At 38.8% G+C, this 72089-nt stretch overlaps 1 protein-coding gene across 1 annotated transcript; it reads left to right on the top strand.

The window, feature by feature from the left end:
• Positions 5624 to 47951, top strand: LOC109704081 (TBC1 domain family member 17). The gene is made up of 15 exons (XM_020224815.1): positions 5624 to 5888; positions 6247 to 6417; positions 11624 to 11702; positions 11788 to 11895; positions 17986 to 18070; positions 19188 to 19242; positions 21749 to 22150; positions 24420 to 24479; positions 29805 to 29903; positions 29977 to 30087; positions 35448 to 35519; positions 35636 to 35752; positions 37037 to 37186; positions 46781 to 46881; positions 47438 to 47951. The coding sequence occupies exons 1-15, from the start codon at positions 5826 to 5828 to the stop codon at positions 47763 to 47765; spliced, it is 2001 nt and encodes a 666-aa protein (XP_020080404.1). The 5' UTR covers positions 5624 to 5825; the 3' UTR covers positions 47766 to 47951.

The raw sequence follows: 72089 nt of genomic DNA on the forward strand, positions 1-72089 counted from the left end.
TTGGGAGAATGCAAAAGATGTAATCAACGATATATAGTAAGTCAAATGACTGTAATAGATAGCTTCTTCTCTCTTTATGTACTTGTATATATTTTTATACTTGTATCTTGCTCTCGTCTTGTGGCACTAGTGGTGCTTCTTGATCGTGTATAATGAATTGATTCCTGGGTAAATTCTTATACATGATCTGTTGGTTAACCTTGGGCGGACAGGGGAGGTCCTGTCCGTTCGGCGTCTGTTCGACGCGCCCGGGCCGGACCAAATTGGTAGCGGGCTCGGGGCGTGACAAGTACTTTACTAACTATTACAATAGTTCACATCTTTTCATTTACATCATTTTCTTTAAATGATTACATCATTCATCCAAAATACATAGCTCTCCAAATCCTCACCTATAATGAATCTCTCAAATATATAGGTGTGCTAATGCAAAAAGGAAAGCTACTATACTACCACGGTCTCACTGATCGGGCACAATGCCCTTGCCGCGGTCCTCTCTCGGCAACCATGTACTTACCACTGAAAATAGAGTGGGGTGAGAACTATCTTTCATAGTTCCCAGTGGGCTCGGCCGCCGACTCTGCCGATCTCCCCACTAGGTCCAAGTGGGCACAAGCAACAACAGGTAGATAGATAGATAGATATCTCAAAGCATTAAAGGCATAAAGGAAATCTATGCTACTATGCCCATAATCATGTATAATGAATGCATGCATCATAAAGTAAAGGTTTACTATCATGCTAACGAATTCGATTCATGTTCGAATAATAATGTTCAATGACATTGTTCACTGTTCCTTCACCCAATCTGTAGCGAAGCCCTTGGGTTCGCCAATAACTCACCTTTCAATCGCAAAGTGGGGAGGGAGCTCCAAGTGCACCTAAGCTCGGGACCGTCTGCGGACCTCTATTTTTCGGGGGCAGGCTAAGAGACCGGTCCCAGGTCGGGGAGACCGGTCCCTCTGGGCGAAAACTGCCCAGACCGGGCTGATGTGGTTTTGGATTTTTGAGGGGGCTTATCTGGATTTTGTTACTTTAGAGCCTATAGAGAGCCTTTCTTCTCTCTCTTTCCCTCATTTCTCTCAACCCTTTGCATTCTAGAGAGAGAAGAAGAAAGGGAGAGGAAGAAGAAGAAGAAGAAGAGGAGGAGGAGCTTCCTTAGAGGCCTTGGAGCATCATCTTCTTCCCTATTTTCTCACTTTGGTGGCTTTGAACTTGCGGTTGGAGCTTTGAGGAGGATCAAACTTCAACCCTACTTGGTTTTGAGCTTGGATTGGAGCTTCTCTTGAGGTTGGTATCTTGTAATCCCCCTTTGATACATGTTTTCCTAGGTTTTACTAGATGAAACCCTAGATTTTGGGATTTAGGGTTTATTTTGGGGGTTTTTGGATTTGAGGGTTTTAAGACCTAATTGATGGGTTTGGAACCTTTATTTAGGTGGGATTTGAGGGACTCTAACTCACATTTGGAACTAGAGAGAGAATTTCTTCACCTAGGTGAGTTTTTCTCCACCTTAGCCTATATTGCCTATCGATTGAGTTTAGGGTTAATCGTAAGGTTCGTTTAACCCTTGTTCCTACATCTTTAGGGTTCTAGGAGGCTAGTGGGCATCTTCGTCGGAGCTTGCGAAGAGTTGCAAGAGTTTTGGTGGGTTTGACTTCATGAAAATAGGGCAAAATGGCCCCTATGCCTTCTAAACTTTTTGTAAAGTATTTTTGAATGCAATTTCATGTTAAACATGATTTATATGAATTTTAGAACACTTAACATGCATGCCCCATACATCGTAAAATTTGTACTCCATATAGTAGAGCTATATGTGTAAATTGCATGCATTGTGGATAGGGCTTGGTTTTGCAAGTTGAGAACATGTCTCCATGCTAGAGTTGAGTAAATTATGCATCATGAACATATTAATGCCATGCTTGGAACTCGTTGAACAAAAGTGTCATCAAGGGGCACTTGAAACTAGTAAACTATTAAACTGCAATATAGAGACATGTTGATAGGCCACTATATATCTGCTACATTCCATGTTAGAGATATGATGACATAAAGATAGGCCATTGAGATACTTGATATATTCCATGTTAGAGACATGATGACATAGAGATAGGCCATTGAGATACTTGATATATTCCATGTTAGAGACATGATGACATAGAGATAGGCCATTGAGATACTTGATATATTCCATGTTATTAGACATGAGGACTTGGTACTTGCGACAGATCGTTTGCCTACTTGCCATTGTGCTCCTTTGCACATGCTTGTGAGGGTCGCTCCCTACAAGCCGGCACTCCGGAGATAGCCATCGCCATATTCGCCGTGCGGGATTGGGCGCCGAAGTGGATTGCCGTGGGACAGGCTCATTCCTAGGGTGGGGATGGTGACTACCACGGGGCCATTAGGCTCGGCACCGGCCAGACAGCCTACGGGTGGGTCTCAGGGCCATAGACAGCCTTCGGGTGGGTCTCTTCAGATTTGACTTTGAGTATTCATTATGACATATGGACAGATGATGACTTAGTGTACTACTTGGACATTGACTAGTATAGTAAACAACGGAACTTTACTATTTCGCATTGTGAACATTATGATAGTTGGAGACTTTTACTTCATGCATAGTTGCTTCATACTTATGCTAATTATGCTAAGTAGAGATATCATGTTGTAGTAAGTTACATTTTTACTTACCTTTCGCTTTTCTACTTTTATAGTCACTGACATCTTTTGTAGCTTTGGGCCTTGTGGTGCATTCACTGAAGTCAGTAATTGCCCACTGGGAACTATTTTTAATAGTTCTCACGCCCCTGTTTTATGGTTTACTTTTCAGAGCCTTCGGCACCGGCGGAGGCACGGGATCGCGGCAAGGGGATCGCTTAGCTAGCTAGCGAGGAGCGGTACTTTGCCTAGGTGGTTTACTCTTTCTTTTTGTAGTTAAGAGAGAGTGAGAGGTTTTTGGCATCCATGTATAGAGACCACCTATGTATCTACCTATAGCATTTGTATCTGAAATTTCCTTGTATCACTTTATATTATATTTAGTGGATTTACAGTTTTATTCTTATCCCTTGTTGTAGCTTTTAGACATTCATTATGCTCTGATACTCCTAAATGTCTTTTATTATTGCTTTTATTATTGTTGTTTTTAGACGCCTTATATGTTTTAGACGTATGGCGGGTCTGGGCACGTGCCGGGCGGGCTTCCGCTGGGTCCCGGGGCGTGACAGTGGTGCTCTCCAAACTTGTTGGAATTCTTTCTATGCCTAATGTGTCATTCAATTGAGCATATGTTTGTATTGTTGCATGCATTATAGGATAGATGTGATTTTAATATGTGAGTGTTGCATGATGTGAGTACACGTGCTTTTTGAAATGTTTGAGAACCTATTCGACCCTATATGTATGCATGAGATATAATGTGAGCACCCAATGAGATGAAAGAACAAGTAATACAATAAAACATAGATCGAGTGGCATTCGATAATGTAAAGTAAAGTGATACTAGAGTTAGTGTGTGTGGCATCAAAGAGAAATGTGATGCAAAGAACAATGATAATGATTAGAGACAAGTGAAGAAAATGAAAGTGGCATAAAGAACGAGTAAAGCTAAAGAACAATGATTGCTAGAGTTAGCATAACAAAGTGATGTAAATAACACTAGAGTTAGTGTAAAGACAATGATTGAACTATATTCTTAGAGTTAAAGATCGATCATACTTGCTATGAGTTCCGTGCTTGAGGGCGGTCGCTCCCCCTCGAGCGATGCGCTCCGGAGTTTTGCATCACGGGTTGGAGTAAAAACGAGGACGGTCTTAGCGGGAGACAGCTGAGGGCCCGCGATGATGGACTTAATGTGGGTAAGTTAATGTGGCGAAACCCCCGGGTTAGCCGTGAGATTAAAGAACAAAGATTAAAGACTAAAGTTTAAAGAACAAAGAACTTGCATACTTGCATGATTTACATTGAGCATATTTCTTGCTTTATTGTTCAGGCATATTAGCATCATGATTATAATTTGGTTACTATTCTACTTATCCTTTCTATTATGCCTGAGTTAGTCCTAGTGGAAAAGTCGGTGAGATTGGGGTCGAACCTATAGGAAACTTTGTTGTAGTTCTCACCCCACTATTCCACAGAGCCGGGACCAAGCGAGTTGGCGAGCGACCGTGGTAAAGGTATCGCACCATAGTCAGAGGCCACCGGAGTTAGGTTATTTCATATTTTGTTAGTAGCCTCCCTATTGTCATCTTTTGTACTTGAAGATGTTTAAAGTAAAGAGAAAGAATGTAATGTTTATTTTGAGCAAATGTGATGTAAAAATAAATGATGAAAAGTATGTAAAGAATTATGAATGTGCAAGTTGGATACATGTATGTGATCAAAAGAAAATCATAGTACTTGTGTAGATATTTAGTTTCCTTTCTTTCACTCATGGCTATTGCTTACCCTCGTATAAGCCGTTTGTGTATGTTTCCGCTAGTGCAATTCTTGTTTGGAAATGTACAGGTGATGAGCCTTGGGCGGACAGGAGAAATTCTGTCCGTACGGCGTCTGTTTGACGTGCTCGGGCCGGCCCAAATTGGTATCGGTCCCGAGGCGTGACAACATTACTATATTAAACCAAACGCATTAATGCAGCATCAGTAGTAATCTCATTTAGAAATCCAAGATACCTGGATATATCGAAATACTCTGTAATATAACATAACTCGAACCAAACGCGCCCTTATGGTAGAATACCCAAAATGCCCAGCTGGCTAAGGAAGCTGCGACTTGGGGTGTGTTTGGTTCAAAGTCGGAATCAGTATCGGAATCAGAATAAGAATAAACTGGAAACAGAATCAGAATGATATATTACCTCATTCTGTTTGGCTCACCACCTGAATCGGAATCGGAATGAACCATTTCCATTGTCGGTATTTAGTTCAGATAGATATTATAATTAAATTAATATGCTAGTTTTATCTTTATGTTAGTTTAAATTCAAACTGAATATAAATATTAAAAATTTACATCAAAAAATTAAAACAATGTCAAAAATTTAAATATATATTTTTTTAAAAAATTAAAAATTAAAATTAAATGGATAATTTAAAATATAAAACTAAATTTCAATTTATTCAAATTCAAACTTAAAATTATAATTTAAATTTTAATTTGAATCAACAAATTTAATTTAAATTTTAAATAAAATTTGAATAAAACTTTAGATTTTAATTAAATTTAAATTTAAATTCAAATTTATAAATTAGATTCGAAATATTTGATTGAATTTTAATTTTTTAATTTAAGTTTAACTTAAAATTAAAATTTATATAAATATAATTTTTAAACTTAAACTTATATTTTAATTAAAAAATAAGCTGAAAAAATTAAATTTAATCTGAACAAATTCATTTCGCTGGGATTCAATTTTCAATCCGGTCTCGTAGACCGGATTAAAAAGAATAATTGAAGAATTCTTATTCATCCGAAAATTAAAATCAAAATAAAAATTTTGCATGCTAAACACAATGAAACAAAAAAAAATTCGTTGATTCCGATTTCAATTCCTAAAATAAAAAGGGTGAAAATTGGGCCAACCAAACACACACCCTCGGTTCCGAGTTGGCGACTCGTCGCCGAGTTTGCCCCTGCGTGTCCTTCCTTCCGCCCTAAGGCACACCGCACACGCTCCTACTAGAAACTACATACGGGGCGAAGAAAGCCACAACCATCCCCACTTTCTCCGACTCCCATACCCATTTCCGCTCACCTTTTCACTCTCGGATTCGTCCTCCTTCCTAAACCCGTTTTCTGTTCCCCCTATCAACGACGCCATGCAAGAGGCGGATCAACACGACCTCTCCGACGATTCCGACTACGCCGCTTCCCAACAACAGGTAACCCTAATCCGAACCCCCTCCCCCCAATCGATTCTTTACGGGTGTCAATTCATTGGCGCGATCCTCCAGTTTGTTCTCAGTTGATTAGTCGACCAAATCAACAAGAATTTTGTTCTTTTTAGTATGTTTCAATTTGGTGCGGTTGTTGATTCATTTCTTGTTACTTGTTACTTGCTGTTGGAATTGGCGTAGTCGTTGATTTGGGTTGGATCTTTCTCTGTTTTTTGCTTTTTGTTTTTTAAATTTATCGGATCGCAATGTGGAGATTGTTTAATTGGTGTTCTTGATCCCTATGAATCGACAAGAAGATCATTGGAGCGGTTAATTTATTTATTGAGTTGTTCTTTATGTGAAGGCAATTGGGAGCGTTGTGCGATGTGATTCAGCTAAAAGTGGAGTCAGTGAGCCCGGTGGATCGGAGGTCGTCTACTCGAAGGACAATGTGACGATCCACCCGTCTCAGTATGCTGCGGAGAGGATCAGAGGCCGATTGCGTCTTATCAAGCAAGACTCTTCCTTGTTTATGGTGAAACACCCCCTCCCTTCTCCACTCGTCTCTCCATTTTCTTATGCGAAATGCTTACATCTATTCTTTCTGTTTGTGATTTGTATTGGAGGTTGTTAATACCTCGATGTATGACGGTTTAGAGAGTTTTGGGTTTTTCGAGAATTGCTTAAAATATGGATCGGGCAATTCTTTGAAATTAAACTAAAAAGAAATAAACGATAAATTCGAAAATTCGAAAACTTAAATAAAATGTGTGATTCCCTCCATCTCGCGTGGACATTATACGGTTATCGAGTATCTATTTGATTGCATCTTTCTTTTTCTGAAAAGAAGGGCTAGAAAGACAAGGTGAAGGTGGAATAAAACTATCAAATGAAGAAAAATTGAGTCATGTATATCTTCATGGTAGGGTGTTAGGCCTTCAATATTGAAAGTGGAACTAATCCTTATGTCGGGTCGCAATTCCAACGAATAGGCATTAGAACTAATTTTCTTTAGAATTTTAGACGAACGCATTCGTTGAACTTCAGACGAACCCATTCGTCGTGCATGCGATTCCTTAACGGCTCCTTTTGGAAGCCTCTCAGGTCTAATTCTCACCATAACCATATTTCTTTTATATTCTTTGTTTCTCCGGTGTTCATCACCAGATTTCTTGTAAGTTTTATTACTAAGAATTATTTATCTCTAAATTTCATTATGCAATTCTCATATATGTTGAGCTAAAGAGTCTACATGTTAACTGCTTTGGTAACCTGTAGGTAAAGTGCTAAATCAATAGGTTTTCGTGGGTTGTATCCAGTAACAATTTCAAAAGGACTCATACCGGTTGTTCGGTTAACGGAACTATTATATGCAAATTCAGCCATAGGAAGAATAGTTTCCTAATTACTAGTATTTTTGCCAGCTAAGCACCTTAATAAACCGACTAAACTTCGATTGACAACTTTCATTTGTCCGTCTGTTTGGAGGTGATGCGCATACGGAAATTGGAGTTTCGTTTTCATTATTTCCAAAGAGTTCTCCAAATATAACTAAAAATTGGATGTCTTTATTTGTAACTATTGTTTTGGGTACTCCATGTAATCTAACAATCTCAGTAAAGAACAAACGGGCAATCTGGCATCGGATATTTTTCTATAGGGTATAAAATGTACCATTTTATAAAATCATTGACTACAACCATAATTGAATCTTGCTTCCTAATGGTCTCCGGTAAACCTAAAACAAAGTCCATACTACGGTCTCTAAGGATTGAGGGTGTCTCACGTGTGTCAAGGTTCTCGGAAATTTCTTTCATGACTAGCGCATACACAACTCCTGTCCCTACCTCTCTAAAAAATTTTTCTTATTCAAAATGTGGAGAGGTTTGGTGGTTTCGACTTTAGGTGCACTAGGTGAACTCGATGCTAGGGTTCTTTTAGTCGTTCGTGATGAGTTCTTTGAGGTTGTAAGGGAGGCCGGCTTGCTAGGATTTAGGAGGACCTTTTTCCCTTTGTGAAAGAAGTAATAAGTGTTGGGCCGACGGCCCATAGTGAGTAACTTTCATATCGTAAATTCAAGGTCTGCCTAATAGGACTTGTGCAACATCTATAGGGAGAACGTCACACCAAATTTGGTCCTCATATGTGGCAAAGTGAAGTGGAACTAAGCATCCTTGGGTAAACGACATCAAGGTTTTGTGTACCCAAGCTACTTTATAAGGAGTATGGCGAGGTTCAAATTTCAAGTTCATTCTTTCGATGGCTGATTTGGAGACTACATTCATGCAATTCTCTTCATCAATAATAACTTTGCAATTTTTATCCTCACATTTTGGATATGGAAAATTGTTGTGCGTCTCCAATCATCATCGGGCTTGGGTGTAGCTAGGACACATCGCATAACCTATAAAAAGGCATTGTCGTTCTTGTTATATGTCTGCTCTAAATCTTCCTCGTCATTAGCATCTCATCTACAGCATGTTCAACCTCCTCTATATCTTCCTCGTTGGGTTGAAAAACTATATTTCTCTTTGGACACTCATAGGAGTTTGACCTATCTTATGATAGTTGAAGCACCTACTGGATGTTTGATTAGACTTTGGACGTTAGCTAGATTCTGACTTACCTTTATCATCATGGCGGTTTGATGCATTAGTAAACTAGGAAATGTTCAGGTTCGTGTTATCGGCCCTAGGATTCTTGTCGGACCATTTTCTAAAATTTGGTCCCCCGGTTTGGGAAGGAAACTTCTTAGGTGGTGCCTTAAGGTATATCTCATATTTTAGTGCAAGTTGGAGGCTTGTTCAACACTAGTGGCCCTATAGGGTGTAATTTCTCATGGTAATTTCTCACGTAACCCTTGCCAAAATCTTGTAAGGTCCATCATCTCATCCTCTTGAACATCACACTAAAGTTTCAATTCATCGAACGAGCAAAGCATTCGGACACAAAAAAGTTACCCTTGGTGTAACGAAAACAATTGCTTATAAAGGCGTTGCTATAGGTTGGCGGTGGGTATTTCTTCATAAGCTTAACTTTCATCTCTGCCCACAATGTAATAAGTTTTTACCTCAGGCACTCAAGTTCTCTCTTAACAACAATCTAATACGTGCCTGGCAGCGCCGGTCAACTTCATCTTAGCAAACCTAACACGATGGTTATCAAACATGTCATACCAATTGAAGTACTGCTCCATTTCAACTAACCAATCAGTGAAGGTTTTTGGATCAAGTTTTCCATTAAAGGAAGGGGCATCTATCTTAACCTTACGGGTGCGTTTGGTTCGCGCTATGTTTTTAAGGTTCCTAGTAATCCAATAGGAATAAAAAAATATGACGGTGTTTGGCTAAACACATTAAGTAATCTAGTTGGTAATATTAGATTTACTTGGGAATGAGATTCATCCCAAAGTACTAATCTCATTCCCTTGAGGGAGGGTGGGTATCCTCATATTAATGGATTGGGGTAATCATAATATGTCTAATATCTTTCTTTCTCCCTACCCGCCGGCTAGTTGGTATTATTTTTCTTTACACTCTAACCTCATATCTCTCTCTAAACTTATTTTTTTCTCTCTAAACTTCAACTCTTTTTCTCTCTCTAAACTAAGCTCTCTCTCCCCCTCTTTTTCTAAAATCTCAACTCTCTCACTCCCTCTAATCTCGACTTTATCTCTTCCTATTTCTTTAATTATGCTCTCTCTCTCTCTAACCTATGTTCTCTCTCTCCCTTTTTCTAAAAAGATGTTGAAATTTTTGGTGGCATTATCTAAAATTAATTAAAAAAATAAATAAATTAATTGTATATTTTTTGTAAACTTAAATAATATGACTAAATAATATAACCGTGCGAACCAAACACAGGAATGCCACATTCTTAGTAATAGGATGAATAGGAATAAGATTCTCGGANCTAAAATTAATTAAAAAAATAAATAAATTAATTGTATATTTTTTGTAAACTTAAATAATATGACTAAATAATATAACCGTGCGAACCAAACACAGGAATGCCACATTCTTAGTAATAGGATGAATAGGAATAAGATTCTCGGACATCTTTTTATTGCTAGTAATCTTTCGTAGTGCGAACAAAATGCACCCTACAGGTTATGTCTACGGTGTTGTCTATATTATGTCGATTTCTACCTATTTGACCTTAGGCATGTAGTGGTGGTCTCCTGTGTGCATGTGGAACAAGTCCTACAATTTGGTTTGGCTCACGGTTGTAGGTTTCTTTATTTAGTGGTGTATGTGCCCTAGTCCTTCACAGATTTGTGGTGTTCTATGTACAATATTATCCCCGTTTTGGACTCGATCTCTAGCTTGTGGATTTTCTAAAGTAGTTGTTCGAGTTTTAAGGCCGTGCACTTTGGTAGCTAGATTTTGAAAGTCAGTATGAAGTGTTTCAAGTTTGCTTATTTTCTCTAAAAGTTGGTTTAGTAATAGGGTATTTGGGTCGTCTATGGATTTATCCCTAAACTTGGTTCTGAATTGGGTCGTCATGATAAAACCTAGGCTCCGATACCAAATCTGATGCAGGACGGTTAGGGAGTTTAGGGGTTTTGAGAATTGCTTAAAATATAGATGGGGCGATTCTTAGAAATCACACTAAAAAGGAAATAAACGACAAATCCGGTTATTCGAAAACTTAAATAGAGATTGGTTAAGGAAAGATCACAACTTCGAGTTTTGAAAAGAGAGTTAGGGTTAGGGCTTAGAAAGGGATGGAAAAAGAATGAGAATAATAGGAAATTAAGGTTTAGAATTATCCGTAGAAAGAAAGAGAAATCGAAGAATTCGATGTCGACTCCTTTCCACGTAGTAGGCTTGGATCGCAATCTCGATCAGTCCGTTGTTGCGGCGACGACAGATCGTAAGGGAATGCGCCTCACGTACAGCTTCTCCTATACGTCCTGATTGTTGAGAGATCCCACTGGTGGGTCCCGCACGGATAAATCGATCTCAACGGCTCTCTTTTACTTGTAATGGATCCAATGGCTAAGATAAAATAAAATAGAAGATAAAAGAAAAAGAAAAAGATAATTCATGGGACTTGCTTTCGAGCTGGACTCAGTTTGATCGATGCTTTTGCGAAGGCAAGGAAAATTTACGAGGAATTCTAATAGCTCAATTCTCATTAACCAAAGCATCCCTTACAATAGAGTTTTGATGTTTATTTTTAGAATATAGGTTAAAAAGAAAATTAAACAAATTCTCATAGTAGAGTTCAAAACAGAGTTCTAAAAAGGAATAGAATTCTAATAAAAACTTCAAAATAACTAAAACTTTCAAATAAAAATCCTAATCTAATAAAATTTCCAAAATCAATCTAGCCAATTTGAATCAGACTCAAATTCAAGTCAGGCTTCTAGCATTGGTCGGAAAAGGAGCCAGTTCCCCATCATATCTACTTATGATGTCGAGTATAAGTCAGAAAAGGAGCTAGTTCCCCATTATATTTACTTATGATGAAATTCTAAAGTTTAGTGATATGGCTTTTAGTGGAAATATGCTTTATGGAGGGATTGCAAAGTGCAATGATTTTGTAGCTGTTTCCTTTATGGCTTCATTTGTTTTCGGTTTTGCTTTGACTTCACTAGTCTTGGATTAGTTATATCCTATATAGAAATTCCTATTTACTCGGTGTATTTGTTATCAAGGTATTCATATTTCTTAAATGGTAAATAATTTATTTAGCAAATATTATAGAACGCGTTTTCACCTGATATGCACTGGCAGAGTTGGATACCCTACAAACCAAGTATAGATGGAGCTGATTCTGTGGGACGACACTCAGATTTAGTGCCAATAGAAAAAGGTATGTCGAGCACTTTCATAAATGTATAAGGTTTCTTGAACAGTGGAGAGAAAAGCTCCTTATTTTTTGCCCTGATTCTATGCAGATAGATATCTATACACCATAAAGGCCCTGCCTCTAGGCGAGGTTCGTTCCATCCGTAGGCACACGCCGACACTTGGCTGGCAATACATAATTGTTGTTCTTTCATCAGGTGAAGTAAAAGTGATAATGTGTTCTCTTTGAAGGGCAATATTTTTGAATTTATTAACTCATGGCATCTACTGCTTCCTTTTGTGATAGCATATAATAGGAAATTCTTTGAACATAGTTTAGCTTACATTTCTTCTCAAAAGTTTTTTTTTCTATGAATGAAGGTGGTTCTACTAATTTTGTTCACTGGATGACATTGTGATGATGCTAGTATTTTGTCTTTAATTTAGCTAAAATTGCATAATGGACTAAAATATTCAACTATACTTTGTACTATCACTACACACCTTGAACCGACCCGGATATGAAGTTTTTCCTTATTTTACTTATTAGGTCAGGAACAATATTTTATTTGAAATATCTCAAATAAAATATCTACTAGTTTAGGAATGTGGTTAATTTATTCTTTTCTTATTTGGTTTTCTTATCATATTAGGATTATTATATGGATTCTAAGCCTATATATAAGAGGCCTCTTCTTTTTTTCCTTCAATAGTTAATCTAATTTATAAAGAAGAGGTTTTTTAAATAGGTTTTTAGCTTAGGTTAAGTTAGAAGAGGTCTCTCTGTCCCTTGGAGGGAGAATTCCTTGAGCCATAATTCTAACATTAGCTATTGGAGCGGTCGTTAGGAGCGGCCGATACTAACATACTCTTGCTAGGCAATTGTTCTATACGTGAAGTTGTGGGGTTTAATATTTTGTCTGGTTTCATTTCCTTCATTTTGTAGTCATTATTGTAAATTACGAGGTATGTGTTTCACTCCAATGGTATCATGGGTTATGTTCTCTCAAAAGCAAAAACTGTTAGTGCTCATATGTCAGCAGGTGTGATGACATAGCCAATATTTTTCTGCGGCAACATTTTGCAAATTGAGGTGTTGAGGTGATGAGGTAATTAAAAGCACACAAGTAGGCACAATAACACGAGGTACTTTGTATTTATTTGTCAAGATATATCACGTATAATATAGGTGAACCTAACAATGCCTAAGTTAGTCCAACGAGGCAAAACAAATGCTATTTAATGTTACGCTGCGGGGCTCTTTTGTAAAAACTTTTTGTGATGAAAACAATAGAAAACATACTTTTTTGTTGAAACCAAAAGCCTGACCTGAATGTGCATCAAATCTGCCACATGGACAGAGTCTTCCCTGTCCAAAACGGACAATTTTGTCCTGAATGTATGGCGTAGGGGCATAGATTTACAACAATCAACCATCCCATCAACCACAACAACAACAACAATCAAAACAAAGACTAACAAAATGACAACGACATAACTGAAAAATAATCAATTTCTAGATCCTCCAATTTCCGCGTACAACTGATCACCTCCAATCTTCGAAAAATAATATTAAAACACAATAACGAGACTAAAGCATACTGACAAGTAACGAGATACTAATACTGACAATCGAAACTATGTAGTGAAACTATATGAAAAACCAAGTAATACAATCCACAACTATCTAAAAAATGCAGTAATACTAAGTACCGAAAGTAGAAGTCTAGAATCACAAGGTATGACCCAAAGACTTAGCGTGCTAGCGCATGGGGTCACACCTAACTAGTGTCCTCATGCATCATCTTGAACCTCACCACTAGTATCACATGTGGATAACAGAGGGTGAGAAATATGTACACATGTTTTTCAGTTAGTACTGCAAGTCGCTGAAGACAAGCTGTACTCACTGGTCAACAAAGAGAACGATAAGGTAAATATGATAGGTAGAAATATGCATTGGTTATACAGTAGCGAAAAGTAAACCAGGAAAAGGAGCATGCAACTTAATAATTGAAATAGTACTGCTACGTAACAAAGATAATCAACTATTTGTATGGATCAACAACACGAATAGTCCAATATCCAAACCGAATTCGAGTACTGTCGTGTTGGTTTAAAGATCTCAAGCAAAGCCCCAACTGCAAAGATACCGTATAGGACTCACAGATCGGAACATGACCACTTTTTTGAAAAAGAACACCGTTGCGGGGGCCAAACCGCTAGTGTACGTGAAATACTCCATAAGTTGTGGCGATAGGTGATGTACGCTCAATAGCCAAACCAATTGTAAATTGCCGAGAGATAAGGTCACAACAATGTCACGCGGGTAATAAAGGTCAAATAATTGTCATATAATTATGCAATCAAATAACGAACTGCTCTACAACTCGAGAATAAACCAAACATGCAATAACCGAAAGTAGAGCAACTAATGACCATATATAGAAGTGGTGCGAATGATAACTCAACAATAAAAAGGTATAGAATCATAAAGAAAGATAACCGAGTAAGCATCAATTTACCGATTTCGGATCGAAGCACCCACCTGTATACCTGATATACCTGAGTACCCGACTCCTCCAGTGCCTCTAGGTGTCACGTGAATCTTGACATAATTATCGAATGTCGATATAAGCCACTATGTGTCAACAATACCAAGTGACACACATATACTGCACAGATGTGCACTACAACATACTGAGAACATTGGTTTTGCAATACGAGTTTTGGAACTAGACAAACCCATGAGCTGACTCTACAAGAGTCCAAACGGCTCGCAAACATTAAGCGGACAACAACTCGTGACACTAAGTCGCCAATAATATGAATCAAGATTTAACCGATTTTCGAACCTTGCCCAAATCGGTACCTAACCCACTGTGACCACTCACTATCCCAAAACACACTAATTTAGGTGTTGAGACAGCGGGATACGAGGTGCACACTAATAGAGGCCGTAGCCCCAAACTAGGCCGTAGCGGGTTCTGGCATATGTCAATTTTGGCGTATGAACCGGCAGAAGATAAGAACATTCACGCTACTAGTTTCAACCAGCAAGGACCCTTCGAAACACATCCCAGGGGTTTTAGAGTCTAAGTGTACAACCAGTGTGTCAAAACGACGGAGTTTTCGCCCCGATAAGTTCAGTAGTTGCCGTTTTCGGCAACGGAATAACACACGACTTGATCAGTCTCAAGGGTCATTTCCACTTGGAATGCAGCTGCAATGAAGCATGGATTTAAGTGCCATGGCACGGGGTCGTGCCGGAAACTTGCTGACACAGTACAGCACGGTGCGTGCTGGGCTGTGCCGATGCCTGTAGGTCACAAAAAATACATGTATGCCCACACATAATGGCATGAAATATTTATTTTCTTTAGCAATAAAATATTCTAACAGTTTATTATTCATCTTTATCAAATCTTTTGAACTTCCTTGAGAAAATTACGTACTAATTTAAAGAATAGAGGAAGTGCCATCGGCACGGTGACTGTATCGTGCCTATATCTTATTGGCACCATACAACGTCAAGGATTAAAGTGCCTATCGGCACGGGCCGTATCCATTCCACCGTGCCGATCGTGCTAGCAAGATATCGGCACGATACAGCCCCCGTGCCGATGGCACAACTCAAAACCCTCTATTATTAAAATTAGTAAGTAATTTTCTTAATGCAGTTCAAAAGAATTGATAAAAATACATAATAAATAATTGGCATATTTTGTTGCTAAAAAAATAAATATTTCATTCCATTACGTGTCGGCACACATATTTTTTGTGACTGGCACGCATCGGCACGGCCCGGCACGCATCGTGCCGTACAGTGTTGGCAAGTTTCTGACACGACCTCGTGCCACGACACTTAAATCCTTGGTCACAGTAGATACAGCCCGTGCTGATGGACACTTAAATCTTTGCACAGAACCACTGATTGCCTGTGCCGCCTATGTCGTACTGTGCGAAGGCAGTGTCTGTATGTGGTATGTGGTTATGTGAGACCATATTGACGTAATAATTTTTTTCTTGTTTTTTTTTTTTTTGCATTTTTTCGAGTCCTTTTGAGTTTCTTTGATGTATAATATTTACAAAAGTTTTTTAATACTTTAAAATATAAAGATCTTGTAAATCTACTGTCATTTGGAGCAATTAGTTTGTTTCATTGCATAATGAGACCATCTTTTAGTGAAAAATCAAGTAAGAAGATTTCCTATTATTACTTTTATTATTTTATCTAGTGAAAGCTTTCCTATAAATTTTTATCCAATTTTCACTTTGGTTTTGGTTTCATGCATATACTTTCGAAATGTATATAAATGTCTTTTCTTAGTTTTTAAGATGTTTCTGACTTTATTCTTACTAAATTGTGTAAGATACAATACGCAAAATATTTTTATATCCATTAGAGATATTAAAACACTCAAAAAAACTAATTTTTCCTAGAAATTTAATTAGAAGCCCGAAATCATTTTAGTATAGCAGAATATTGTTGAGAAATTAAATTGTAAGATTATTTAATTCACCATACCTATTAAAATTTTGAAATGATTGGGACTTGCCAAAATTGTCGAAGCTAAAACTCTAGATATCTCTATTGAAATTAAATTGAAAATGAGATCTCTAACCTTCTTGCACTCTCAAATCTTTGAACAATCCCCCCTTCTTTATTTTGTGTGAAACAGTCTGTTGGCTTCCTTACATTTCAAAGACCCCAACCTAAGGATTTAAGTGCCTATCGGTCTGGGCCATAACTACCGTACCGTATCGTATCGTGCCAACAAGATACCGACACGATATAGCCCCCCTGCCGATGACATTACTTAAAACCCACTTTTTTTAAATTAGTAAGTAATTTCCTCAATAAAGTTCAAAAGATTTGCTAAAAGACATAATAAGCAACTAGAAAAGAAATCAGCAAGAAGTTAGTAAGTAATTTCCTCAATAAAGTTCAAAAGATTTGATAAAATAGATAATAAGCAACTAGAAAATTTTGTTGCTAAAGAAAATAAATATTTCATATCATTATGTGTCGGCACACATGTATTTTTTTTACCGGCACGTATCGGCACGGTCCGGCACGCAACGTGCTGTACTGTACCTGCAAGTTTTCGGTACCGCCCCGTGCCACGGCACTTAAATCCTTGCCTTAATCCCAGTCTTGGAGTAGTTCTGGGGATGGGAGGCAACTCATTGAATTACCTCAGCACTTGAGCTATTTTGAGATGAATGTTTTAATTTTGTTTTGAATAACATAGAATTCGTAATCATAGAAAAATTAGATATGAAATCAATCCCGTGATGATTGCAGTTTTGGCATTCAATTTGCTTCTCATCAACTTGATTTCTCTTCTTAAACTTTTATGTGTGCTTACAGTTATTTTTGGATTTCGGATTCTTCTTTTCCTTTTTATCAGAAATTGCTGAAACTATCGAAACAGATGCACTAAGCACTGAAATTAGTGAAACGAACCTATCTTTTAATCTCCATCTAAAACTAAAAATAAAAATTTGTTCAGCAATGACGAAAACTCTGAGAGAAGGTTCTCATGACTTCTCTGCAGCTTAAGAAGTGAAAAGATTACTAGGATTTGGGTGCTTTAAGGTATAACCTAGTCTCTGCTGGTCTTTTGTCTGGATCTCCAGCTTCAGAAGGCTTGCTTTAGTTTCAAATGATGGAATAGAGCATTGTCTAGAGTTGTAGGCTACCTTTCTAAATGCTACCTTTGGCTTTGCATCGTTGTAGACATGCTGCAATGGTTGTCCTTTTGATGTGCAAGAGATTCTTCTTTAATAAGATTCACATATGGCCACCAATTGTTAGTAAATGTATTGTCATGCAGTATGCTTGAAGGAAGAACCTTTTATTTGGAGTCATCTCAGATATATTCTATAATAATGAGCCACTATTTTAGAGATAGAGCATCTGTATGGATTTATTAAGTGCAACTTCTTGTTAGAAAGGCTATCTCTGTGGCCGCCTAGGTGCAATCTTGACATCTGAAAGACATGGCAAACAACATACCCGATTATTATTGTTTAACCTTACATTTTTATGTTGCTTTATAAGAAACATCAGACTTCCGTGCATCTATTGTTGATGTTAGGATGCTGAGGATTCTCCTTTTGCATTCTTTTGTATGCATAAGATGTACAAAATCCTTTTGAGAATTTAGTTCTAAAACATGCAGACTATTTGATGGAAGTATGATATTTGTATTTTACCCTACACAATTTACATTTTGATCTCTTGCAAGTTTTATACAATTGTGGAGAACTTGTATATCTGATTTATTAGGTAATATACGCAGGGCTTGCATATCCTCCTTTTTATTTCTATAGTGGAGGGGTCCGTGAATTTCTTGGTACATTGAAGCAGCATGTTTTTATTGTGAGGTTGGTTTTATCTTGCTTCAGATTTTGTCTTTTGTGTATTGTTTCTTCATCTTTTCATTATTCATTTGAGTCCCTGTTCCATAAAGAAATTATGACAACAGGGAATAGTCAGGGATAAGGACAACAGCAATACCATTAAATGAACACTATCTGTGTAAAATACTAAAATGACATCACATATAGAGTGGAAAAGTTGACTTGATGAAATTTCATGGTGGGTCTCAATCACTCTGCTTTCTACCTTGATAGCCGCTGTTACATTTTAATGTAGGATGGGGTTATGATTTGTTATGACCACCTTATTACCACGATCATCTTAGCACATACATAGCCTGCTCTATGGTTGACTAGTTCTGCAAAGTCGACTGGTTAGCTAAACACCCGACAGGTCGACCTTACCAGATTACTCAAAACTCAATATTGTCCAACATTACAATGATTACATTTTTGATTCTTTCGATAGGTGTGAAATAGGTTCTTTTGGTGCGAGAACCACATAAGCAAGAATATATACACTAAAGAAGTCTTTTAAACTCTAAAATGATGCGACGAAATGCTGATATACAGTGGAAAATGAGGTGATTCAAATAATTGATGTGAAACAAGCAATGCGTGACCACTCGTTATATGGTCTGAGCTTTGATTTAGTTGCTATAGAGTTCAGAAAAGTGATAACTAAAAGTAGGATCCAGTGGAGAGAGGTTTCTCTTCACTTGTGAGGATTCATATAACTGGTGCTTCTTTGCATGGGATTTACCAATTTAGGTGAGCCGACTTGAGTTGAATTGAGATGTTTTCTTGACATCAACATTGGCATTGTCATTCTTCCTTCTGTTATTCCTTTCCTTTTCCACTTAATTTCCTTGTGGTTGATACAATGTGCAACCTTGCTGTCCTGTACTCATGGGTAATAACTTTACTTTTAGTCCGCTTCATTCTTTTGTCCTGTGCATCAGTGTGAGCAAGCGGGCTGTTGTAAAACCTTTACACAGGTTTATATGAGGCATACTTATCTTTCTTGTTTAGTTTATGTGGTAAATGCATTAATTTTTCACTTTTGCAGCATATGAGGTAACAAGAAATATTTGATGTCCTTATTGTAAAAATGTTGATTTAGGTCTGCGGAAGATCCAAATGTTTTTCTTGTGAATAATTTTCAGGATCCTCTGCAGGTGCGTGTTTCAGTGCTTACTAGCATTCTATTTCAGGCAACTGTCTGCTTTAATGTGATAGTGCCGTTTTTATACTGTGAAAGTGTATTTTGCACACTATGTTATTACTACAGCCATAAGGTTTGCATATTGATGAACTTACTCTGTAGAGGTTGCCATACTCATTATATTACATAGTTCAACTTGTGATTTTTTTTTTTTTTTTTTTACCCTGATGGCTGCTTTTATTTTCATAGTTGACTTTGTGCTCGCTTATCCACTATCTAGACTTGTATCTTTTGTTGGTTGTATGTCTGATACTTTCCTAGGTTTCTATTGTTATTAAAATAGTCAGTCGTAAACAAGGATTTAAATGCCATGGCACGGGGTCGTGCCGGAAACTTGTTGGCACTGTGTGTGCCAGGTCGTGCCGATGCATGCCGGTCACAAAAAGTCATGTGTGCCAACACATAATAGCATGAATTTATTTATTTTCTTTAGCAACAAAATATTCTATCTGTTTATTACGTATTTTTATCAAATCTTTTGAACTTTTTTTGAGAAAATTACTTACTATTTAAAGAATAGAGGGTTTTGAGCTGTACCATCGGCATTGGGTTTGTATTGTGTCGACATCTTGTTGGTACGATACGGCACGGTAGATACGACCTGTGCCGATGGGCACTTAAATCCTTGGTCATAAATATTAGTTTATTACCTGGAGAGTCAGCTTAACTTGATAATATGAAGATTTTATTTTTCAATTGAGTTGCAGTAAAGAGTCAGTCATAAATATTAGTTTATTACCTGGAGAGTCATCTTAACTTGATAATATGAAGATTTTATTTTTCAATCGTGTTGCAGAACTTCATGCTATTGTTTGTTGATTGTGCTCACTCGTACACATATACATATTGCATGGACACCAAAAATATGCATCTCTGTTTCCAATGGGGATTGATTTGAAAATGAAGTGTAAATATGATTTGAGCTCATATTCCCCTTATGTTACTAATGTTTGCAGCTTTTATTTTACTATTGCAGTCATTATTAAATGGAATGAAAGACTTAAGGTTAACTTATTAAATGTTGGACAAATATCCTTGCACTTAAGAAGTTTCAGCAAAAGGATAATTGTATTGTGTTTCCCCTTAAGCTCATATTCCCCTTAAGTTACTAATGTTTGCAGATTTTATTTTACCATTGTAGTCATTATTAACTGAATGAAAAATTAAGGTCAACTTACTAGATGTTATGGTTATTGTTTTACCAAAACTTAATTAAGAAGACTAGAAGAGGATTTGAGCAGTAATTTAACTATTGTCTGCTGGCCACGGTAATATGGTGATAGTTTTATTAAAACTTAATTAAGAAGGTTATTGTAAGAGGATATGAGCAGTAATTTAACTATTGTTTGCTGACCAAGGTTTTAACTTTTAAGTGCCAGTGGTATGTAGTACATACTAGTGCTGACTAGTGCTCGCCAGGGTAAACAGTGGCGAACTGCCATTCTGACTTGTGGCATGCACTACTTGTGCTGCTGGCGCACTTCCCATTCCGGCACACTTTGTTATGGGATGTTTTAAATTTTTTTGCCAACAAACTGTTCATGTTATTCTTAAATGATAATGTGTACTTTATTTATTGAATTGCTTCTAAATTTAAGAAATTCTGTCAAACACAAGATTTCATTTGATTAATGATTAAAATTTGATTAAAATAGAATTCCCTCAAAATTAGTTAGTGGTTTTATATATTTTTTAAGGCAGAAGGATGAATGGATTTGCATTAAATGTTTTAGATTTGATGAAAGCAATTTCAAATTCAAGGAGTCAAAATTCCCCAGATCATTCCTCAGTTTCATCAAATTCAGATCATCCAAAATTCCAAATGCATGAATGTATAATAAAAGGTTTTGAGTATTCATTCTAAGCTTCTTTAGATGAATTTGAGAAAAGATAGGGCTTCATGAATTTAAAAAAGAGTCTCTAGGTGTTTTGACTATCTGTGGATTCTACTATGCTGAGACAATGTCAACATGGTATGACATGGGATATACAATTAAATACTTACTACTGAGTACCGACCAACTGAAAACCACTTGATCTTTTGTTCACAGTTTTCTAGGGAAAATCCTGCAAAATATGTTTGCCATGCAACTAGTAAAGCCAATTTGCGTGATAAAGTTGTATGCACAGGTTGAAGTTATGCATGATAAACCATAAGAGATTGTATGGGATGGTGTCATAATAGTCATAAAGTGATAAAACAATCGCCAATTTGCCATCTAGTTTGTATCAAGTTGTTATTTTTGCCTCAGGTAAAGAAAACTATTCATCTTTTCTGAAGTCACCAAATTATTGTTTTTTCTCTTGTTAATATCGATTTATCGGATGTAGCATTTCTCTACTTTTCAACTCTTTGCCAGACTCTATACAATAGGAACATAGTTAATGTTTTATAAGGTGGAACCTTTTATGCAATACAACTCTCTCACTGCACTTATTGTTATGTTCATCTTTTGTAGAAAAGCCTGTCGTCACTGGAGCTACCACGGGTTGTTTCCATTGCAAATGGAACATCACTACACAATTCAATTAGTTTTGCTTCAGCTGATAATTCTGAACAGCTGAGTGGAGTTAGAAATGATGGATCTTCTTCAATTTCTGAATATGGTTCAAGGCAGAAGCATAGGTCTCATGACCCTACTCGTGATATTTCACTGCATGTCTTGGAGAAATTTTCAATGGTTACCAAGTTTGCCCGTGAAACAACCTCAAGTCTCTTCCGTGAGAATCATATTAATAGCATCAATGCCTATGAAAAAAAGCAACAAGTCAGGTATGCTGAGGATAATAGTATAGATAGTAGGCATAAGGATGAGCAAGCAGCTTCAGACAAGGTTTCAGTGGCCTCCGATCCATTAGAGGTAACACTATGTTCTTAACCCTTTTAGAAGATTCAAGGTTTTAAGCACTTAGAATCATTACGTACGATAGCAGATTCTGGATCTCCTTTCTTAATTAGCCTATGTAGGACAGTGGTTCATGTTCAATTATATTATTTAATCATTATAATATCATTCTGCTTTGTAGTAATCTAACTTTCAGCAAGAGTTGATAGAATATTATTCAACGTTGTTCTGTTTTACGAATTTTTAAGTAATTGAAATCTTCAAAATACTGTTATATGTACTCATTTTTTCTTTTCTTTCTTCCATTTAGTTGCATTTTTATCTTTTGTGTAATACATTGTTCTCGGAAATTATCATTTCATTTAGCCTCTAATCAGTGACCTTATGTGTGTTTATCCTTGCCTCTAATTGATCATTATGATCCTTTACATAACCTACGACTTGTTTTTGTTTAATCCTTTATTTTATGCTTTTCTGCATTTGGATGTATTCTACTGTGATCTTCTCAAAGATAGAGACACAGAGATACCGATCGAGATATTGTATTTTGTAATTCACTTCAGCTTCATAGAGACATAATCTCATCCTTAAGTTGTCACTTATCTGAATGATGATGTATTTTACATCTTTCTATATCCTTTTTCATAACTACCCTGATGTTTCTGTGGTCAAGCTTCTGTCCAACAAGTTGTAGGTATAGCATTTCCTGCTTGAAATAGAATTTCCGTAGTTATTGATTATTTTGTTAGATCAGTGACTACAGTTTGGTAGTTAGCCTAACCAAAATGCAATTTTAGCTCCACTATTTCGGAATAATAATGTTGATTCTTGCTATAATGAATGACTTAGCATTTTGTCGACCAAAGCTTTGATAAAAGTTGGAGGCTGTTTATGCTTCTGCTCACGAGGCAGTCTATGAATTTGTGTTTCTGTGACTACTTTTCGTAGTTTGTAAGTTCTTGGATATATAAAAAAATAGGAAATATCTAATATACCCTTTAAAACTTAAAATATTAATAGAAGAGTAAATTTAAAAATTTTGAATAGTAGTCGCGGGTATATAAGCAAAAGGCCCTAAAAACAAATGAATATTGCCCAGCAACTGCACATGAGGGAGCATATGCATTTGTGTTTTCGTAACTAGTTTCTAAGTGCTTGGATGTATAAGATTTCCTCCTAGTCATGTTCACTAGTCAACTTGGCATGGAACATAGATTACTAGCTAATTAAAATAAGACACCTCTATTCTTCACATTTTATTAATTATACATTGTTAAAGAATATAAAACAACTATTATTCTCCAAAAGCTTAAACTACCAGAGAACGGTATTTTTAATATTTATATTCAATACTGCCCCCTCACGTCTGAACTCAAGACTATTTGATAGGCCCAAGACACGGATTTGAATTAAATGGGAGAAAATTAAATTATGATACGAGTCTAGCGGGTCTCGAACTCAGGACCTCCTACTCTGATACTATGTTAAGGAACAAAAACAACCATTATTCTCCAAAAGCTTTAGCTACTAGAGACCGGTGCTTTTAATATGTATATTCAATATACTTGACTAAATTTTAAAATTTTAGCATGATATGTTAAGCTGTCTTATCGTCTATAAACTTAAAACTATGCTAAAACAAATTTTGAATTTCCTCTTTTTTCCTTTTTTTCGTTTCTGCATATCTTTTACTCATCTTATTTACGCACATAATATATGAGTGTATGTTTTCTCACATAGTTTGGACAACATTTATGCACCTATGTAGCTTACTATTACTCATGCTCTATGTGATATCTTGGCCACGCGCATATGGCGACCTTTTTCCAAAACATTGATTAGCAACATCAATTTCCATTATATATTCAAAGTCTGCTTTTCTGCTTTTAGATTTAGTTGCTGTTATATAGATGTTGCTTTATCAATAATTCAATAATTTAATTTCTTTGTGGTCTAGCTGCTGTTTTTATATTTGGTTGGCTTTGTAATTGTTAGTTTTTATTATTTTGATAAATACAAGCGTTGTTGAGCTTTTAAATTGTCTTAGTGTGATATATTTTGTTAGGAGTGGCGCATGAGTGGCAAATTGATTATAGAAAAATTTTGAATATGGAATAAAATTTTTTAATCTTTTTAACAGTTCGAGAAAGTTTATCAGTCTCTCTAATAATGATAATGTTTGTACTTGTCTCACTATAATATCTTGTTATTTGTGATAGTAGTAAACAATCGTAAGAAAGTATTAGAGTTTATTCTTATAGTTTACTATCTATGTTTTTTGCAGTTTGATAAATTACCTCTAGTATGGGGAAAACAAAGAGAACGCCCTCTATACCTTGAAGAGGTATGTGCTTTCAGAGATCTATATAATTTACATTCCTTCTATCCTAGAAATTTTGTCTACACTATATTTAATCTAGTCTATATCTATAGAGCTAGGCTACTATACTATGGGTAGCACGGAGGCCTCCGTGCTACCAAGTTGTTTTCAATGATACGGCTTCCGTGCTACCAAGTTGTTTTCAATGATACGGCTTCCAAATCGACGATCGGCTCCGTTAGACATGATCTACACTATTAAAAGTATTTGGAATCTAAATTTCATAATTTTTCGACATCATTTGACTAGTGATCAAAAGGTTTCAAAATTGACAATTTTAATGGTAGATATGATGCGTTTGTGAATTTAACGGTATAAACAATCCAAATTTGATGAAATTTTTATAGAAAATTCTTTTTACTATTTAGAGTAAGATTAGTACCTCTGATCTTAAATTCAAGTCTTTTATTATCATTTTTTATGAGATTTTTATTTTCAGCCGTTCATTTTTAGACTACTCGTTTGATAGGTAAATGATGCCGAAAAATTATGAAATTTAGTTTCCAAATACTTTAAATAGTGTAGATCAAGTGTAACGGAGCCGATCGTCGATTTGGAAGCCGCATCATTGAAAACAACTTGGTAGCACGGAGGCCTCCGTACTACCGATAGTATACCAGCCTAGCTCATATCTATATCACTTTGATCATTTTATGTTAGAAGATTAAGAATAAAAGTCCAAAATGAGTATTTTTTGCCCAAAATCTGAGGTCCAGTTGGAAAAAAGAAAAGCTGTGGTGAGCAAGCATGTAGTTAAAACCAGTGTTTGAAAAAGCGCGCCTGGGGCGCAGTGCTCTCTTTGAGGCGAGTGCTAGGCTTTAAGCATGAGGCCCGGTGTTAAAATTTAATGGGTTTTGGGCTTGGGTTCTCAAGTTTTGAGTTTGTTAATATACGCTAACCTGTATGATAAGAAGCAGCAACAAAAGCTGATGCAGGACGGTTTAGGGAGTTTAGGTGTTTTCGAGAATTGCTTAAAATGCGGATCGAGCAATTCTTAGAAATCAAACTAAAAAAAATAAACGACAAATCCGGAAATTCGAAAACTCAAATAAGAGATTGGTTAAGGAAAGTTCACACTTTCGCGTTTCCGCAAGGTCGGATCCATTGTACGCACGTGGGCGAGTCAATTTAACTTCCGTCAATCGTCGGATTTAGCGCCTTCGTTAGAATTTCTAAAATAGTGGAAAAGAGAGTTAGGGTTAGGGTGAGGGATGGAATTAGAAATAGGATAATAGAAAATTATGGTTTAGAATTATCAAAAGAAGGAATAGAGAAATTGAAGGATTCGACGACGACTCCCGCAGAGTAGCTTGAATCGCAATCTCGAATAGAAAATTGTCGCCGCGACGGCAGGTTTTAGGGGAATGCGCCTCACCTAGGGCTTCTCCTATACGGTCTGGTTGTGGGGAGATCTTGCAGGTGGGTTCTGTGCGGATAGGTTGATCTCAACGGCTATCTTTTATTTGTAATGGATCCAACGGCTAAAATAAAATAGAAGATAAAAGAAAAAGGAAAAGATAATCCATGGGACTTGCTCCCGAGCCGAACTCACTTTGGTCGATGCTTTCGCGAAGGCAAGAGAAGTTCACGAGGAATTCAAATAACTAAAATTTCATTAATTAAAAGCGTACCTTACAAAAGAGACTTGACCTTTATTTATATAGAGAGTATAGATTAAAATGACTAAGAATATGACTAGGAGTCCTAAAAAGGAAATTAAATAAATCCCCATAGCAGAATTCAAAATAGAGTTCTTAAAAGGAATAGAATTCTAATCTAAAACTTTCAAATAAACTGAAAAAATCCTAATATAATAAACTTCCAAAATTAACCTACAGATTTGAATCAGACTGAGATTCAAGTCAGACTTCTAGTACCGGTCCCTCGTCCAACAAATTTTCTGAATATGGTTCCGACAACGAGTATAAGTCCGAAAAGGACCTAGTTCCCCGTCAACTCTCCCCGGCTTGGAAATATTCGGCTTCAACGAATTGCGACTAATGTATTCTTCATAATGTTTCGGCTCTATCTTCTGAAGCTCCTTTTTGTGAGCCACATTGCGTCCTCATGAGACCTATACAACCATTTGACTAAGAATGTGTGATTTTCTCCATCTCGTGTGAAAACAATCGAGGATTGCTTCGATTGCATCCTTCTTCTTTTGCAAAGAAGGGCTAGAAAGACAAGGTGAAGGTGGAATAGAACTATGAAATGATGAAAAATTTGAGTTGCGTATATCTTCATGGTAGGATGTTAGGTTTTCAATATTGAAAATGGAACTAATCCCTATGTCGGGTGGCAATTCCAACGAATAAGTATTAGAACCGATTTTTTTTAGAATTTTAAACGGACCCATTCGTCGTGCATGCAATTTCTTAACAGCTCCTTGTGGAAGCCTCTCTGGTCTAGTTCTCACCATAACCATGCCTCCTTTAAATTCTTGATTCTCCGGTCTTTATACCCAAACTTCTTTTAAGTTTCATTATTAAGAATTATTCGTTTCCGAATTTCACTATGCAATTCTCGTACATGTTGAGCGAAAGAGTCTGCATGTTCACTGCTTCGGTAACCCATAAGTAAAGGTACTAGATCAATAAGTTATCATGGGTTGTATCTAGTAACAATTTCAAAAGGACTCATGCTCTCTTGAATAAATCCCTTCCTAACTAGTTCGTCGACTAGTCGTTTCAACTCGGCACGTTCTTTTGGGTTTATCCTATAATGGGGTAGATTTGGCAATGATGCTTTGGGGACTAAGTCTATGGCATGTTGAATGTCTCTCAAGAGGGGAAGCTCGTTAGGTAAGTCCTTAGGTGTTAAATCGCTAAATTTAAGTCTCTAAGAATTGAGGGCATTTAAGACAATTTAAGTGTCGTGGCACTTAAAACCTTGGATTTAAGTGTCGTGGCATGGAGTCGTGTCGGAAACTTGCCGACATAGTGCCTGCTGGGCCGTGCCGACGCGTGTCGGTCACAAAAAACACGTGTGCCGACACATAATGGTATGGAATATTTATTTTCTTTAGCAACAAAATATTCTAACTGTTTATTATGTATCTTTATCAAATCTTTTGAACTTTATTGAGAAAATTACTTACTAATTTAAAAAGGCTTTTGAGCTGTGTCATTGGCATGAGAGTTGTATAGTGCTGATATCTTGTGGCACGATACAGCACGGTGAATATGGCCCGTGCCGATGGGCACTTAAATCCTTCCTTATTAGGCAAGCCATGGATGTACAACATGAATGTCACTCACTACGGTTGGCCAAACACTCATTGCTTCGTTCACAAAGAGAAAAAGGTCGTCCTAAATCCCAGCAAGCAAGTCTCCCTTAGAACTTCAAAGAACTCGTCATGAATGACTAAAGGAACCGTAGAATCGAGTTCATCTAGTGCACCCAAAGTCGAAACCACCAAACCTCTCCACATCTTGAATAAGAAAATTTTTTTGTAGAGTAGGGACGGGAGTTGTGTATGCACTAGTCACTAGAGAAATTTTCAAGAACCCTGACACAACTGAGATCAAGGATTTAAGTGCCGTGCCACGGGGTCGTGCCGGAAACTTACCGGCATAGTATGGCACGGTGCGTGCCGAGCCGTGTCGATGCGTGCCAGTCAAAAAAATTCTTGTGTGCCGACACATAATAGCATGAAATATTTATTTTCTTTAGCAACAAAATATTCTAACTATTTATTATGTCTTTTTATCACGTCTGTTGAACTTTATTGAGAAAATTACTTACTAATTTAAAGAATAGAGGGTTTTAAGCTGTGCCATCGGCACGGGGTCTGTTTCGTGCCGGTATATTGTTAGCACGGTACGGCACGATAGATACGGCCCGTGCCGATGGGCACTTAAAACTTTGCTAATATGACGTGCAACATCCCTACGGGGAACGTCACTCCAAATTTGGTCCTTGTATTTGGCATAGTGAAGTAGAACTAAGCATCTTTGGGTAACTGGCATCAAGGTTTTGTCTACTCAAGCTACTTTATAAGTAGGATGAGGTTCAAGTTTCAAGTTCATTCTTTCAATGGCTGATTTGGAGACCACGTTCAATCAACTTCATCAATAATAACTTTGCAATTGTTACCCCCGCATTCTGTGTACGCATGGAAAATTGTGGTGCATCTCCAATTGTTATCTGACTTGGGTGTAGCTAGGACACATTGTATAACCTATAAAAAGGCATTTTCATTCTCATCATACGTCTGCTCTAAATCTTCCTCGTCACTAGCAATCTCACCTACAATATGTTCAACCTCTAGGTTTTCTTATTTGAGTTGAATAACCATATTTCTCTTAGGACTCTCATAGGAGTAGTGGCCTATCTTACGACAGTTTAAGCACCTATCGTATGTTTGATCAGACTTTGGACATTCGCTAGCTAAAAATTCTCATAGCAGAATTCAAACAGAGTACTAAAAAGGAATAGAGTTCTAATCTGAAACTTCCAAATAAACTAAAATCCTAATATAATAAAATGTCCAAAATTAACCCATAGAATACTGCATCAGACTGAGATTCAAGTCAGACTTCTAGTACCGGTCCCTTGTCCAACTTAATATTCTGAATACGGTTCCGATGACAAGTCCGAAAATGACCCGGTTCCCCATCAGAAGCTGACAGCAAGCGGCAGCAAGCAGCAGCAGCAGGTAGCAGTGGCTGCAAGCAGCGGCGGCAACAACCAGTAGCAGTAACAAGCAATAGCAGCAGCATGCAGCAAGGACTTCGGCATGGCATTTATACTCCAGTTCTGTAAAAAAAAAAAAAATCTATTTTGAACCTTTTCTCAGATGTTTTGGTGAGATTTATTTCCCTCTTTTTCCTTCATATTTGTTCGAATGCTTCATTTTTATTAAATGTGCGCCTTGTCTTGTTGAGGCACGCGCTTCTCGCGGTGAGACTCGCGCCTTGACTCCAAAAGGCCTTTGTCCTTTTTCCGCCTTACATTGCGCCTCATGCCTTTACGAACACTGGTTAAAGCCTGCATGCAACCACTGCTTTTCTGGGTCAGACCTGTTGCCGATAGTGATTGTTGCATCCCTTTCATGTCTAAATAAATAAATAAATATTCTCTTGCTAGTTTTTCTATCATCTTTTTGAAAATTTTCTCTGCCAAGTTTGGTTAATGGCTTTGTAATCGAGTTTTAATTCTCTCATGTTTCTTCTTTTAAATCATATTAATGACTTTTCAGTGATTCTACTGCTATTTTTTTTTTTTTTTTCCTTTTGTCATTATTCCTCAATGAGATCTCTTATGCATATTTTCTTACTTTGGTTTCAGTGGGCTGCTTTCTTAGATTCTGAAGGGCGAGTAATGGATTCAAAGGCGCTAAGAAAAAGAGTATTCTACGGTGGAGTTGACCATGATCTGAGAAAAGAGGTTTGTGGCTAGTGGTTTTTAACTTCCTGAGTCTCAATATTAACCTTTGGATTTTGTGTTTTTTTCTTTTAAGGTCTGGAAGTTTTTGTTGGGATACCATGAGTATGATTCAACATATGCTGAGAGAGAATACCTTGCTGCAGTAAAGAAATCAGAATACGAAGTCATTAAATCCCAGTGGCAGGTTAGCAATGTTCTGGCAAACCTCTTTTTCGACATGTAAAAGGAAATTGCGCATCTTTCTGATTTGCCTGTACATATATCTCTGCATTGGTGGAAGCAAGGATTTAAGTGCCCATCGGCTGTGTCTACCGTGCCGTATCGTGCCAATAAGATACTAGCACGATACAGCTCCGTGCCGATGGCATAGCTTAAAACCCTCTTTTTTTTTTTTAATTTAGTAACTAATTTTCTCAATAAAGTTCAAAATATTTGATAAAATACATAATAAACAATTAGAAAATTTTGTTGCTAAAGAAAATAAATATTTCATATCATTATGTGTCGGCACACATGTATTTTTTTTATAGGCACGGTCCGGCATGCACCATGCTGTACCGTACCTACAAGTTTTCGGTACGGTCCTGTGCCGCGGCACTTAAATCCTTGAATGTAAGTTTCATTCGATGATTATATCTGATCTTTGTGCGCTGCTTGCTTGTATCCTACGTTGGATTGTAGACACTTCTAACAGGCAACAGCACCATATTTTGCCTTCCAATGCACTTCCGACTAACTTAACAGAGAGTTTTTTTTCAGGGATTTTTCCATATCAATAATAGTGTAATGGATAAGTTCTTGCTGTATTTCTACTTTCCAATACACCACATACCTTTGAAGTATGTTATGTTATATTTTGGTGTCAAATTGTAAAGTTGGCACCAAAAATCTTGAAGAAATAAAAAGACAAATCTTTCGTTACTCATTTAATACACTTTAATTAGATTAACTTGCTTATGTAATTGGATTTAACTTTTTTTATTCTGGCCAGCTTGTTTATGTACAGAAGATTAATTTCCCTATTGCCATCTTGAAGATAATTTGATTTTAATGTTATATTTAAATGTTCCAAGAAGCTTCTGTGAAACTAAGAACCTGTTTGGAAACATAAATCTCTCGCTCGGAATGTCTTTATAATTTACTCAAGAAGCTTGTCGTATCTAGTGGATAGGAATGTGATCAGATGTCTAGAATGGACTAGCATGTTTAGCCTTCAAGTCTTTGCTTTTTGAATAAGATAAATCACCTCATAGGTGAAATATATTATTCTACCAAATTATGGATAACAAGACATTTCAAGGAAAAAAAAGAAAAAGAAAATCAAACTATTTACTTGTAATCACACAAAATAATTGTCGTACTGAATAATTTATCCTTGGGATGTCGGAAGGGGATCATGGGCTAGTATATTTAATATTTTACGACCACCTCCTTGAAATTTTATTGGTTTTTCTAGAGGCATTCGTTTTCCTTTAGGTCTAATATCTTCTCCTTCAGGAAAGATTTCGTCTTGAGGTACATTTGAGATAGGTATTTGGGGTAAATTTCCTATAGAGTATACAGTTGTAGGTAATGGTACAATTCTATTAAAGGAGAACTAGAAGTTGCGGTCGACTGTTCGTCATTTACACATTCTAAATCAAATTTATTGACTTCTAATTTTCTTGTCTGAAATACTAAATTACATTCATCTTCTATATCTTTGACTTCTTCTAAAAATTCATCTGCTGCTTCTTTTAGTAATTTTATTTCTTCTTTCAAGGTAAGATTCATAATCTTTTCTTCTTCATAGAGTCTAAATATCTCTATAATTATTTCATCTTGTATTTTTAACTCTTGTTCTTGTTCTTGTTCTTAATATCTTTCATCATACCTTCTCTGATTATTCCTTATTCTTTCTACAATTCTCTGCTCTTCTTCTATGGTTAATTCCTTGTCTTCACTTTCATAACTCATAGCAATTGCCCATTCTATATTTAGTTCATAAAGAAGGATTTGTTCAATGTTAACATTTTCTCTTTCCATATTATGTTGTTCTATTCTCTCTTATTATGACTATTTCATTACTATCTTCATTAGTAAATCTTCTTTCTCTTATTTCATAGTTAACGATTCTCTCTATTTGAACTAATTCTAGATTATATTCTGAGCTTTCACCATCTGTAGAAGATTCATTTTCTTTATATTCCTTATAATCAGTAAACCTTACAGAGGTTCTTCCTTTTGTATTGGTATACATTACAGTATCTATAGGGGCTAATATAGTTTTGGGAATAAAGTTGTCTAAATCCCATTCTAATCCTGCATACTGTTCAGAAGTAATAGGTTGAGGTTTTATGTCTAATACCTTCATTACCCATTAATCGTACAATATTGTTGGGTTTTACTTTAAAAGAGTTTGGCTAGTTTCAGGAAGTTTTCCTAAGAATCCTACACACACAAGTAAATTGGTTCCTCTCATTTGTTTGGTACAAGAATTTTCTGGTATGATTGTAAGTAGGAAGTTTGATTTTTCAGTTCTTTGAAAGGTCTTGCTATCCATGATTTTGGTAGGATAGCATATTTCACCAACAACGTGATTTATCTTATTTTGAAAAAATGACTTGATGGCCGAATAAGATATTCCATTCAAAATATTTGAGCATGCTTGTCATCATCCAAATATACAAATTTCTTGAGTAAATCAAGAGGATATATTGAATACGATATTCGTGTATCCAAACAAGGCCTAAATATTTTTAGTGTATTATTCCTTGACCAAGATTCCAACTAGTTGAATTTCATCCATATGACAGCTAGATGTATTGATCAGTTTAGTATGTTATCAAATCTTCAAATTGTAGACAAAGTAATGGCAAAAGTATCTAACAGCAAAATCAAGGGTTGCTATTTATTTTTGAAAGTTGTTTGGTGGACTGAGTCTCTGCTTGGCTAAACTTCTAGAATAGCTCTAGGAAACAGAACTTTTTGAACAGGTCCAGCAACGCTAGCAGGCCTAAACGCTTACGTGATTAGTTATGTAGTTATAGCTTACCAGCTAGGACACAATCCTAAATCTAAATGTTTCCGCATGATATGATAAAGTTTTGGAATCAATATATATACTGATTTTATGAGTTTGCATAAGATATATTGCTTAAACTAAATTTTCAAATGGCTCCATGCTTGCACGACCATCTGCCAACTGACCTGTCTTTGAACTTTGTGTACTAATGTAAAATGATATTAAAGGTTATGTATGCTATTGACTCAATATAATAACAAAACAAAATTTATTAACTAATAACAAGGATTTAAGGTTTAAAGTGCCGTGGCACGGGGCCGTGCTGCTGTCTGCTTGGCACGGTACGACACCGGCATGCTTCGGTGCCGACACATGGTACGCTTGCTGCTGATACTGGTACACTTTAGTGCGAACTTATTTCAGTTTTTTTGATTCCAATAAGCTCTTATAGTGTTATTTTGAAAGATTTAATCAAATAATTATGAATATTTGCTATGTACAACTTACTATACTCATCAATTAATATACTTGTAAGTTTTTTTGTATGTAAAGTACAACAACACCTGATGCAGAATAAACATTTTTATAGGTTAGAATTTAAAAAATGCAAAGACATCCTTTTTTCTTTTTTTGACCATATTACAGTTTTTCTTTTATAAAATACAAAAAATAATTTTTACAATTATTTTAAAATTATTTAAAAAAATATTTAAAAAAGTATTTGAAAAAATTATTTTTTAATTAATTTTTTGCAAAAAATTATTAGATCTATCAAAAAAAAAGCAATAAATTATATAAGAAATAAATTAAATAAATTTAAGTATCAATTGATTTAATTTAGCTTTTAGTTTTATTAGCATTTTTAATCTTCTAACACAAAAATAAATTTTTATGTTTGATGTGCCTCAAAATTTGTTTATTGAGTTCGATTTTGTTCCCTTGATTCGCCAAAAATTTCGCGTGCAGCCCACCACTGACATCCTAGGGGGTGCGGGGGGCTTCGTCCCCTACGGTATGGATCAAATATGTAAATTAAAAATTTGCCCATGTATTGATAAACAAGAAAATTAAATTATAATTTTTTGACTTACCTAACAAGTAGATTTTCAGTTTGCAATGTCTTTGGGGCGTGTGGGATACTTCTTGATATCCCAAAGAACAGAACAAAAAGAAAAAAAAGCAAAAAAAAAAAAAAGAAAAGCAAAGAAAAGGTGTGTCGGCACGGCATAGAGCCGTGGCGGTTCTGTCTCGCGCGATACGTAGGTTCGTGTCGCGGCAGGACTTGCGTATCGCTCTGTCTTGCGCGATACGCAGGTTTGTGTCGCGGCAGGACTTGCGTATCGCTCTATCTTGCGCGATACGCTGGTTCGTGTCGCGGCAGGACTTGTGTATCACTCTGTCTTGCGCGATACGCAGGTCCGTGCCGCGGCATGGAGGGGAGTCCGAACCCTCCCTGTACTATGCCACCTTCTTGGTGGCATGGTACGTGCCGCCCCATGCCGTACGGCACGGGACTACACTTTAAACCTTGGATTTAGATGCTCATCGGTATGGGCCGTATCTACCGTGCTGTATCGTGCCAACAAGATATCGGCACAATACAGTCTCCGTGCTGATGGCACAGCTCAAGACCCTCTATTCTTTAAATTAGTAAGTAATTTTCTCAATAAAGTTTAAAAGATTTGATAAAAATACATAATAAACAGTTAGAATATTTTGTTGCTAAAGAAAATAAATATTTCATGATATTATGCGTTGGCACACATGAAATTTTTATGACTGGAACGCATCTGCACGGTCCGGCATGCATCGTGCCATACCGTGCCGGCAAGTTTTCGGCACGACTCCGTGCAACAACACTTAAATCCTTAATAATCTTGATTTTAGAAGCCAATTTAGTCAGCCTTTAGCTACATTTTAAATTTAGTTCATTCATTAAGGATCGGTCCCTTCCATCATTAAGGATCATAGACTCTTCCAAAGGCCACTTCAGATCTTTAGTGACATCTCTTGGAGATGTAAGTCGAGAATTGTTTATGGTCTTGATTTGTATGCGTTCTGCTTGTTTTGATGATGCAGTATGTATGAACTCATGCAGACTAAAATATTTCCCTGACTTGCATTAGCTCAACTTAAAAGAAATATGGCAAATCCCAATGTGATGGTGAAATCTAATATATGTTTATAATCTAATATGGAAACATTGTCTCATCGATCCATTAGTAAACTAGATATGTAAGAACAGAAGCATCAATTATGGTAATATGCCAGAAATATTTGGCCCATTTGTGGTTTCTTGATTGTGGTGGTTGTGGGACTATTTTTGGAGTGTAATGAAGGTGGTAAATTAAAAATATTCTGCCGTTGAGAATGACATCATGAGCATAATGCAGTTCATAACCAAATAAACTTGCTTTCTCTCATTTGAAATATCAGTCTAGTTTACTCTTATTTTAGCACATTACTTCAGTTTCTTCTGCGAACGTGTTATCATCCAGTTAATACTTGTTAATATGTATTTTATTTTGTCACATTTGCAGAGCATCTCACCCATGCAAGCCAAAAGATTTACAAAGTTTAGGGAACGTAAAGGCCTCATTGAGAAGGACGTGGTAAATTATCCAGCTTTTCTCAATTTTTCATATGCATTTGTTTCATTATAGCAAGATAAACAGTATTGTGCTTTATTAGCTTATATGATAACCTACTATTTGTTTACAATGTGAAGGTGAGAACAGACCGATCAGTTCCATATTATGAGGGAGATGAGAATCCCCATGTTGCAGTTTTACGTGACATACTGTTAACATACTCGTTCTACAATTTTGACCTTGGATATTGCCAAGTAAGTTTAGATATAGACCTTTATCCCCATTCTTCTAATCTTAAGCTCTCGCTGTTTTGTTGTTTGCAACTTTTTGGTGTCAACTGCTCTCTGCTGTTTACAAATAGATACACTTCTGAATTGGGAACAACTATGGAGAACTAGAAGTAGAAATAATTTGATGTGCATTAGCTCCCTTAAATCATAGAAATAAAGAAAACATAGAAAAAAATAGAGAAATCGAAGAAACAATTCTAAATTTAGACTCAAAACATTATGTTATACTAGTGAAGGACCCGCGCGTTGTGCCAGGACGATTTCGTATAAATAAATAAATAAATAAATAAAGTAAAAGAAATAAAAAAATATTTGCTGCAATAAAAATATAAGAATAAATTATAGAAAGTAAAAAAAGATCTTGTCATAGTTTACTAAATTCTACTTGTTGAAAGGTAATATTGATACTATTAAGTACAACTTTTAGATATTTTCGTGTAAAATCATGGAGCTTACATGGATAGCTTATAGATTGTTGTTAATATAGCAATTATTTTTTATACTTGACTGGTACTTGTTGTTAAAATGTACTTCGTGTTGATGGCCGGGAGTGATAGGGGCCGGGGAGTACTATCACTCAGATGGAGCACCCAAAGGAGGATAAATTTGTGATTACATGAGAACTACCACCTATGAGGTCAACCTCTGGTGTAGTAAGAGATTTTTCTATGATAAGAGTGATGCTAGTAATAGATTGTTATCCTTTTGTGTTTCTGGAGTTGTTTCCTTAAAGATAAGATAAGTTGGGATGTTAAATTAGTGATCATTTTGTAGTTTTAGAAGTTATAACGGGAGATGATGCATGACATTTCTTACTTTTAGTTTGTTCCATCTGGAACATAGTATATGGTTTTTGTCTTAGATTTGAAATCATGGATTCCTATTGTGAATCATCAATTTCAGTATGTAGTTTACCAACTGCTATTAATGTTAATTTTTCTGTTATTTTCATGATCATCTTTGTTAAATCTGAGCATAAGTTTTATTGATTGTTATTAGAAATTCATCATTTTGTCTGTCCTAAAAGTGTATCTGTAGTCTTTGTGCATTTTGTAAGTACCTATTTTTGTAAGATCTGATACGCTACCAGTCAAATTCTCAAAACCAGTTAAAGTTCTACTGGGCATTCAATGAAACTACTTTTAGATATTTTTCTTGGATAAAATTTATCTATTGGTCCTTTAATTTTAAATTTCTCTGTCGTTGTTGTTAGTAAGCCTGCTTACCTGATATCACAATGATCTACAGGGAATGAGTGATCTTCTATCACCAGTATTGTATGTTATGGAGGATGAGTCTGAGTCATTTTGGTGTTTTGTTGCATTGATGGAACGGTTAGGACCCAATTTTAATCGTGATCAGAGTGGCATGCATTCTCAACTTCTGGCATTGTCCAAGGTACCTCTCAACTCACATTTCGAAGCTCTGTATGCACAATCAGATGGTTGTCTTTTGAATGGTACATTTTTCTTTTCTTACTTTGTTTTTATTGTTGCGTATTATCAGATATTTTGTGGAAATCTCAGTAAATCCATAAACTGATGAATAGTTAAATAATAAATCTTAGGAATCAATTATTCTTTTGTGTCTCACTAGTCTATGTGTGACACTTTGGGTGAAAGTACCTGTGCAGGAGTGTTGTGGACAGAAATTGAACCCGGTAGTATTGTTGTAAACTGAAATTGAGGGCTCAAAATAGCTGTCCTGGTTTTGGTCTGGGCCCCTAGTATTTTGAACTAGAGGTTTTGTTAATTTCAAGCAATCTGTATGAATTGAAACGTCTCAAAAATATTCACAGGATCACAATAAGTAAGGAATTGAATCTAGTCATATCAAGCATAGTTTCACAATATTTTGGTGCATGAATATGACATCATAATTTCCTTCTATAGCTGTCTATCACTAATAATGGAAAATATGCAAAGATTATTAGAATTTGATCTTCAGTGTCTGATCTTCCGTAACTGAACTTTTTTTGTGACACAATCTATCTTAAAGATAAATGTTAAATTTTGATCAGATGCCCTAGTCTCTAATCAGCACTGAGCCACTGACTGAAATCGAAACTGGTGGAGACCAAACATTTTTTGTTTCTGCCCACAGCTTTGGCCTGAACTTTAAATGATGCTGAATCTACGTTACTGTAGAATTTCAGGATAATCTGCATCTTTTAGGCCGGGTTGACGTAGCCCATTCTGACTCGACTTGTCACTGCATCTGTTCTTTCTTATCCTGACAACAAACTATTTTGCTTTGTTGGCTCATTTAAATTTTCAATTCAAAGTTCAAATTTAAATGTTAATTTTAAATTCAAATTTCATATTAAAATTCTGATTTTAAATTTGAAATCAAATTCAAATTCAGTTTTTGAATTCAAATTTTAACTTCAAATTCAGTTTTTGAATTCAAATTTTAATTTCAAATGCAAACTTCGAATAATTGAAATTTCAAATTCAAATTTATTCAATTTTGAAATACAAATTTAGATTTCTGAATTCACATTTTAGTTTAAGTTTTAATCCAAACTATAATTTCAAATTTATATTTTGATTTCAAATTTTAAATTCAAATTCAAATTTTCAATTCAAATTCAGAATTTGAATTCAAATCTCAAAATTTAATTCAAATTTTAAACTTAAATTTGAAAATCAAATCTTCAAAATTCAAATTGAAATTCAAGTAAAAATTCAAATTTTGAATTCAAGATTATATATTTCAATTAAAAGAGAAATCAAAATTTGAATTTATTTTGAATGAAATTTGAGGTGATTGGGGTGAGAGGGGTAACTTCAGAAATTTTCATAAACTATAGGATTACTTGCAATTAGTAATGTAAGATAGGTACATCCGTCCTTGGTAATATTTTTGGGGTAATCTTGCACTGTTAGTGATCCTACATTACTGAAAAATTACACGGGGAATGAATCAAATGCAGTAATCTAAAATGATTTCTGTAGGATTATCAGTAATCCTGGCAGGATAGCTTGAACTAAACGCGCTCATAAGGTCTGGCAGGAATCTCAATGATTGATTCTTAGGGCAAATGGCTTGGTTAGATTGCACGGACTTGCCGACGATAAGTTCTTCCGAGCTTGTCAGTCTTCCTTTTTGGTATTTGTCTTTTTCTTTGGGGGGTTGTGTGAAAGTGGAATTCTGAATGCTTATTTGGGTTTATGATCAGTGAATGATTCACCTAGTACTGCGTTTATTATCTAATTGGTCTAAAATCATCAAACTTCTTATTTCTGTTGTCAATTTGTTCGAGTCAAAAGTGATGAGGCAATTTTAAGTTATAGGATTTTCAAAGTAAAGATAAATTATTCACTGAAGTTATGGGATGATCTTAAATCCCCCAAAACTTCAAGCCATTTCTTGTAGGGGCATTCTCATTAGTTGGAATGTAGCATTTCTTTGTTTTGTTCATACAGTAATATAATGTCAAAATGCTAGGAATATTGAATTATTGTGTTAGATTTGCCACATCCCCAGTAATCCTTTATAGTAACACATATCAACCACCACTCAAACAAAATTAAATAACGTACATTATAAAAAAAATAAAATCTAAAGTTGATTTTTAACTCAACTTTAGATTTTTTTTTTAGTTTAAACTTCAAATTTTGAATTAAAATTTCAATTCTGAACTAATAACTTTTGGACTAAATATTTGCTTGAATTTCAAATTGAATTTGAATTTGAATTGTGATTTGAAATTTAAATTCAAGTTTTATTTTCAATTTACAAATTTAAATCTGTATTGAGTTTTTACTCAATGTAATTTGAAAGTTGAATTCAAATTTTATTTTATGTTCCAAATGAATTTTAATTGTGAATACAGTTTTATATTGTAAAATTATGAATTTAATTTAATATTTAAAATTTTAATTTATAATTTAAAAATTACATTTTGAATTGTGAATTTTTATTTTAAAATTTGAATTGGATATAATTTTTAATTTGAAATTTAATTTTAATTTATAAAAATACCAAATTTTATATAGAAAGGGTAACATACGAAGTTTGAGAAAAAATAAGATTACTCACGATCAGTAATGTAAGACACGCACCCTCTAGGTAATCAGATTACTCCTTTTTGGGTGCTTCTGATTATTTCCATAATGCAAGATTATCTTGCAGATTTCTGAACCATATCAACCAAATGCCATAATCTTAAATTCTCTTTCATAGTCCTTGCAAGAAAACACAAACCAAACTTCTCCTTATTGTCAAGTTTAATTGATATAGCAACTATAGTTATTAGCTTACCTTAATGCTCAATAATAATAATGATAATTAGCAAGGGATAATTTATCATGGGTAACTATTTAAAGCCTTGCAATTCAACCTCCCTCTTTATCCTGCCGACCCTGAGAATTCATCAATGCACTTTCCAATTCTGCCATGTACATGATATCTTCTCTGAGTGCGGTGAGATATTTGTTGCATGGTTCCATACTAGACCTCTGCGACTTTGGTTGCTGAAGAAGTGCCACATAAAACTTCTGCTAGGCACGTGTGACGCCCCGCTTCCAAGAGGGGTCACCCATCCTAGAACTACTCTAGCCCTACACTTGTTCAACCCTTTTAATCTCTTAGATCTAGCTACCGCCCAAAAATACTATAGCTGGGATAAGAGATTTAGCCCTACTATACTTTATATATAGGACTATTTCAAATCCTCAGGGTGTCACTGTCACGCTCCGGGACCCAGCGGAAGCCCGCCCGGTGCGTGTCCAGACCCGCCATATGCCTACAACATATAAGGCGTTTACAACAAAGCGATAAATAAAACAAGAATAAACAAGTATCTAGAGATATCAGAGCATACAACACTAGATTCTAATGACAAGAGGAAAAGTAAAAGAACTAATCCACTAATATAAGCCATAAAGTAGTACAACATAAAATTCCAAATACAAGTGCTAAAAGTACGACAATGATGGTCTCTACATAAAGGTACGAAAACTCACACTCTCTACACTAAGTACAAAATAGAGAGATGAATCACCTAGTAGAACATACTCCTCGCTATCTAGCTAGTAGCGATCCCTTTTCCGCGATCCCGAACCTCTCCCGGGGTGGATGGCTCTGTAAAAACATCAACAAAACAGAGGGCGTGAGAACTATTAATGTCATGCCCCGGGACCGATCCCTTTGGTCTGTCCGGGCAAGTCGAACAGACGCCGAACGGACAGAGCCTCTCCTGTCCGCCCAAGGCTCAATACATGCACAATTCAAGCAAAGAGAATGCACAAGCGGAAACATACAAAATGGCTTACACGGGGGTAAGCAATAGCCAAAGTGAAAGAATACTAATCTATGCAACATACGAGTAGAATGATTCACTTTAAACCATTTACAAGCATTCACCTTTACATTCACGATTCTTTTACCATATACATGCTTTTCATCATTTCTTTTTACATCACATTTCCTTAAAATAGAAAGCTTACATTCATTCTTTAACATCTCTAATCATCAAATACAAAAGATGTTATAAGGGTATGCTGCTAGCAAAATATGGAACCCGACTCGGGTGGCCTCTGTTTATGGCGCGATACCATTACCGCGATCGTCCGTTGGCTCACTCAGTCCGGGCTCTGTGGAAATAGTGGGGTGAGAACTACAACGAAGTTCCCAATGGGTTCGGCCCCCAAACTTGCCGACTTTCCCACTATGTCTAAATCAGGCATAATAAAAAGAATAAGCAGATAGATAGTAGCCGAGCTATAACAAATGCAGCTAATATGCCTGAACAATAATACTCAATAATCATGCTCAATGAAATATTCATGATGAATGCAAGTTCTTGGTTCACATTGTTCAATCTCATGGCTAACCCGTAGGTGTCGCCCAAGTAACTCACCAACTCGTAATCCCAATTGTCGAGCGAGACTACTACAACTCGATAGGGACCGTCCTCTGGGGAGACTACTACACCCAGTGATGACTACTCCGGAGCTCATCGCTCGAGGGGGTGCGACCCCCCTCAAGCCAAGACGTAAGGCGAGTATGATCCAATCCTTAACTCTAAGGATGTCAAGTTCAATCCATTCCTTAACTATAAGGAGACAATGCACTTATGACTCTTTAACTCTAAGGTTGTCATGTCATAATGCCAACTCTCACATGCACTTGCATTTTCTACATTCCTTTAGTGTCATTTACACTACATGTTCTTGGTTCTCAACTCTAGCATTCATTGCCCATTAATGTCACTCTTGTTCGCTAAAGGTCAATCACACTAACTCTAGTGTCAAGATCTCATTAATGCCACACACTAACTCTAGTGTTATCTTTTCATTTACTAATGCCGCTCGATCTATATATCATAGTGTCACATTGTTCTTTGTCTTAACTAGGTTTTCATATCTCATCTCATGCATACTTAGGGTTCTTAGGTTCTCAACCGTCTCATAATGCATTTGTACTCACAATATGCAACAACTCACATAATAATCTTCTCAATTACCCTAATATGCATGATTCAACAATACACTTATGCTTAATAAGTGACACATTAGACATAAAGAGAAGTTCAATGATTTTGAGAAGCACCACCCACCTCGTAGGCTTGCTAAGGTGCTCGGGTTCAAATTTCACGATTTTTAGCCACCAATTTCCTTGCCTGCGGCAAAACGAAGCCAAATTAGGCTTTTTCGCTCATAACTTCGCATAGACTTTTCGTATCGACGAACCGAGCGCACCAACGTGTCGGAAATACCCCCAATTAGGTTTCTATAAGGTCAATTTGTCTTTAAAACCAACCAATGCAAAAGCCCCAATTTGGGTGCCCTAGCTATAGCTTACATATAAAACCCTTGTTTTGATCTTTAAGAGAAGCAAAGAAAAGCTCATTAACTCCTAGAGAACCCATCAAAACCATTTCTAGGTCCATTCAAACCCATCTTAGGGTTCTACCATGAGAAGGGGCAAAGCTTACCTCAAAGCTTTCCCTTTTCTTGTGCTAGGGAAGAAGAAGGAGAAACTCCACCCTTTTGTCTTCTTCTCCACCAAGCCCTCCTCGCTCCACCTTCTTGAGAGAGAGAGAGAGAATCCTAGAGAGAGAGAGGGAGAGAGTTTTGAGAGAGTGTAAATGAGAGGAGAGAGCTCTCACCCCTCCCATAAGACCCCACTCATGTAACATTTGCCAAAACACCCCTCAACTCTCACCTTAATACACTGCCCAGATTGGGCCCTTTTCGCATACGGGGACCGGTCTCTCCCCTCAGGGACCGGTCCCCGAGAGCTATTCTCTTGGGACTTAGCCAATTTTCCCACTTCTGGGATTCCACGCGCACGGGGACCGGTCTCTCCCACCAGGGACCGGTCCCGGAGAGCTAGTCTTGCAATACTTAACCGTTTTCACAATTTTCACACCTACGGGGACCGGTCTGTCCCACCAGGGACCGGTCCCCGAGAGCTAGGTTGCGCGCAGAGTTTTCTGCCCAGCCCAACACGCGTACGGGGACCGGTCTCTCCCACCAGGGACCTGTCCCCGAGAGCTCAAAAGCTGCAGTTTGCAGATTTTTGATTCTCTAGCTCTCGAAGATCCCCTACAATGCACTTTTTGCATTTTAGACGCCTTCGGCCTTTCCGAAGCGTCCCAACCTCGCACTTTGGTCATTTTGACTAACGAACGATATTTGTTTAACGAGGTTTCGGTATATTACAATTAAATAATATTTCCCAGTGGGCAAATCGCCGACCTTCGCAAAAAACACCACTAGGCTGAAGAGGCAAAAGTAATATGTTCGAACATTTAAATGAAATGTACAACATGTATGTTAAGCATGGAGTAAACTTACTAAACTACTGTCTCTACTTAGCATGAATTTTCACATGTATAAATGCTATTCTACATGATTATGCATAAGTATAATCAACATGATGTCCACAAGTACAGCTAGTAAAATGTCATTGTTTACTAATTTGTCTAATGTTCACTTTGCTTTTTGGTTTATTATTGTTTCAATCATAAGGGACCTATACAAGGGTAGTCCGGCTTGCGCCGTGCCTAATGGCCCCGTGGTAGTTAACATTCCCACCTTAGGAATTAGCCTCTTCCACGGCATCCCATTTCGGCGCCCAATCCCGCACAGGCGAGCTTATGTCGCGATGGCTATCTCCGGAGTGCTAGCTTGTGGGGAGCCACCCTCACAAGCATGTGCGAATGAGCACAATGGCAAGCAAGCGAAATTATCTGTTTCAAGTCCAATGTCATCATGCCTAAAACATGGTATAAAAGCTAGTGATTCAAAGGCCTATCACTATGTCATCGTGTAGAAGTTTAACCATTCACTAGGTTGAATGCCTCTTTATGGCATTTTTGTCCACTATGTCAAGCATGAGTTTTATATCCAAGAGCATAATATTCTAGTCAATTTCATCACATGAGATATGATTCCCAATCACATAAAAGAATGCTATTCATACGCATGGTTACAATGCACATATCTCTACTACATAGAGGTGATTTTTCATAAAACATAACGTATGCATTTTAAGCATTCTAAAATTCATATATGCTCTATCTAGCATGACTATGCATGAATTTCTATTTTTACAACAAATAAAATAACATAGGGGCAGTTTACCCATTTCGGTGAGGTTAAACCCACCAAGAACTCCTTGCAACTTTTTCGTTTGCGCAAAAGAAGGTGTCCACTAGCCTCGTAGCTCCCTAAAGGAAATTCTAAGAGGGATAAGTGAAACGAACGAACACTACAAGTGTCAAACTTTAACCAACCCAAGAAAAGGGCAAAATGGTGAAAGTCTCTCTCAATCTTCAAATGAGAGCTAGAACTCTTCAAAACCAACCTAAAGGAAGGTTCCAAATCAATCAATTAAGTTTCAAAAGCTACAAATCAAAAATCCCCAAATAAACCCTAGATTTTACATTTCTAGGTTTTCATCTCAAAAATCCTTCAAAAACTTGATCGAAAGAGAGGATCAAGGTTACTAACCTTTCTTGATTCTCCAAACCTAGCTAGGATGGTGCTAGAGTTGTAGTTCCCTCTTCAAACAAGCTCTAAACAATGCTCCAAAGCTTCACCTATGGAGAAAAAGTCACCATCATGCCAAAAGGGGAGCAAAAGAGGTGATTAATTCTCCAAAAAACCAAGAAAAAGGGAAGAAAATCAAAGAGGGGAAGTGGAGAGGCCCCCTACCTGGTTCTCCACTGTTCCAAGCTCAGGGAGCCCTAGAAGGGATGTGGGGTGCTTTATAGAGTTGCTACAAATGCAAAAACACCCCTAAAAAACAAGGAGTCTGCATACTGCACTGCGTACCGGTGACACGGGATTTGGTATCGGTACCAAGCAGCAGCATGCGCAAACTCGAGCCTCGGGTTTGCGAGAAAACGTACTGGGTATCGGTACCAGCCCGATGCAGTACCGGTACCAGGTCCAGTACCGGTACCAGGTTGATGCGGTATCGGTACTTTGCCCTGCAGAGTCAACCCGAGAGCAGTCCAATTTCTTCATTTTTGGGACTTTGGCGCTAAGTGTTAAACCTCACTTCTCGGGATGCGAGTCATAGGCCGGTACATAGTCAACGACGCTCCAGAATACTTAGAAAGACTCGGAACACAGATCAAACACTCGAATCTTGCAATTTGCTAAAGTTCAGTGTGTTACAGTCACATTCCTCATACCCTCCTTCCCTCCCCCCTCTTTAAGCACTGATATCCCTGCCAGGCTCAAGCATACTCACGCACCAGGCGATATGAGAATCGTCGTCTCGCTAGCCTTAGCCGATCTTGTGGGAAGCCGCATCCGCTAGGAACGGTTGTCAACCAGGGAGCCGCACTTTTGCCAACTGTGTGACTTTGGTTCAGCTGAGACTCATCTCACACTTTCGATTGGTGATTGCCGCTGATATCAACTATGACGGCCCGCTTCTCAGGGGGTTCATCCATCATAAAACTACTCTAGTATAAAGACTCGTTCAACCCTCTTAACCTAGCAGTAGCATTTTGGGTCATGACTAGTGCCACAGTTGGTATCAGAGCCAATCATCAGCCGGAAGTGTGAGATGAGTCTCTACTGAGGCAGAGTCATATAATGGGCACGAATGCAGCTCCCTAGCTGACAACTATTGTGGATAGATCACGACTCACACAGAGGTCTGCTAATGCTAGCAAAATGAGTATCACATCGTTTAGTACTTACGAGTGTATTTGAGCCCGACAAGAATGTTGGGGCTTAAAAGGGGAGGGGGAATGTGACACCTCTAGAACTTGAAAGTTATATATATAAGGTATAATAGGGCTTAACCTCTTACTTGGCTATAACATTTTGGGCTATGGTTAGGCCCAAGAAGTTAAAGAGAGTTGAGCGAGCCTAAAGCTAGAGTAATTTTAAGATGGGTGAACCCTGATAGAAAGTGGGGTGTCACAACTTTCTTGTTGTCCTCTTTTTAATATTTGAAGCTATTTATAATTGTTATATTACTAAGTTAACTTTCTTTATTCAACGGGTTTACTTGTTTTCTAATTTTTCAAAAATGCTGGATTTGTTCGCAGGAACTTTTTTTATAACATTTCCCAATAATTATACTTTTTTATAACCTTGTTTGACATCGTTGTTGTTTTTTGTTTCTTTAAACACTAATTTTATGTGAGTTGATTTACTGGCAGAAAAACTTTGTTGTTGTTGTCAAGATTGGTTAGACACCTGGCCAAGTGATGGATGAGAAATATATTTCTAAATCTTAAAAGAAAAAAAATAGTGTTCAATATTTTTTTTTTAATTTTTTTTATGGGTTGCCAAACAGCTACCTTGAATGTAAGGATTGCAGCAAACCATCATCCCCTCCACTATTTCTTGTAGAAATTCTGTTCAAAAAACAAAAAAAAAATGGCAACAAGGTCAAACAAGGCCTAAATTTGTTGTCTTGTACCCGGGTTGCTAATGTAATTTGGCTTCTGGAATGGCATTGTTGACACTCTTTTCTATCTAAGAGCAACATTTTTTTTTAATTGTTTTTCAGTTGGTGGAGATTCTTGACAGCCCTTTGCACAACTACTTTAAGCAGGCCGATTGCTTGAACTATTTCTTTTGTTTCCGCTGGATTCTTATACAGTTTAAAAGGTAAGCCTCTTTCAAAGTATAATTCCATACAAGTCATGATGCTCCAAGTTCTGCTTTCTTTTTATTTCAACGTGTAATAGTTTCCTATTGTAGCTTGTGAAACCAAAAGATACTGGACAATGTGTATCTGAGCGATACACTTAATTAAATATATTTTCATGGATGAAATTTGCTATATGGAAGGTTTCCTTCTGGATAATTGATCATTTCTCTTTTGAAAATTTCCTCGTGGAATCAGGTTGGTTGGTTCTAGTATTTGTCAACCAAGTGAAACTTTATGCTTGCTATTATCTTTTGGTAGACATGAATGGAGCTTCTTCTGCATTTCAAAACAAACTTTGTTAGCTTTTCTTATACCAACCCTAGCAAAGAGTGGCGTAAGGCAGCAAAAACAGTGGGCTGCGAAGTTGTTTTTGAAAATTTTCTTGCAAGGCTGATAATTCTTCCAGAGTCCTCTTCTGTATAAAACTCTAGCACATCTTTATAGGTGTTTTCCTGCCGTATCACAATATCTGATGCTGCGACCCCCTTTTCACTCTCTCTTGTGTTATTACAGGGAATTCGAGTATGATCAGATAATGCGATTGTGGGAGGTACTGTGGACGCATTACCTGTCGGAGCACTTCCACTTGTACCTATGCGTTGCAATCCTGAAGAGGTACCGCAAGAGAATCATGGGGGAGCAGATGGACTTTGATACCCTCCTTAAGTTCATCAATGAGCTCAGTGGCCACATCGATCTTGATTACTCCTTGAGGGATGCTGAGGCTCTGTGTGCGTGTGCTGGAGAGAGCGGAGCTGCCTGTATTCCACCCGGGACCCCACCGTCCCTTCCAATTGAAACCGACGGTGGGCTTTATCCACAAGAAGACGACGTACTGTGAAAATGTTTCAACCTGAAACTAGATTGTTTAGATTTACTTTCTGATTTTTAAGTACTTTGGCGTATTATATGAATCGAAATGATATTCTGTAAATAGATAATGGTGGGGTGACTGCAGTGCTTTGCACCATACGCATGTATTTGTTTTCATGAAGAATCAATAAGTAGATTATTTGAAATTATACTAGGGGGTTGTAGCGTCAAGATGAAAGGAGAAAAAAAAGAAACAAGAAAAGAGTAATATCTATTTTTGTTCAAAACGAAGCTGATATTCCATACCAGAGCAAATCAGAATTCTTCTCTCTAGGTTACGGACAACAGTTTAGGGAGAAAGACTTGGTTTATTCCATACGCAGCGATCCCGTGTTTAACCTAATCAAAACGAAATCATCTCTGAAAGAGGCGTACAACGCTACACAGCCCACGTTTCTTTAATTGTACAGTGCGTGACTTTGGATGAACAAAGACTCGAATCTATACACCGAGAATGTAGCATCAATTGCAGCCACCTCTGCAGCAGACAGCGGCCATCACCAACTATCCGCATCTCTGTGAGTTATGAAACCTAGGATCTAGTAGGTTATATTAACGCTGGAGGGGGATAAATAAGTTGTATAGCTCAAGAATAAAATAAACTTGATGCAATCAAAAGTAAATGCGGAAAATAAAAATTAGCACATTAAAATTTATATAAGAAAATTATGTAAAACCTTCAAATAGGAGTAAAAGGAGTAAAACGCCATAGGATTGAAAACACCAAAATAATCTTGTCAGGCCCCGATTCTATCGCGGAAGCCTATGGGGATGTCAACAGATCCGTCGAAAAGACGGAATTTTTTCTGTCCGAGCGAAGCGTCAATAAGGCAAAACAGTAGCAAAGCAATTCTAATCCCAGAATCAACAACGAACAATTTGTAGACTCTACAACTAAGATTCAACATGTATCAGAGCATTATAAATAACATAAAACTACTATACATCCATTATACATGAAATCACAATTGGAAAATATAAATATAAAAATAAAATGCCATGACCTCGTCAGTCCTAATGTACAGTACATAATCCAAAAACTAACTAGCTGAGTGCTTCTGTATAGCTCATAGACACAGGTAGGAGTCGCTCGCTATCTACGGTGCGATCCTCTTACCTGGAACAACTACCGGCTCACAAAACCCTGAAAAGTAAACTACAAGAGAGCGTGAGAACTACTAAACAGTAGTTTCCAGTGGGTACGGTCAACGACAACCATAGCTCACCCACTAGGTCTACTCGGAGTAAAGATAGGTAAAGAACTGAATAACAAATATAATAACCTGAATAGAACTCCAATCACGTCTATCATGCTTCTACACAATACTACCTTGCCATGCAATCAGCTAAAGCACCCAATATAAATGTATAGTGTAACGTAATCATATATGTAACTAACCCTGTCATGCATCAACTAGAGTACTAATAATAAATGCAAAGTATCACCCACTCATACACATCTAACCCAATCAACACACTGTAACCCAATTATAAACTGACTAACTCAATAGTTCGATCGAACCTGCGCCCGCCAATTACCCAGACTACGCTTCCGTAGGTGCGTCCGTCAACACGTAGGCTATGCCTCCAGCCCGGATACCACTCCCATAGGTGGTCTGTCTTTCCAAAAGGAAATATCTCTGCTAAATCACAACTAGCACTCCGGAGTGAAGAGCCGGGACTGATTTTAAAAGCCCTTTATTAATGAATACCAATTTTGAAATCAGAGTTACGAAAAACGTACCTTTTTTTTTTTCAACCTGGCCCACGTGACGTACAGACCCGCCACAAATATAAAGTTACTCTGTCCACTCTGACAGAGTCTCCTTTGTATTTGCACGGCGTACCAACAACAATATCAGGATCACAACAAAAACTTATATTCACCAATCCAAAAACAATTCATGCGATACATTTCCATACAGCTAGCGATCCTTAGAGATGATGCATGCCTCTAAACACTCCTTAGGCGCTAGATGATGCGATACACAGTACAACAGTCATCCTATTTGAAAGTGCTCCCCATCCGAAAGCTTTATTTTTAAACTCTATTCATTCATTCATAAAATTCATTCGACAATCTTTTAAAATTGTTTCCCACTCGGAAACTCCATTTTGAAAACCGACTACCTCGAGGGGTAGAAAAATCACGATGCATAAATCCAATGCCAAAGATCCATAAATCTCCAATTATTCCACAAATTCCGTTTGCATGCATAAAAGGAAATCACCAACTCAAACATTTCACAAATACTCAAACAGTAGTATTCAGCATCTAACTCAACCATTTAATTATTTAAATTACTAATGCGGAAATGAAATATAATCAGGGTGACGATTGCTACTGTAGCCTAGCTAGGACGTCCTCCTATCGAGCCCAAAAGCCAATTCCTTGTCCGAACCATCTGGGGAAATGGGGGGTGAGAAAACACAATCAAGGTTTCACAATGGGTACGGCAGAGCTACGAAGGCAAATCGTATTCATTGGAAAACAAAGGAGATAGAACAACATATATGATATGATGTAAGAGCAACTACAATAGTAATAGAAATAGGATAGTAAATGAGTAAGAACCGAACTACTACTATAACAAAAACTCAACTGAGCAAATGCATCAAGGTATATAATCCAAAACCAAACCCAATTTGGTGCCTGCCATATTGGTCCGTAGACCTCAAGCATTGCCTGTTACATTGCTTGCACCGACCTGATTCATCCGTCCACTGAACGATCTATCCGGATAAGTACACCTCCGGTCGGTGGCCAACCCGACCTGGTATCAATGAATACACCAAAGTGCTGTGATTAAGTCATGCTGATATGCTCAATGCGAAAGCCGGCTGAAGTTGGTGCCTTCGCCAAAGCCAGATATAAGGGCGTACAATGGCGAACCACGATCAACTAGATCGAAACACACGACAAAGGAGTCGATGTGTTGCCTGGACCCAAGGTCCACAGATATACAACATATGCAAGCCTGCTCTACATGTCTATCCACAACTATCATCATGCAATCAACAAGGTATATATAAACAAACGATAAACAAACGTAATCGACATGTAGAGACTACGATACTGATATGAAAGAATAGAGGAAAGTGAAACGATCTCACTGACTACCAGCTCGAAGCACCCACCTTCACTATCGCGTCGAAAACCTAGGTGCGCAACAAGTCAACCGGATCTACGAAGATCCACCGGATCAGTAACCAACCCACCAATCCAACATACTCAACTCACAAACCCCACACAAATCCCCAAAATCGGTTTCCTTAAACCGATTACCGTAACTTGCCAGAAGTCCCGAAAATCACACTGGGACGCCGTCGGGACCCACTAAGTGTCCCGAAACTCACCGACTCGTGTCATGAGTCACCCGCTGCCACAAAACACATCGATTTGGATGTCTTGGCAGCAAGCACAAGGTAACACAAACAAATAATTATCGTCGGATAATTGTTCGGATCCGGGTTTCCAGAAGTGCCAATTTCGACACCAGAACCCACCGTTGTTAAGTATTTTGTATTGGCAAGTTTCGTGATTTGAGTCGGAGTCTTGAAGGGTTCGGTGCGTGATTGAAGAAGATTGAAGAATCCAAGACTTCGAGAACACAGAAGCATCTCACGACATGAATCACGATGCTAAGGTAAGGTTTTAATTCATGTTATGGTGATTCAAGCTTAGTTATGACATTAGAATCATGCAAATCAATGATTTATGGATTAGGAATTGGTTTTGATACTTTTGAAACCTGAGAGTGCTACAATTCTGGAAATTGCGCAGGGTACCGGTACTGCACTGGTTCCGGTATAGCATTGGTCTGGTATGCAGCTTGAGGAATTTTTGTTCCGTCACTTGGTACCGGTACCAACTTGATGTAGTACCGGTACGCCGTGTAAAAGTCCAAAATCTTTCTAATCCGACTCTAATTGATTCTAAAGTCTATAAATAAGCTATTAGGGTTCTTTAATTGATAGAACATTACGAGAATTCATATTTGAGAAACCCTAGAGGCTAGGATTTCGTTCTAAACCTATTTTCTACAAATTAGCCTCTTTTAGATCAATTCGAGATATTGAAAATTGCTATCTATATGTCAAATGATCTATGCTTTGCTTAGAGATTCTTCTCTGGTTTTTATCGATACTTTAAGCGAAGGATCACCATAATCATGATGTTCTTCATAGACGGCGTCGTGGATTCGCCATGATCAAGGTGGTTCGAGGATTCGGATCGTGAGTTCGAGGATTCGAGTAGCGTTCGTGGATTCGGACGTGTGCGAGGTGTTCGTGGATTCGAACGTGAGGGCGTGGACAACCCGGAGGATTGCGCGAGATTCATAAGAGGTTAAGAGAGGTCGAGTCCGTGGGTCGGTAATCACCTTGTAATCTTTTCTCTTAGTGAATTATTTTTTTGCGTGTTGGTCCCGTAGGTTTTTACTCTAAGTTGGAGTTTTTCCACGTAAATCTTGGTGTGATTTTTATTTTCCGTATTTAATTTTTATGGCATTGAGATTTGTGGTTTTTGGCCGATTCACCTATTCACCCCCCCTCTAGGTGTTTGATAGTATCTAGATAAAAGATCCTAGGGCTCCTCGTAACTTACAATTTGTAACGCACTGGACCTGTGCAAATTGCGAGGTTCGAGTGTTTGACTTGAGTTTTGAGCTTTTACACACCTTGTGGAGGGTCGTAGACGGTGTTCCAACCTGTAGTTCGAAATTCTGGATTTTTTTGGCTAAGTCCTGAAAGTTTCACTCTCGGGGACCGGTCCCTGGTGGGAGAGACCGGTCCCCCTGAGGCAACCGGTCCCCCGGGTCAGAGAGACCGGTTCCCGAACGCGTGGCTGCGGGAGAGTCCTGAGGGACCGATCACATGTGGGGAGAGACCGGTCCCTCCACCCGAAATTTGCCCAGATCTGGCTGTGTGCAGGTTGCAAAGTTGAGGGACTTTTTTGAATTTTGTTGCTTTAGAGGGCCTATATGGCTTTTCCTCTCCCTTTCTCCCTCATTTCTCTCCCTCACACTCTTTCTTACACTCTAGAAAGAGAAGAAGAAGGAGAAGGAAGAAGGAGGAGAAGGAGGAGAGGAGGGTGGGCAAGCTTGGAGGAACTTTGGACATCTTCCCCTCCCTCTTTTCTCACCATTAGAGAGGACCGGAGCTTCGTTGGAGGCTTGTTGGAGGAGAGATCTTCCACCCCACTTGATTTTGAGCCCAAGTTGAGACTTCTTTTGAGGTTAGTAGCACGATTCCATCATTTGATTCATGTTTTAGAAGTTTTCTTGAGATGAAACCCTAGAGATGGAAACTTAGGGTTTTTTTTTTTGGGGTTTTTTGATTAGAAGCTTTTAGAGCTCATCTAATTGGATTAGAATCTTGATTTAGGTTACTTTGGAAGGGATTTAGCTTCCATTTGGATTTTTAAAGAGAATTTCTAAACTATAGGTGAGTTTTTGACCCTTTGTTAGAATTGGTTAATGTTTGAGTCTAGGACTTTTCGTAACGTATGTGTATCTCTTCTTTTGTGACCTTTAGGGTACTAAGAGAATTATGGACAACTCTGTTCGGCGAAACGAAGGAGTTTTAGTGGTGCTCGGTGGGTTTGATCTCACCTAAGAATGAGAAAATATCATTTTGTGGATTTAAGTATCGTAAAATAAAAAATCATGCATTTTCATGTTAAATGTATTATTTATAAATTTTAGAATGCTTAAAATGCTTATGTTGTATACAATGCATTTTTCGACCTCTATGTAGTAGAGAGCTTGCATGTGAGACTTATGCATGAGTTTAGCATTTGTATTTGGGACTTAGAATTGTGTTTCATTTGGTGAAATGACAATGATTATATATACCCTTGGTCATATAAGAAAACATTAGGTCATGAAGTGGCTTGGGACTTGAATGTCATGTGAACGTAGTAAGCTAATGTCATAAAGAGACATTAAGCTTGGGCTATATGTGAACTTAGTAAGCTAATGTCATAAAAAGATATTGAGCTTGGGCTATATGTGAACGTAGTAAGCTAATGTCATAAAGAGACATTGAGTTTGGGCTATATGTAAACTTAGTAAGCTAATGTCATAAAGAGACATTGAGCTTGGGCTATATGTGAACCTAGTAGATAATGTCATAAAGGGGCATTAGACTAGAGTGGTTTGTGAATCTAATGTCATAAAGGGGCATTAGGCTTGGAATATGTGTGTGTTAAGGATTTTGTATTGGCAAGTTTCGTAAAGTGAGTCAGAGTTTTGAAGGATCGAAGTGGATTGACAAAGATCGAAGAATCCAAGACTTCGAAGAAATCAGAAAATACCTCACGACGTGAATCACGATGCTCAGCTAAAGTTTTAATTCATGTTATGGTGATTCATATTTAGTTATAGACATTAGAATCATAAACTCAAAGTTTAATGGATTAGAAAGTGCCTCGGAACGTTGTTAAACCCGAAACGGTGCAATGTGTGAAAAAATGCACTGTGTACCGGTACAGCAATTGACCAGTACCGGTACAGCCATCAACTTTGGCAACGCAGATTTTTGTTCCGTCATCGTGTAACCGGTGACAGCCTTTCGTGTACCGGTCACTGTGTAAAATCGTGAAAACTTTCTAATCCGACTCCGTTTGATTCTAAAGTCTATAAATAAGCTATTGGGATTCTCTAACATATCATGCATCACGAAAATACATGTTTGAGAAACCCTAGAGGCTCGGATTTCATCTAAAACCTATTTTCTACATAAAGCCTCTTTTAGGTCAAATCGAGATTTTGGATTTTGATATCAATATGTCGATTTGATCTCCGCTTCGCTTGGAGTTTGCTTCCCTGGTTTTTATCGATACTCTAAGCGAAGGATCACCATACACATGATGTTCTTCATGGAGGCGTCGTGGATTCGGCGTGATTGACGGCGGTTCGTGGATTCAGATCGTGGGCTTGCGGATTCGAGTGGCGTTCGTGGATTCGGACGTGTGCGAGGCGTTCGTGGATTCGAATGTGATGGCGTGGACAACCCGGAGGATTGCGCGAGATTCATAGGAGGTTAAGAGAGGTTGAGTCCGTGGAGTCGGTAATCACCTTGTAATCTTTTCTCTTAGTGAATTATTTTTTCGCGTGTTGGTCCCGTGGGTTTTTTTCCAAGTTGGAGTTTTCCACGTAAATCTCGGTGTGATTTTTATTTTCCGCATTTATTTTTATCGCATTGAGATTTGTGGTTTTTGGCTACTACACCTATTCACCCCCCTCTAGGTGTTAGATACAATCTAGATAGATTCTTGGGCCCCTCAAAATTTTCAATTGGTATCAGAGCAAGATCTAGATAAATTGTTTATCTAATGGCAAAAGGCGGAAACATTAATCGACCACCGCTCTTTGATGGCACAAACTATGCCTATTGGAAAGTTCGCATGAGAGCTTTTCTAATTGCAATCGATGAGCGCGTTTGGCAATCAATCGAATTTGGATGGAAACATCCTATTGAAAAGGTCGAGAATGTTGAAACGCCAAAACAACGGAACAAGTGGACGAAAGATGAAAACGAGGCATCTTCGTTTAACGGTAAGGGTATAAACGCTTTATTTAATGCATTGTCTCAAACGGAGTTTACTCGTGTTTCGGCGTGTGAAACCGCCAAGGAGATTTGGGATACTCTACAAGTTACGCATGAAGGAACGAGCTTAGTAAAGGTCCAAAAATTGCAAATGCTAACAAGCAAGTTTGATTCTATTTGTATGGATGAAAATGAGACCTTTACCGAGTATTATACGCGTTCACAAGACGTTGTCAATACATGCGCTAACTTGGGAGAGAAAATCCCGGATTCAAAAGTTGTTAGAAAGATTATTCGAACTCTTACGGAACGCTTTCGGGCAAAAGTTGCCGCGATCGAAACCGTTAAGCATCTGGACGAGATGAAAGTCGAAGAGTTAGTAGGCGCTTTACAAATGTATGAGATGACTTTTCCTACTAATCAATCTTCTTCCAAGTCTTTCTCTAAAAGCACAGGGGTTGCATTAAAGTCGACGAAGGAGGAAGATGAGGATTCAAATTTCGATGAAGATGTATCTCTTGCTGATTTCGAACATCAACTTGCAGTATTAACGAAGAAGCTCAATGAAGCGGAATCGACGGTCAAATCATCTAAAGACAAGATTGGATTTTTGGAGCATCAATTTGCGGAAACCTACAAATCCAATCAATCCTTGACCAACCAAGTTTGACAACTCCAATCCGACATACAAAAGTTCTCATCGGGATCAAAGAAATTTGACCATATGTTCGGGTTGGGTCAAACGGATAAGTTAGGTCTCGGATATGAAAGAGTTTTTGTTGAGAAGGATTCTAAATCAACTTCGAAAGCCTCAACAACTTTGAAAGACAAGGCATGTCATCGATGTGGCGTCAAAGGACACATAAAAAAGAATTGCCCTAACAAAGAAAAGATGAATCGATCGGCAAGGTCTTCACATCGATCGACAACATCTAAACCTCAAGCAAACCGGTTTTCTTATGTGCAACATCAAATCCGACCGAACCCAAAAGCTAATCGGATTTCTAAACCTCAACGACAAATTCAACCAAAGCCTCAAGCAAAGAAACCACCAACGGTTGATAAAAAATCTAAGCAAACGGCACCAAACGTAAACTAGCTGAGAGGACCAAAGATCCGACAAGTTTGGATCCGAAAAGGTGATATCTTTCCTTACTTCTCGTCTTAGTTGTTTTTGATTTCTTGAGTAGTGCTTTGATAGGTGCTTATTGCATATTTTTATTTATTGCATTACATGTTTAAATGATCTTTGGTGCTTTGAATTTTGTTTGTTTAAAAATCATTTTGAGGAAAGGTGTTTAAGAATTCAAAATTTTTTTTTTTCTGAGAAAGGAGATGCTTGAGAATTATTATTTTGAGGAGAGCAATTTTTTCGAAGTCGCTTAAACGGTATTTAACTTCACAATCATATTAAGCTAAATTCATATTAATTATCGTTTTTACTCCACCTTTTTATAATTTAATATATGATTTCTTAATTCATATATTCATCAAAATTTTGAAATCAAATTTGATCTCTTGGTGATTAATCTATGTCGGTTGTGTGTGTTGAATATGATAGATGGATATTCGCTAATAGACTAAAATTTGTCAAAATATTTTCAATTGTGAGATTGTCTAATTTAGGGAGAGTTTGAAATTAAAAAAAAAGAAAAACTCCTATGTTTAAAAAGATGTGGAAAGAGTTACATCCAAAAGGGGTGTGAAAACTACGACCACATGTAGGAAAGAGCTACCACCCCGGTCGTCCGGCAAGTGTGTGAAGCTACCACATGAAGATTGAGTTGAATAACCGAAAAGGTTGAGAAAAATTTGGATATTTTAAAATTTTCGGAGTTGTAAGGTGATAGTTTGAAAAAGATGCTCAAAGAGCCAACCCCGGTATAATATTAGTTAAATCTCTATTTTGAATGTATTGTGACAAATTGGTGTCAATTTTGCCGAATTTCTAAAAATCATTTTTCGTGAACCGTTACATCTTAATGATTTTGAAACTTGAGATCGTTTTTGATAATAAAATTTTGATGTTTCGATGTATTTTGAAATCTTATAATATTTTATTCTCATTATAGTGATTTTTGGAGTAAAATCCTTAATTTATATAAAATTAATTTAATTTGATGGTTTTTTAAAGTAAATTTTTCGAAATCTGGGGATGTGTGCCGGTACACAATCCCGTGTACCGGTACGGTTACTGTAGCCGCGGAAATATAACCGGATACAGGGCTTTTATTCTCTCTCAAATTCGAACCAAACTTCGTTCTCTCTTTCTCTAAAAATCCCTGGTGCCTTCCTCTTCCAGATCTACATGATTTCCCTCAGAAATTTGTGAGTATTTAGCTTGGATTTAATCGTTTTATCGCATTCATGCCTATTTTTCGAAAATATTCCGAGTTGAAGCTAGATCTCTATTTTGATTCGTTTTTGATACAATTTTTTGTTGTAGATCAGTGCTTAATGACATTATCTTGCTTCTAGAACACTTGAATCACATCAAAACACATTATTTTTTGCTGATCTATTTTCTAAGCTTCATTTTGCATGTAATTTCGGGATTTTTCATAAAATGTGATTTTTGATGAAATGTTTTTGCATGATCTGGTTAGAAATAGCATTTGAATGCATTCTAATGTTATTAGAAAATTTTTCGCTATTTTTACAGATTTTTTCAAGATTTTGTTCATGCAAGGTTAATTTTTGTATAGGAAAAATGGTGTTTTCACTTGTGTTGCTGATTTTGATGCTGATGGCTGCGAGACGTGGCCGAGGTGGTGGTAGAGGTCGTCGTGGGGCCTCTAAGAGGACACGTACAACTGAAGAAGCATCCGGATCTGATCCGGATTATTAGGCGAGCTCCCCGGAAGAGACTGAAGAACCTATTGCTCGTCCTGGCAAGGGCAAAGGAATAGCTGGAGAATCCTCACGTGGCGGTGGTTCTCGTGCAAGAGAAACTCGGTCGAAGCATGCTGCGGATGTTCCCCCAGAGCGACGGAAGATGTTCATGAGCAAGTCTTGTATTGGAGAGCGTTATGTCAACTTCAATGATCTTATACATGACGTTCCTGATTTTGGGCGACTACTTCAGCAGGTTCCTATTGAGCCAGTTGGTAGGGTTCCTGCTCGGGCTCCTTTTTGTGTGGAACTCATTCGTGAGTTCTATATGAACGGGAAGGTACTTGCAGAAGATGAGGAGACCGGGGCTTTTCTTTTTGAGACAGTCGTGCGTCAGCAGAGGGTCGTCGTTACCCCATATACAATTGGAGAGCTTTTGGGGATGAATGTGGACACTACAGGTCTTCTTTATACTTCAGGTGGATTTCAATTTTCATCTCACTGGGATACAGTTGTAGCAGCTATCTGCAAAGCTGGAGTGCAAACGAATCGTGCTTATGTAGAGTCCAAGGATTTGCGACCAAAGTATCATCTACTGTCCTTGGTCTTGAGCTACAATGTGCAACCAACGATTGGAACAAAAAGGATTCGTTGGGATCGTTTGCTTCTACTGTTTCTACTTGGTCACCCGGAGCAAGCATTTGGTTTGAACGTCAACATTCCCTTTCTGATGTGGCAGCGGATGATTCATGTTATTCAGGCTTCTGCTCGACGGGATTTACTTCCATTTCCTCTGTTGATCACGAGGATTCTGCAGGACAATGGAGTGGATGTTTCTTATGAAAAGTATGATTTTGGTCTTGGTCCAATCGATGCTGTTACCTGGGCCAAGTCAGTCAGCACTCTAAAGACTTTTCAGCAAACAAAAGGGCTATCTCGAGCAGCTCCTAGCCAGGCACCTCTACCACGCGCAGAGCGTGAAGGATCTTCCAGTTCAGGGGGAGAATCACTTCGCCATGAAGTGCGATCTTTAAAGAAGAAAGTGGCTGATCTTGCTAGAAAGGTGGAAGTGGGTATGAAGAGGATGATGGACAAGTTGGGCTGTAGACATGACGATATCTTTCCTCCTCAGCCTGTCTATACTAGGTCTACTTCACGACATCCTCTTATTCCTCCATCTACTGGAGCTTCAGATGCGGGAGGTTCTGGAGCTGGCGCTGGAGCTGATGATGATGATGACGAGGACACGGAGTGATTTCTTCGTCAAGCTTAGTCTTTCTATTTTGCTGTATTTGCTGTTTAGGATGATGTTTTCGTTTAGTTTTTCTTGCTTATCTTTCTTTTGCATGTTTTTACTTTTGTTTTAGGCCTGTACCTATGACTTGACTACTTTTATACTTTCTAGTATGTTTTCGCTCTTTATTTGCTTTCTTTTGGCAATTTTTGATAAAAAGGGGGAGAGCGTAGATGAACAGGGGGAGAGCATGGATGAACAGGCATTAAACTAAGCAGAGGATGATGAGTTGTGAACAAAGGGGGAGATGTGATCGAGATGTGAACAAAGGGGGAGAAGGTATAAGAATTTAAGGTTAATTATTTTTGAATGAATTATTTTGCAGGAAATCAAGACTTCAAGACTCCTAGTTGCGTCTAAGTCATAGAGTCTGTTTTAGGAGTTTTTGATGTAATTTTGAATTTCTGAATCTCAAATTGTATTTGGATTATACGCGAGGAGTTCAATGTTTTGGTGATGACAATTGAACTTCGATTCTTTTATGTATTTTTGAGTTTTGTGAGTTTTGCCACGAAATTGCCAAAGGGGGAGATTGTTAAGGATTTTGTATTTGTAAGTTCGTGAAGTGAGTCGGAGTCTTGAAGGATCGAAGCGGATTGACAAAGATCGAAGAATCCAAGACTTCGAAGAAATCAGAAAATACCTCACGACGTGAATCACGATGCTCAGGTAAAGTTTTAATTCATGTTATGGTGATTCATACTTAGTTATAGGCATTAGAATCATAAACTCAAAGTTTAATGGATTAGAAAGTGCCTCGGAACGTTGTGAAACCCGAAACAGTGCAATGTGTGAAAAAAATGCACTGTGTACCGGTACAGCAATTGACCAGTACCAGTACAGCCATCAACTTTGGCAACGCAGATTTTTGTTCCGTCATCGTGTAACCGGTGACAGCCTTTCGTGTACCGGTACACTGTGTAAAATTGTGAAAACTTTCTAATCCGACTTCGTTTGATTCTAAAGTCTATAAATAAGCTATTGGGATTCTCTAACATATCAAGCATCACGAAAATATATGTTTGAGAAACCCTAGAGGCTCGGATTTAATCTAAACCATATTTTCTACATAAAGCCTCTTTTAGGTCAAATCGAGATTTTAGATTTTGACATCAATATGTCGATTTGATCTCCGCTTCGCTTGGAGTTCGCTTCCCTGGTTTTTATCGATACTCTAAGCGAAGGATCACCATACACATGATGTTCTTTATGGAGGCGTTGTGGATTCGGCGTGATTGACGACGGTTCGTGGATTCGGATCGTGGGCTTGTGGATTCGAGTGGCGTTCATGGATTCGGACGTGTGCGAGGCATTCGTGGATTCGAACGTGAGGGCGTGGACAACCCGGAGGATTGCACGAGATTCATAGGAGGTTAAGAGAGGTTGAGTCCGTGGAGTCGGTAATCATCTTGTAATCTTTTCTCTCAGTGAATTATTTTTTCGCGTGTTGGTCCCGTGGATTTTTCTCCAAGTTGGAGTTTTCCCACGTAAATCTCGGTGTGATTTTTATTTTCCGTATTTATTTTTATCGCATTGAGATTTGTGGTTTTTGGCTATTACACCTATTCACCTCCCTCTAGGTGTTAGATACAATCTAGATAGATCCTTGGACTCCTCAAAACGTTCAGTGTGGACTTAGTAAACCTAATGTCATGAAGTGGCATTAGTGTTGGACCGAGATTTGGGCATAGTGAGATGTAATGCCATAAAGGGGTAGTGGACATAATGATCGGTTTAACCTTCACGTTGGACATTGGACTAGACCGATGGGTTGCTAGTGACTGTTACCATGTTAGAGACATGATGATTGGACATTTGAGACGATGACCACGCTTGCTTGTCATTTGTGCTCATTCGCACATACTTGCGAGGGTCGCTCCCTACAATTATTTGTGCTCATTCGCACATACTTGCGAGGGTCGCTCCCTACAAGCCGGCACTCCGGAGTTAGCCTATGCGACTTATGTTCGCTCGTGCGGCATTGAGAAGCTTACGGGACCGGGTGGGACAGACTCATTCCTCGAGTGGGAATGTTGTGCTACCACAGGCACTTAGGCGGCACAAGCTGGACTACCTTGGGTAGGTCCTTAATGGGAAATAGAAATCGACACAGTGTCGCATAAGTAAAATCACTACTAAATAGATTGTAGTAGTTGGGTTTCTTGGACATGCTTATAGCATAGGTTTGGACTTATAGTATACTTGATTATAGCGCTCTTTGCACTTTAGTATACTTGCTTGCCATGTGGGATCACACTAGTTTTGAGTTGGACATATTTGAGCATGATAGAATCTATGTACTACATATTGCCATCATATTTGTCACGCCCCGGGACCGGCGGAGGCCCTCCCGGTGGCGTGCCCAGACCCGCCATATGTCTACACATATAAGGCGTCTACAATAAAGCGGAAGTAAAAGCAAGAAATAGAACAAATGGAATAATAACAACTAACGATATCAGAGCGAGCAAAGTTCTATCATCTAAACCAGAGTAAAAGAAATATAACTAGACAAAGAAAGTAAAGCATAAGGTGATACAATACTAACTCCTCGAACGAAATATCAAGATCCAAAAGAAAGGTGGTCTCTATACACATACGGGTACAACTCTCAACCTCTCACAAAATAAAAATATCGAGAGGTAGACCACCTAGCGACTCGTCACTCGCTGAAGAGCTAGCTCGAAGCCACGCCCTTCCCTCGGTCCCTAGCCTCTCCCGTCGTGGAAGGCTCTGAAAGAAAACACAAAACAGAGGGCGTGAGAACTGTAATTTATAGTTCCCAGTGGGCAATTACTGACCTCAGCTCAATGCACCACTAGGCCCCAAAAGAAAATGGTAAGTAACGACAATAATAATAAGCAATAAGGAGCGTGTACAATAACTACTGAAAGAAAGTATATACGAAATGCTATATTACTATGTCTCAAGTAAGCATGATGTAAGTATGATGTGAGTATGATGTACATCTACTCTAGCATAAACAAGTTCGTCCGATGGCAAGAAGTAAACGCTACTGTCCAAGATGTCATGCATAAAGAATGAGCTCTATCATGCGAGCCAGTATACTATGACACAATGAATGAAACAGGCAAGTATACTATATGTATCCCAATGCTATGTCATGGGCGTGTCAGGTAACCCAACTACTGAGCCTATCTAGCAGTGATTATTCATTTTTAACACCGTGTCGATTTCCATTTCCAATTAAGGACCTACCAAGGGTAGTCCAGCTTGTGCCGCCTAAGTGCCTGTGGTAGCCCGACATCCCTACTCTTGGAATGTGTCTGTCCCACTCGACCCCGTAGGCTTCTCAATACCGCACGAGCGAACATAAGTCGCATAGGCTAACTCCGGAGTGCCGGCTTGTAGGGAGCGACCCTCACAAGCATGTGCGAATGAGCACAAATGGCAAACAAGCAAGGTTAAAGTCTCAAGTACTCTACTCTCATGCCTCTCACATGGAAAGGTCACTAGCATCCCAAGGATCTAGTCCAAAGTCTCAAAGTGACGCTCCTACGCACACACTTGCTTAGTGCCTCTTTATGACACTTAAGCATCACAACTAATCATGCCCAATTCATGTTCCATTTTCCAATTGAAACAATACTAGCAAGGTTCACTTTAGCCAGGGCCCAATGCCTCTTTATGACATTGGCCCAATCTGTCACGCCCCGCGACCGCTACCAATTTGGCTCGGCTCGGGCGCGTCGAACAGACGCCGGACGGACAGCACCTCCCCTGTCCGCCCAAGGCTAACAACGAGATTGTGTACAACAAGTTCCCAGGAAACTAACTTGAATACATACACAATCAATAATTACAACGAGAGCACAATCGGTGCAAAACAACCAAGAGCAAGATACAAGTATAGAACATACAAGTAATGATAAAGAGAGGAACATCTATCGATTACATTCATTCAGCCTTTATAATACAACTTGATTATGCATTAAGCTTCTAAACATAATATAAGGCTTACATCTTCCAAAATACAAACACTACTTACATTCATCCCAAAATAGCTCACAACCTATACATCATCTACTCTCAATGTATATAAAGGTAACTCTAATGCAGAAATAGGAAAGTAAACTAATGCAACTAGGGCGCTAGGCCCTTACCGCGATCCTCGCCGTGTGAACTCGCTCTCGGCCCTGTAGTAAAATGGGGGTGAGAACTAACTTCCTTAGTTCCCAGTGGGTTCGGCCGCCGACTCCGCCGATCTCCCCACTAGGTCCAAGTTCGGCACAAGTAGATAATCGATAGATAGATAGATAAGGAAAGCGGTAAATGACAGAGGTAAAGCCACGCTACTATGCCCAATCATAAATATATGAATGCATGTACAATGAAATAGGTAAGCAGCTAACCTGTTATCATGTCCAAAGGTAAAGATATTCACTCGTTCGTTTACCTCATTTATTCATCAATCTCATGGCTTACCCGGAGGCTCGCCTACAGCTCACTAGCCATCTCGACACGTAGGGAGAATTAACTCACACTACGGACCCGAGACCGTCTGGCGGGGCCAAATAGGCAATCCCTTGGGACCCAAAATAGGCAATCCCACGTGACCAACTCCGGAGCGCACTACTTGTGTGGGGCTTCCATCACAAGATTTAAAAACAGACCGTGAGCATGATCCAATCCTCGTCTCAAGAATACCCTATCCTCTAGGGTTACAACCATCATAGAGTCCATAGGTTTCATATACACTATGACTCACATATGCCACTTGTTCTTTTGTTTCCTATCAACTAGATGCCACTCGTTCTTTACAAGTTTCCAATGCAATAGCCAATGCATTATTAAATTCCCATCCACACTTATCATCTCATTATAGGGTTCCACATCACATATATAAACCTCAAGCATGCTAGATATAAGTATTAAGCCAAATACATTATTCTACCAAAGAACATGCAAGGTATAGGACCAAACCATCATTTATCACCCTATAATGCAAGATGTCAATATGTCAATATGCAATTTGATCAATATAAAACTTAGACATAAAAGGGAGCCCGATTGCTTCGGGATGGACACCACCCACCTTTTACAGCGTTCCGATTGCTCGTCGTCACTTGCAATCGGCCTCCCGCGGCGCACGCCGCTCGGCTTGACCCAATCCGCGCGCGCGACCACCAAACGACCTCCGATCCGCGATCCAGAAATTAAAGGTCTTCGGTTTCTTATCACAATGCTTCAAATCCGTTTCCAGGATTTTACGACGTCGCCTTGGCCCTCTAGGCGGAAACGAAGCCTAAACGTCCGTTTCTTTAATAACTTTGCACCGGCTCGACGAATCGCCAAACCGTCGCTTCCAACGCGTTCAGTGACCTATCAATTAGGTTTACGAAGGGTCAAATTAGATCAAACCCCACCTAATTTGTAAACCCCCATTTTCACACCTTAGCCTCAACATATGCTCCAAACAATCCAAATATTAAGGATTTAACAAGCTAACTTCACATTAGAGGCTATTAGAACACTTAAACTTAAGGATTAAGCCAAATCCCAATAGCTTACCAAAATATGAACGCCGAGACGGAAGCACGCCACTCCAACGGGCGCACGAAAGCTCGATCCGTCGCTCCCAACGCGTTCGCAAGCTCGTTCTCCACCAACGCCGCGAATTCGGGCGAAAGATCTAGAGAGATGAGAGAGTTATTTAGAGAGAGAAAGTGAGGATTTCTCTCACTACACCATGAACGTGTGGTGTTGTGGAGTGGTGGTGGCTGTGAAGAGGAAGAAGCCTAGTAGCTTCTACTTATAGTCAACACCTCAACAGTAGTGTACACTATTCACATCAGGCAGCTCGAAATCTGATATCTTTCGCCGGAGCTCCCTGAATATCCGTTTGAGCTCAAATCTGACAGTCATATTCGGTTTTACTTAAAGAGTCCAAACAAATTTTAATATTTCAGTTTCGACCCCGTTTGGTCACCGAAAACTGTGCCGAACTGTAATCTTTATCAGATGGCTTTCGGATTTTATTTCTCACTCTATGGGTGTCAGAAAAATATGAAACTTTAAATCTAGCCTCATTAAAATATTTCTGACATCCCCGCCAATTTTCATAATTTTCTGAGACAGTGCCTTTTCTGCTAATTTTTCTGTCCCGTTTCCAACAGAAAATTCTAGATCTTCTGTTTTCATCCCGATTTCAGCACAAGTCACTTCTGACTTATGTTTTACTTCTCTAAATCCAATAAAAATAGTATCTCATACTATTTTTATTTATTCCCATTTTTATATTTAAAATCCGGTATATTACATTCCACCGCAACCTCACCGGAACCATTCAAATGTACACCGTAACTTCATTGTTTTAGAAGTCCGGTACCTTACACAATCTCTTAAATAGTCTAAGTCCTCAAGCCTCTCTAGGCTTCCAAAAATCCCTAATGTCACAATTGGCAAATAAGCTAAATGTATGAAAGCAAGGTTCATTTTCATAATAGGGATCTCAGTTTCATATCTCAACCAGAATGCTATATCACACATGCATGCTCTCTACTACATAGAGGCCCAAAATTTTACTATATGCAACATAAGTATTTTAAGCATTCTAAAATTCACAATAAATACATATAACAAGAATATGCATGCTTTTTCATTTTATAACACTTAAATCGTCAACAATGAGATTTTCTCATTGTGTGGCTAGGTGAAACCCACCGAACCGTCGCGTGCTCCTTCGATTCGCCGAACGGAGTTGTCCACGAGTCTCAAAATACCCTAAAAGTATTGAGCGAAGAGATACACGGGCATTACGATCAACTATAGGATCAAACATAAACCATCTCAAAAATAGGGTCAAAACTCACCCCTAGTGCAAAATCTCTTCCTAAACTCCAAAAGAGAGCTAAATCCCTTCCAATCCAATCCCAAAGGAAGGCTCTAATCCAAGTGATTAAGCTCCAAAAGCCCTAGATCAAAAAGCCCCAAAATCAACCCTAAAATCTCATTCTAGGGTTCTAACACAAGAAAACCTCAAATCCAAAGTCTAGATGGAGAGAAAGGGCTACCAACCTCTAAGAAGCTTCAATCCAAGCTTAAAGGGTGAAGATCTTCTCTCTTGCAAGCTCCAAGTCCAAGCACCAAGCACCAAGCACCAAGGAAGAAGATAGGGTGAGGAAGATGCTCCAAGTCCACTAGTAGCTCTCAAACTTCTTCTTCTTCCCTCCTTCTTCCCCTTCTCCTTCTTCTTCTTCTTCTCTATCAAGGGTGTAGAGAGAGTGGAGAGAAGAGAAATGAGGTGAAGAGAGAGTGGATGGGTCATATAGACCCTCTATTGTAACAAAATCCAACTAGGTCCCTCAAAAATCCAATATTGCAATAGCCCGGTCTGGGCAGTTTTCACCCAGAGGGACCGATCTCTCCCCAGCAGGGACTGGTCTCTCGCTGCGAACCCGAGAAACCAACGTTCGGGAACCAGTCTCTCCCTGCGCGGGACCGGTCTCTCACTGCGTAGATGCGCTCGGGGACCGGTCTCGCCCGCCAGGGACCGGTTGCCTCAGGGCTGCCGCAATACTGCTCACTGGGGGACCGGTCTCTCCTTTCAGGGACCGGTCCCCGAGAGTAAAAACTCTCAGGACTTGTCCAGAATTCTAGTTTTCGAACTTTTTAGGTCGGAAAAACATTCTACAACCCTCCACCAAGTGTGGAAAAGCTCGAAATACATCCAAACACTCGGTCCTCGCAATTTGCGAAGGTCCAGTGTGCTACATTCACCCCTCCTAAAAGGGAGTTTCGTCCGCGAAACTCGAGATGACAAGTACCTCAAGCCTCCATCTGAAAAAGATGGGGATAGCGCTCCCTCAATGCGCTCTCCAGCTCCCAAGTAGCCTCGCGCTCGTCGTGGTTGCTCCAAAGCACCTTCACGTAGGGAATCTCACGGTTCCGCAATCTTTTCACTTCGCGAGCCAAAACCCTCAAAGGTTGCTCCTCGAAGCTCAAATCATCCCTCAGCTCTATAGGCGTAGCATCCAACACGTGAGCCGGGTCGTGGATGTACTTCCGAAGGACCGATACATGAAACACATTGTGTACACCCGATAGGTTTGGCGATAGAGCGAGTCGATACGCTACCGGGCCTACACGCTCCAAAACCTCATACGGTCCAATGTATCGGGGGCTCAACTTGCGCCGGATTCCAAATCGTCTAATCCCCCGAGTCGGCGAGACTTTCAAGAACACATGGTCTCCAATCTGAAACTCCAAGTCCCGTCGACGCCGATCAGCATAACTTTTTTGCCTACTCTGGGCTGTCAACAGTCGCTCCCGAGCAATGCGAACCTTGTCTTCTGCTTCCTGGAGCACATCTGGGCCTAAAGCCAATCTCTCGCCAACTTCACTCCAATGAAGTGGCGATCTACACTTCAGTCCGTAGAGTGCCTCGAACGGTGCCATCTTACTATTCACTTAAGTGAATACTCCAGATCGTGTAACTTCTCCATCCTAACTCATTTTCTCCTAAAACTTGACGAGTGCTTATGTCATTAAATTACACACAAAAATATCGTCAACAGAGAGTTTAGCTACACTGCCCAAAATCTCAGTCCTTACACATCAGCACAGCTGGTACCTCAGCAATCTTATGGGGCACCGCCGAGTTGCCTCCAGGAGGATGGAGCATCTGTGCCGCATCAGGGTGAGCGGCAACAGCAGGCTCCGAGTGGTAGAGTCTACGCAGCTCAGGTGGAGAACTCTACAGTAGCCGATCGAGTGGTGGCAGGTATTATTTTGATTTTCGGCATTAGAGCTCGTACTCTTTTCGATTCCGGTGCATCGCATTCTTTTGTTAGCCGAGCATTTGCATTGTTACATAGTCTAGAGGTAGGGCCATTGTTGCATACACGAGAGGTGCAGGTTTCCAACCATACTTTGTAGGTGGTAGAGTGTTGTTGGTCATGTCCAGTGCAGTTAGATATGTGGATCATGCCCGCAGACCTGTTGGTGTTAGGGCAGCTGTAGGACTTTGACGTAGTGCTCGGCATTGATTGGCTGGCGCGGTATTATGGTACTATTGATTGTGGATTGAGGACGGTGACATTCCGCGAGCCAGGCCAAGAGGAGTTCACTTTTAGAGGCTGCAGATGTACGTTGTTTGCCACTTGGATTTCGTCGGCGAGGGCTCGACAACTGATGAGTAGAGAATACATTGCTTTTCTAGCGACGGTTGTAGAGGTGCCTACGGCGGCACCGGGACTCAAGGATATCCCTGTAGTCTGCGAGTTTCCGGATGTGTTTCCCCCGGAGTTGACGACGATGCCGCTGGAGAGAAAGATTGAGTTTGTGATTGATGTAGTTCCTGGAACTGCACCAATCTCGAAGGTATCCTACCATATGGCATCTGTAAAGCTGAGAGAGCTAAAGGCGCAGCTTCAGGATCTGATGGATAAAGGGTATGTGAGACCCAGTGTGTCGCCTTGGGGAGCGCCGGTGTTATTTGTGAAGAAGAATGATGGTTCACTTAGGTTGTGTGTGGATTATCGGGACCTGAATAAAGTGACCATCAAGAACAAATATCCTTTGCCGCGCATTGACGATCTGTTCGATCAGCTGCAAAGATCTTATGTCTTCTTGAAGATTGATCTCCAGTCAGGTTACCACCAGTTGAGGGTGAGGGCCGAGAATGTTTCCAAGACGGCTTTCCGGACTCGGTACGGGCATTATGAGTTTACAGTGATGCCTTTTGGATTGAAGAATGCCCTTGCCGCATTTATGAATTTGATGAACAGAATGTTCAAGCCGTTCTTGGATAGATTTGTAGTAGTCTTCATCGATGACATCTTGATATATTTCTGGAGTGATACTGAGCATGAGGAGCACTTGAGGATTGTGCTGCAACTTCTGAGAGAGAAGAAGTTATATACCAAGTTGAAGAAGTGCGGGTTCTGGTTGCGGGAGGTTGCTTTCTTGGGCTATGTGATTTTTGCAGTTGGAGTAGCAGTGGACCCGAAGAAGATTGATGCTATTCGGGATTGGCCCAGACCGACGACGGTGACTGAGTCCTGGGACTGGCAGGATATTACCGTCGGTTTGTGGAAGGCTTTGCGAAGCTTTCCACACCCCTCACTTGATTGACTCGAAAGGGGGTTAGATTCATCTGGAGTAAGGATTGTCAGAGGAGCTTTGATGAGTTGAGACAGAGGTTGATGTCAGCTCCTATCCTTGCCCTTCCAGTGATGGGAGAAGGATTTGTGATCTACAGTGATGCATCGCACAGTGGTTTGGGTTGTCTGCTGATGCAGCATGGCGGGGTAATTACTTATGCTTCACGGCAATTGAAGGATTACGAGAAGAATTACTCTACGCATGACTTGGAGCTTGCCACGGTAGTTTTTGCCTTGAAGTTGTGGCGGCATGACTTGTATGGCGAGCACTGCGAGGTTTTCACCGATCATAAAAGTCTCAAGTATCTGTTCACCCAGTAGGAGTTGAACATGAGGCAATACCGGTGGTTGGAGTTACTGAAGGACAATGATGTTAGTATTCAGTATCATCCCGACAAGACGAATGTAGTGGCAGATGTGTTGAGCAGGAAGTCAGTGCAGAGCTCGAGCTTGTTGATTACTCAGCAAAGGCTGTTACTCGAGGAGTTGTAGTGGTTGAGGCTCGAGATTGTGTCCCCGGGTCTACTGCGAGACTGATGTCTATGGTTTTGCAGCCTACTTTGTTGGATAGGATTCGAGAGAAACAGAGTGGAGACCCGCATTTGTTGAGGGTTCGAGAGCAGCTAGAGATGGGACAGGCAGAGGGCTTTGTTGTAGACAGTTCGGAAGTACTGCGATACAGGGACCGACTGTGTGTGTCTGTGGATTCAGAGATCCGAGAGGATATTTTGAGAGAGGCTCATTGTTCACCTTATATGGTTCACCCTGGTGGAACCAAGATGTATAAGGATTTGAAGGCACAGTTCTGGTGGAATGGAATGAAGAGAGACATTGGCAGATATGTGGCTCAGTGTTTGACTTGCCAACAGGTGAAGGCAGAGCATCAGGTACCTGCTGGCAAGCTTCAGAGTCTGCCAGTGCCCGAGTGGAAATGGGAGCAAATCATGATGGACTTCGTCATGCGGTTGCCTAGAGCACAGGGTGGTTTCGATGCTATTTGGTTGATAGTGGACAGACTGACTAAGTCTGCTCACTTTCTACCATTTCTGACTACCTGGTCCATGGAGAGGCTCGCTCAGCTGTATTTGGATGAGATCGTGAGATTGCATGGAGTACCGATTTCGATCGTTTTTGACAGGGATCTGAGGCTTGTATCACACTTCTGGAAGAGTCTTCAAACAGCCTTGGGTACACAGTTGCATTTCAGCACGACGTTTCACCCACATACAGATGGTCAGTCAGAGCGGACCATTCAGACTGTGGAGGATATGCTGAGGGCATGTGTCCTGAACTTTGGAGGAGGATGGTATCGACATTTAAAATTGACTGAGTTTGCGTACAACAACAGCTATCAAACGAGCATTCAGATGGCTCCGTTTGAAGCGTTGTATGGACGCAGATGTCGATCCCCTTTGTTTTGGAGTGATGTGGGTGAAAGGAAGACGGTAGGGCCTGAGATCTTGCTAGAGGTTGAGGAAAAGGTTAGGACAGTGTGACGACACCTTTTGACAGCCCATAGCCGCCAGAGGAGCTACGGCGATACCAGGAGATGAGACTTAAGAGTTCCAGATTGGAGATCATGTTTTTCTCAAAGTCTCGCCGTCCAGAGGCATACGCAGATTTGGAGTGCGTGGAAAGCTCAGTCCACGCTTTGTAGGCCCTTTTGAGGTAATTGAGCGAGTTGGACCAGTCGCCTACAGGATTGCTTTACCCCCACGATTGGTCGGTATCCATGATGTTTTCCACGTCTCGGCTTTGAGGAAGTACGTGTTTGACCCCTCGCACGTGATTGTCTTCACTCCGCTGGAGCTTGGCGAGGACTTGAGATATAAGAAAAGACCAGTGCGAATTCTGGCTCGTGAAACGAAGGAATTGCGCAACCGGGTCATTCCTTATGTAAAAGTATAGTGGAGTCATCACGAGGAGCGGGATGCGACCTAAGAGCCGAAGATGGTGATGCAGGAATCCTATCCCTACTTGTTTGATGCTAAGGATTGATGTATGCTTAAGTTTCGAGGACGAAACTTTTTGTAGTGGGGGAGGGTGTAGTATCCCTGGAGTTCAGCATTTGAGGCTTAACGACAGCTCTGGAGAGTGTCGGGACAAGTCCGAGTCCTGTTGGCGCGAAATAGACACAAACTGGACTCAGCGGGACGCGAGAGCAGGAAGTTAGCATTGCAATATGCAAATAGCATATTTTCAACAATTGGTACAGGTACCACACAGGGGCGTACCGGTACCTAGTGCATTTTCTGCGCAGACTGCTCTCGGGTTGGCCATCTTGCTGCGTGGTACCGGTATAACATTGATGTTTTACCGGTACACCAGGGTAGGCAAGGGGCCTTTTGGTTTTTTCTTGTCTCGTTACTTGCACCTTTATCCTTCCAACCTATATAGGATTGAGAGGCTAAGAGAGAGAGAGAGTTTTGGTTGCTGCCTTCTCTCTCTCTAGCTGAAGCCGTGCGCAAGGAGGGAGGCTTTGGGTGGAGTT

This window comes from Ananas comosus, linkage group 2 (genome assembly GCF_001540865.1).
Source record: "Ananas comosus cultivar F153 linkage group 2, ASM154086v1, whole genome shotgun sequence".
Taxonomy (NCBI): Eukaryota; Viridiplantae; Streptophyta; class Magnoliopsida; order Poales; family Bromeliaceae; genus Ananas; species Ananas comosus.

Coding starts and splice junctions, on each gene's coding strand:
- LOC109704081 (XM_020224815.1), top strand. CDS start 5,826: ATGCAAGAGGCGGATCAACACGACCTCTCCGACGATTCCGACTACGCC. Junction 5,889..6,246: donor ACGCCGCTTCCCAACAACAG/GTAACCCTAATC, acceptor CTTTATGTGAAG/GCAATTGGGAGCGTTGTGCG. Junction 35,520..35,635: donor GCCTCATTGAGAAGGACGTG/GTAAATTATCCA, acceptor TACAATGTGAAG/GTGAGAACAGACCGATCAGT.